This window comes from Miscanthus floridulus, chromosome 1, assembly GCF_019320115.1.
Source record: "Miscanthus floridulus cultivar M001 chromosome 1, ASM1932011v1, whole genome shotgun sequence".
Classification (NCBI taxonomy): domain Eukaryota; kingdom Viridiplantae; phylum Streptophyta; class Magnoliopsida; order Poales; family Poaceae; genus Miscanthus; species Miscanthus floridulus.
Window position 1 is genome coordinate 52964544 of NC_089580.1, and position 60948 is coordinate 53025491.

The following is a 60948-nucleotide window of genomic DNA, read 5'->3' on the forward strand; positions in this document are numbered from 1 at the left end:
CAATCATGGCCAACATCTTATCGAAGCCAGGTCCACTCAAGTTTAACTCGGACTTCAACCCCATTAAGCGTCCAATGGCATCCAGTTGAGACACCGTTGACCGATCGTGAAGGGGTTTCTGTGCCGAGTCCATCATGTCATAGAACGCTTGTGCGGCTGCCTCCATCTCCTCCTTCTCACGTCCCTCATCGAACCGTCCTTGGTGAAACTCATCTAACATGTCTGCTACCCCGGCATCAGCATCAAAAGCCTCCACCCGTGGTCTCACCACCTCCTCTCTCATATGATGGGCTTCACCATGGTGGACCCACCGGGTGTAGTCCGGTATAAATCCATTCTTCACAAGTTGTTTACCCATTTCCACCTTGTTTACCCTTCTCTTATTTCCACATTTGCTATAGGGACATAAAACTAGGCAATGTCATTTAGCAGCCTTGCCAAATGCGTTGTTCAAGAAAGCATCGGTCTTGTTCATCCATTCCGTAGTGTAATCACTCTAACTTCTCTAGCCCATGTACATCCACTGACGGTCATCCATCCTCTAACATATGTATCAGCGAGTAATGTAACCATCAATTGCATCTACATAGTGTTCCTACTATCTAATAGGTGAGGATAGGTCCTAATCCCACCCGTGGATGTGTAGATGAGGTTAGTTTCCATGCTCTACTCCTATCCGAGATAGAATTTCGACAGCACCTCCCCGCTGTTCTCTAGATACACGTCCTGCCAAAGAAGAGTGCGTATCCGGAGAACAACAGGGAGGTGATGCCGAAACTCTATCTCGGACCAGAGCAGACCATGGAAACTAACCCATCTACGCATCCGCGGGCTGTCCAAAAAACGTGGACAATCCGAAATAGATACGGTCATAGATATGCAAAGATATGCATACCTCCAACCGTATCTCTTTCGAACGGGAGACACCTAACCGGGTTACGCGATCTACGACCATGATACAGAAAGAGGGGTTATACCTAGGGTGGCGGCGGAGTTAGGCTAGCGGGGCCACGGTGGGTCGGTGCAGTGGCGAGGCGACGCGGTGCAGGCAGACCGGCACGGCGACGGGAACTCCGACTCGGCTCCGACGGGCTCTTCTCTACAAAAATGGAACAAAATACTATCATTTAAAAAAAATTGGCAGAACCTCCCCTACACGGTGAGGTTTCCAAAACCTGCAAAAAAACAACGGCACGATGGCCGACAAGCACATATGTCTCAAGAGAAGCCATGTAGTTTGGATATCAATCCATGCAGAAGAATATATCCAAGTAGTACCACTACTTCTACTACTACTTCCACTATTGCTACTACTACTACCACTAGTTCTACTACTACTACCACTATTGCTACAACTACTACCACTAGTTCTACTACTACTACTACTACCACTACTTCTACTACTACTACCACTACTTCTAATACTACTACTACCACTAGCACTACTAGTACAACTAATACTACTACAACTATCACTACCATGACAACAACAAGAGACAAGGCATACCTGACGGGCGCCGGGGGTAGGGGCGGGCGGCGTCGGGGTCAGGCGACGTCGGGGTCGGAGTCGGGGCCGTCGGAGTCGGGCACGGGTGGTGTCGGGGCGGGCGGTCCACGAAGCGCGGCCGGGTGCAGGGCAGGGCGTGGCCGGGGGCAGGGTCGACGGCCGGGGGCAGGGCGTGGGTCGCGCGGGCAGCGCGGACGGCCGGGCGGCGCGAATGGCCGGGCGTGGGCGAGCGAGCGGTGGCGCGTGTGTGTGTCGTGTGTGCGGGGTGTGTGGCCAGCCCAGGGGTTAAATCCCCCCTTTGCCGAGTGCCCTCGATCTGGCACTCGACAAAGGGTTTTTAAATTTTTTTAACCGCTCTTTGCGGAGTGTCACCTAGCCTAGCACTCGGCAAAGAAGGTTTTTTTTAAAAAAAATTCTTTGTCGAGTGTCCCAGATCTGGCACTCGGTAAAGATTTTTTTTGCAAAATACTTTGCCGAGTGCCCCTGACACGGCGCTCGGCAAAGAAATTTTTTTTAAATGTCTTTGCCGAGTGCCCCTATGAAGGCACTCGGGAAAGAGGAAATTTAAAAAAAAATTCAAAACCCTCTTTGTCGAGTGCCTTATTCTTGGCACTCGACAAAGACCCCCTTTGCCGAGTGCCATGCCCCGGCCCTCGACAAAGTTTTTTTTTGTTTTTAGCCTCCAAATTTTTTGTGCAGCCCTTTTAAAGTACGAGGAACTCCTAGTTAGAATGAAGGCACTCGGCAAAGAGGAAATTTAAAAAAAAATTCAAAACCCTCTTTGTCGAGTGCCTTATTCTTGGCACTCGACAAAGACCCCCTTTGCCGAGTGCCATGCCCCGGCACTCGACAAAGTTTTTTTTTGTTTTTAGCCTCCAAATTTTTTGTGCAGCCCTTTTAAAGTACGAGGAACTCCTAGTTAGAATTTGGGGATTTTTTGTGGTTTTTTTATATATTTAGTTACTTTATTTCGTTTACTTGAATTTTTTCAAAAAATATAAATTTGAACTGCACGTGGTACGAATAATGGAATTTAATGATTCAAAAATTGATAGTCATGTTACTGAGTGTAGTGTGAGGCCGTATCCAGGAATGGACCCGAAATTTCGGACATCTTGTTCACGAAACATGACCGTGAACTTACGTGCGAAGTGTTTTTAAATTCTATAAAAAGCAAACGAAGTCCAAAAATCTTGAAACTTGTTGTGATGTCGTGATATCGTATGTCGTGATACCATTGTGCGGGAAGTTCGCCATCACCAGGGTCACAAGGTAGTTGTTGATCCCGACGTCGGCGTGCAAGTCGCCTAGCACAAGCTCGGCGAAGAAAGCTATGCAGAGGAGAAGGCCGCTGGCGCTCCTGCAAGTATGGGACGACGCATTTCCTTAAGAATTTTAGGCAATTAATGATGGCGCTTAGAGTTTTGTGTCACAAGCTTCATTCCCGACGGAGGTATTGATATAGTAATCTCTTTGTCAGCTAAATAGATTTGTAGCAACTTTAGGACAGATTAATATGAAGAGAAAATACCATACTATCCTTTATGAATTAATTGAAGTAGTTGCACACTTACTCGAGTTGCACAGTAGTTATAGCATTTACTACATTCATCCAACTGCAAAAACCCAAACTTAGATTGGTAGAAAAGAGAGAGGAAGAGGTGGTGTAGTAAATATGAGGGGACTTCGAGAAAAATAAATGGGGACCATTCAGTCTCCTAGAGATTGATTAATTTGTAGACAATTTTTTGTGCTTGGAATCTATTTATTCAGAGACAGAGGGAGTACTCTCTTCGTTCCAAAATAAATATCTTTCTCAATTTTCAAAAAGTCAAATACTTGTAACTTTAACCAAATATATACAAGAAATTATTATTTATGGTGCATAATAAGTACCATTATATTAATTATTTAATAAATTTAAAAATAAATTTATTTGGATATACAAATGTTGCTATTATTTTTTATAACTTTAGTTAAACTTTAAAAAAGTTTAACCTGCACTTGCAAGGAACCCAAAATAATACTTATTTTGGAACAGAAGAACTATATACTGCACTATCGGATTCAGTTTCTTTGCCGAGGGCACTCGGCAAAGGCCGATATACACTCGGCAAAGCCTTTGCCGAGTGTTACACTCGGCAAAGGGCGCTTGGTAAATAGTTTATCGGCAAAGACCTCTTTGCCAAGTGCACTTTATCAGGAACTCGGCAAAGAAAAGTCACCATGACGGCGAGCGCCACCATGACGGCGGCTTTGTCGAGTGTCAAGGTCAAGCACTCGACAAAGGTCGCCGCTTTGCTGAGCGCCGTTGACTCAGACACTCGGCAAAGGTGGCCGCTGTGCCGAGTGCCACCGGCAAGACACTCGGCAAAGATAGCCTATTTATCGAGTGTCCTGTCAAGACACTCGGCAAACAGACGACCTTTGCCGAGTGCCTAGCCCGTGGCACTTGGCAAATCTATGATGTTTGCCGAGTGCAATGGCCTTTGCACTCGGCAAAGCATGTTCCCAGGTAGTCACTTTGTCGAGTGCAATAGCCTTTGCACTCGGCAAAGTGACTGAAAATAGCCTTTTTATTTGTTTTTTACATCCCATCCAACACAAACAGAAGATATATATAACCAACATCACATATATATCATCAACAGCGCATATATATCACTAACACCACATATATATCACAAACGTCGCATATATATCACAAACGTCACATGTCTCGCAATATGTCACAAATAAGTTCACAAGTAATCCAAGTGCTCCATCATCTACAACCACAATTGCAAATAGAAGTACCATTAACAACCACAAGTATCATCACCGAGATGGCCAATGAGACTGATTTGGTGAAACATTTGGCACCCATCTACCCAAAGCAACTAGTGCTAGCTAAACATTTACTACCGGCAACAATACTAACAAGGCATGTTCGGTGGGGCTCTTCTTCGGTCCACTGGAGTGAATTCTTTTCCACTACTTCATCACCTGTCATATTCAAACAGTCAAAACCGTCATCCTCAGGTGAAGACCTAAAACAGCATCTATGTGAGCTACACAGGAGAATGTTAAACATAGAATTTTAAGACCTAAGTAGCATTCAAATAGCATTGTCCTATGAAGGAAATTTTCTTATAGCATTCAGATAACAAAATCCTATATGAGGTAAAAGACAGAACAGTAGTTGCTGGGCAACATCACAGAACAACAGCACTTTTAGATATTGTAAGAACTTTTCACTTCTGGTTATAACAGCAACATTTTTTACTCTGAGGAACAGAACACATAAAAATATACATAGATTAACTCCTATGCTTTCCTTGTGCCATACTTGAGATAAAAATGTACAGAGCTCACACTTGAGAGAAAAGAGTTCACATTTTCTCTGAAATCAAGTTCACAGAACAACACCAATAGGTCTAAAATCAGGTTCAGAGAACAGCTACAGGTCTTAAATCAAGCTCACACTTGAGAGAAAATAGTTCACATTCTATCTAGGTAGCCATAACTGCAAGAAATAGGACCATGTGAAATTCACCATCCAAAGTAACATAATTTAATTGTTTGGAAAGGTAAAACGGCAAGTAACACTTCATGGCAGCAACAGACATGGTAAAATTCTTAGCTAACTAAAAGGAATATTTCTGAAACATAGTGTCTGTTGTTCTTTGTACCCTTGGCCAGATTATTGTTTGTTATAAGCCAGTCCCAACACAGTTCCCTTGACAGCCTAACTAAAACAGGGGCACGTGTACATATTAGAAGTTGTTCCATAATTGGTATTTGGCCATGCTCTACACTAAATTAGCCAGCTTATAACAAACAATAATCTCTAACTGCTTAAAAAAAGGGCAGATCCAGTGTCGGAGGCTCCCACACGAGTGGGGTCTGGGGAAGGGATAAACCGAGACAAGCCTTTCCCCCGCATCAGTGAGACAGCTCTCACCACTACACCAGGTCTGCCCTTCTAATCTCTAACTGCTTGCAATATAATAAAAAGATGAGCGAGAAAACATGACACTTACTTTTACGATGAACCGATGAAAACGACAAAGATACATCTACTTCACCATGCTTTGGTTGGCACTCCTCTGTTCAAACAGTTTATACCGAAGAGAATTCAGGCGTCAAACTGCAACAAAGTAGAAAAAATGGGGTTGCCTTCCCAAATAACTTTGCACAAGCAAATAGTAGCGGCAGTGATCAATCTAGGGATAATGCTAGCTAGACACACTGACTGGTTACATAAATCAAATGCACAAATTAAGTATACCACCAGACCTTCGACCTCTAAATGAACACATATATTTGAAAATTAGGCAAAGACACGATATCTTTGTCTCTTAAAGTATTGTTGAAACAATCAACTCAGAGCGCACTGATCTGTGTTCTTGTAGAGCATTTCTCTCATCTGTTCAGAAGCTCTGCTTTTACCACGAAGCTCTGCTTTTACCACGAACCACAATATCTTGCGCTTTGATCCAACCTGCACAGAACACTCGCTAGCTTAGAAAGAGGTTTGAGTTTCAGCACAGAATGGACAAGAAAGATACCCTATGCATTGAAGCTCCCATAAGCCCCTGTTCCTCCCAAATCCGAACCCTAGTAGCAAAAAATCCCCAAAATCCTGAGCCAACCCCAACCCTAAGATTAGCTAAGACCTTTTTTCGCTTACCATAACATGTCACCGGGCTCGGCCTTGGCCCTGTGCTAACTCGGCGATGACCACAGAAAGGAGCTGCGCCGCCGCCCTTCTCCTGTGCGCTTGCGGTCTCCCGCTCCGGGCGCCACCCGATGGACCGCTCAACGGTGCCGCGTGCGGCCGCACGCGTGCACCGGCGAGGGGCGCCCCGGCGGTGCCACCAACTCCTGCTCCGCACTTGTCCTCTCCGGCGATGGCCCATGCGGCGGCTGGCTGAGAGTGCGTGGGAGGCGGAGGGGAGGAAGAACAGAATGTAGCTAGGGTTTGCCAGGCTGCAGGGTTTTTTTGTTCTCGCAAAATCTAAGCTCGACCGTCGATCTCCTTTGGGCGGTGAAGATCAGCCCTCCATTTTAGCTGAGCTGGCGGGGGAGAAATGGCCCAAAGGTCTGTTTCCCGGCGAGATAACACAAAAATTTCTTTGCCGAGTGCCCCCGATCTGACAGTCGGCAAAGTATTTTTTTAATTTTTTTAAATTCTTTGCCGAGTGCCACCTAACCTAGCACTCTGCAAAGATTTTAAAAAAATTAAAATTCTTTGTCGAGTGCCAGCCGTCCTGGCACTCGGCAAAGAGGCTCCTTTGCCGAGCGCCAAACGCAAACACTCGGCAAACCGTTTTTATTTTTTTTTTCTTCCTGTCCCCAAACTTTTTCGGTAGTCCTCATACAATACCTGGTACTCCATGTTCCAACGTGGCACATTTCTCGAACTTTTTCTATATTTCTTTAATTTATTTCATTTAATTGAATTTTCTTGGATAATTCAAATTATAACTGCTAGTCATTCGAATAATGAAAAAATAAATGGAAAAATAATATTCATGTTATTTAGTATAATGTGAGGCCATATGCAGGAACAAACCACCAATTTCGAACATCTTGCTCATGAAACATGGCCACGAACTTGCGGTCGAGTTGTTTTAAAATTCTATAAAAAGCAAACGAAGACCGAAAATCTTGAAACTTGTCGAGATGTCATGATATCATATGTGGAGGCTGTAATAAAAAATTGAGGAGGTTTCGCGCAAGTTTGTCACGTACGATGCTTACCACCTCGTCGGCCTCTTCACGAAATTATGAAACTTCTTCGGAGATTCTTCGGTTTGCAAGCATCGTACGTGACAACTTGCGCGAAACCTTCTCAAATTTTTATCACAGCCTCCACATATGATATCATGACATCTTGACAAGTTTCATGATTTTCGGACTTCGTTTGCTTTTTATAGAATTTAAAAACAACTCGATCGCAAGTTCGTGATCATGTTTCGTGAACAAGATGTTCGAAATTGGTGGTGTGTTCCTGGAGACGGCCTCACATTATACTAAATAACATGAATATCATTTTTTGATTCATTTTTTCATTATTCGAATGACTAGCAGTTATAATTTGAATTATCCAAGAAAATTCAATTAAATGAAATAAATTAAAGAAATATAGAAAAAGTCCGAGAAATGTGCCACATTGGAACATGGAGTACTAGGTATTGTACGAGGACTGCAGAAAAAAGTTTGGAGGTCAAAAGTGAAAAAAAATATGATTTGCCGAGTGTCAAAAAATGACACTCGGCAAATCACCGCTTTGCCGAGTGTCAGGAGAAGACACTCGGCAAAGGGTTAACGGCGGCTGCTGGCCGTTAATGGCGGCGGCCCTTTGCCGAGTGTTCTGGTTTGCCGAGTGCCCGACACTCGGCAAACCTGGTCTTTGCCGAATGTTATTGTTTGTCGAGTGCTCGGCACTCGGCAAACCACCTCTTTGCCGAGTGTCAGTTGTTTGCCGAGTGCTTTCTCTCTGGCACTCGGCAAATAGCCTCTTTACCGAGCGCCCGATAAAAAGCACTCGGCAAAGTCTGGGACACTCGACAAAGAAGCCGTCTCCAGTAGTGCTACAAGTTCAACAGCTCCAATGTGGATCCGGATACATACCTAACTTTGTTTTTTTTATATAGAAAATGCATCTACGCTCAGGGCATGTACCACATGTCTATGTCCCTTGTTTGTTAACGGTGTATTTTGCAAAAAAAACACCCCACAACCCTAAGTGAATGAGGAGAGATAACACGTACATTCCCGACTTTGCACGCTTGCTTAACCAAACAAAACACTAAATGAATCTTATTTTGAGTTGACAGCCTAATAAACAAAAGTGATCCATGTGCACATTTTGTCTTAGTAACAACCTAAAACTTGTCCCCCCACCTCCACTCCACCACCACCACCAAAAAAATCCTTAGCCAAATCTCAATGGGGGCTTCATCTATTTTATTTTGCATTTAATATTATGACACAATGTCAGATTTGATGACTTGGCAGGTTAATTATGAAGAAAGAAATGGAGAGAGTTTCTTGTACTCAGTTATCAACATGAAAGCTAATTATGACTTGACAGGTTAAGATGCCAACTTTCTAGTCTAATTTTGATTTTTTATTTAAGATCGTTAAGATGCTCACAAAATAATATGAAACTTTATATTATTTTTTTGAGCATCTTAACGACCTCAAATAAAAAACCTTAAAACTAGAAAGTTGTAGATCTCATCGAGTACTGCGACTCATCTAAGGTGGTATGAAAAAGATATATTTTTCTAAGGTGGAGCATGGTTCTAATACAGAGAGGGGCATATGGGTCATTCTGGCGGTCACGTAACACCTTTAGTACATGGAGGAAATGGATGGTAGTGCAGTTTAGGAAAGAAAATTTTAATTTGGTGCTACATAATGAATTTTAATTTCAAGATTGCCTTAAAAGGAAAACCAATATGTTTCAGTGCTGTCGATACGGGACCCACAGGATACCCCGTAAGGGAGAGAGAAGATCTAGTTCAACTAGGATTCTTCCCATGTAAATCTTAGTAATAGAACTATCAAGTAATCCTACTAAGAAATCTCATTGTAAACCGACTAGGACTCTGGCCTCCTGACTATATAAAGGAGGGCAATGCTCCTGTCAAAAGGGAGAACAGAGCAGATCATAATCAATCCAACGCAAAGGCTAAGGCCGACTGGACGTAAGGTTATTACTCGATCTACGATCGAGGGCCTGAACCAGGATAAATCGGCTGTCTCTTGCGTAAACCATCGAGTTCGGCATACGCCGAAGCCCGAACATACTGCCTCGGGTACCCCCGTGGCAGGCTATCGGTGGTAAAACATCGACAAGTGCCAAACATATAATTCTCTCGTTATCCTGTCATAATACAGAATGGTATATGAGCAAATTCTCTTGAGTTCCTGCCACTTTAGAAATATTCAGATAGGTACATGTTGTACGCATACACACCTTGTTTCATGAATTTGATAAATTTAAATCAGCGGAAGAACATGCAAACTAGTGGCATAGTATTTTCATAGACAAAGGAACTGTATTGATGTCAGACAATTACATCAAGTTGATATTAATCACTCCAAAGACCATTATTGACCACTACGCAGCTAGGATGTACTTAGCCAAAGGTTATTATACGAAAATATCATGATGTCATATATCATGCCAAATTAAGCTATACACACAATTAATATAGTCTTTAGTCTTGTGCACCACTATAGCAACACTTGAACCACAAGGAAAGCCCTCCAAAGGCAACGTCTCCATGAGGAAACCACACACCTACGCGCCGTACATTTACAGTGTTGCGACATACGGAGTATATATAGGCACACGCGCAAAGTCCAAAAATAATCTATTTTAGGACACAATGGGTCATCCAACCAAATCTGTGGGTTGATGCCAAGGTGATTCTAGCTTCGAACCCGTATGGAAGGCTCTGATTAGACATGAAGACATTGTCATGACAAGTAGCCACATGCCCCTTGCGTCCTATTGTCGCTGTATCTACAATCTCAAGCTGGGTCCGCTGCTAATACTCCCGACTTACAACCTAGCCACACAAAACTTCGTCACCGTGTTCTCGTGTCTTTTAAAATTAGGTCATGTTCGCTTCTCTTATAATCCGTCTTTTTTAACTTATTTTTTCAGCCGGAACAGTGTTTTTCTCTCACAACAAATCAGCCGAAACAGTGTTTCGACTTGTTTTTTCAGCGAAGCGAACAGGGCATTAGTGGCACGTGCAGCAACACGTCAATGGACTAATTGGGCTATAATCTGCATTTCACCATAATTGCAAGATATGGAAGGGGAGGAAAAATGACATGTAGGTCAAAGGTAAAGAGTATTATGAGCTAGCTCTAAGCATATTATTTCAGATTTTAACAGAAGAGAGATAAAAAGCTATCTCTCAGTTAAAAGCTAGTGCTATGTACGCACTTAAAGATCATGTGAGGTTGTTACTTGAGACTTTTCATATTATGAGTTATGTGCTAATAGTTAATGTTATTGGAGAAGTTGTCGAATAGCTTATAAGTAGGTGCTCTTATCGGTGGCTGCGGAGAAGAAAAGTAGAGGTTTGCATGTAGGAGGAGACGAATGGAAAGAAAATTAGCAGTTGCATGGATGTAGGTTGAAGTGACGAGTGTGCAACGAAACTAGTTGCAGGGAGTCGCATATGCAACGTACAATATTGGCTCAAACTTGTCGTGTTTGTTAGAGCAGCTCCAACAGTTCCCTAATATAACCCATCATCCCCCATCTCCCCTTAAATAAAGGGAAAGTTATATCTCCCCCCAATAAACAATGCTTCTCTCCATCACCCTCCTCCCTCGCGCCTTTCTCTGCTTCCATCACAGGCTATAGCCACGCCTGCCAAGCCCACACGCCGTTGTGCCCTAGCTCATCGCGCCCTCTGCGTTGGAGTCAGTCATGCCCCTCCAAGGGACTTGGGCTGATGATGATAACGACAGGGCAGACGTCGAGGTAGGGGCAACGAAGGTCTAGACCAATGCTGCCAGAGTAGACAACGACGGATTATATTGGGATCTGGGCGAGGCGTGTTGTGCTTTTGCCGGGGGTGGGGCGGGAGGCGGGTCTGATGCTCTCGCAAGGTGATGAAGACATGACACCCATGCATATGACCATGTTTGGCACATGGTATGGAGGGGTAAGAGGTCAGCAAGGGTGTCCAAGTCAAGAAGGAGGTCCGAGGCTAATTCGGTTCGAGTCTCCGAGGTGGAGGCCCAAAGCAACTCTAGTTCGAGTCTACCTCGGTCTCCAGGACCAGTCTGCCTTAAACTGGTCACCCAGGACGCATCCAGACTCCGTTTTCGATGATCCACATATGGTTGGAAAGCTAATTTGATAAGAAAGCCAACCCAATTGGTTTCACATCAAAAGCCCATCAGAATCAACGGGAATCGTCGAAACAAGTCAACATCCAGAATCTGTCAGGGTGCTGCGACACCGTCTTTTGGTCTGTTGGACCGTGTATCGTGTTTGGGCCCATTAGGGGGCGCGTCTAGGGGGTGATGCCCAAGACTCTATAAATATCCGCCGTCGCTCTCCTTATGATTTGGGTTTGTTTAGTTCTTGATTTCCTCATGAAACAGACGTCGTTTTGCTGCAACTGTCACCGCCAAGGCCGCTTGCTGTGAACCAGGGCCCCAGTTCTTGATCTTGTTCGCCTGTGGTGATTAGTCCTTTCGAATAAAGACTTGAACTCTTTCTCATTATCATAAGCCTCATATTTATTTGCAATTTCAGATTATGTTTATCTCGTTCTTGCTTGTGTTCTTGATTCGCTTGCAGGAAAGCCTTCTCGGCGAGGTCAATCGCGTTCGCGTGGTTGATAACCAACGGAGCAGTGGTGTAACGGTTGCGGGGGTCCGAATCAGTCTTGGTTCAAAGCCTAGATCGTGAACGTTGAGTCTCCATAAATCGACGCTATCATACCTTTCGGAAGATCGGGCCTAGTCTACATCAAATGGTATCAGAGACCTTGTTGCCCATTAGGTATAACTTTATTTCCCCCTTTAGATTGTTACTGTTTTTGTATTACCTATAGTCCACAAAATGCAAAAAAATATACACCGCCACATATTTCCTGTCCTATAGCCTCATTGTGCCGTGCAATTTCATCTCTGTTTCGCGTTGTTGAGTTTGTGCCCTAGGTCAAGTTCTTGTTGCTGGTTTTAGATCGTTTTTTAGTCCAGTTTGTGTTTTCTCCTTTGTTTTTCATCATAATCCGTGAACATCTCCAAGTCTTGTTGAGTTTCCTTTGTATCCATCAAATCCTAGTCCACGCCATCTAATTTCTTACACTTGTCTTCACTATTTCCATCAAATCATTGCTGTCATGACTAATTTTGCGTGCATTGTTCCCGTTTTGTCCTCTAATTCGGAGTCCGTTCTTAAAACTGGTCTAATTTTCGCATACGAACTTGGATTTTGATGTTCCATATATCAAAATCGATCAGAAAAATTTTTTGGATCCATCCATCCCCTGGTTTGCTGGGATCGAATATTTTTATTTTTGTCAAAAAGTGGTCACAAGATCCTCTTTGTGTGGTCACAAGGTCTTTGTCGATTTCGAGCACGTCTTCTAAAAATTTCACAGGCCACGTCTTTCACTTGTTTAAGCTCATATTTTCTGTGGTTACTTTTTTTATGCTCCTAAGTGAAGAAAAAATATTAAAAAAAATAAAAAGAAAAGGTCAAAATTTCTCAAAAAAACAACAACAGCCCCAAAATAGAGAAAAAAAGGGGCAAAAGAGGAACAATATCTAGAGGAGCACATAGAGAGCGTCATTTGAGCTGTGTTTGCGTGTGCTGATTTCTACCTTGTTCCTAATCATATTCTTGCTGTTCACATCACTTGATACATCTGGTACTTGGAACATGAGTAGTCCAGCAACTAAGACAAGTACTTGGGATACTTATTCAGCTTTGCTATTCAGTTGCGAATTTTGTTATTTCTTGCTACTATATTGTGCCTGTCCAAGCTCCACTTTCTTCTAACCGAGTACAGGTTCGCCTTACAACTGTTACACTCAAGCTACAATGGTATCACAGTCACCGACTGATTGCACCGCCTGTTGCTTTGGTAAGAACACTTGTAAGACCGTGGTAAGACGCTTGAGAGTTGAGTGCCTTAATTTTTTCTTGTCCACAACCTAAGTAGTTGATAGGGATAATACTTTTGTATTGTATTTTGCTGTCTTCTAACAATGACAGGTTGTTCGTATCCACCGACTTATAATGGTATAGGTGCTGATGAGTACATGAAGTGGGAAATTGTCATAAATAATATATTTGTTACTCGCTTTATGTGTCCAAGGAGGAAGATAACAAATGCAGCTAGTGTTTTACGACATTCTGCTTTATCTTGGTGGGAGTCTTTAGATCATTCTGATAAACCTAAAACTTGGAATGATATGAAACTTCTTATGCGAGAAACCTTTGTTAATCCACCTCCTGTTTTGACTTCATATGCTGAGGTGCACCATTTAGAGGATGAATCTGTTGTTATTCCTCTTGCTATGACTAACCTTCTGCAGGATAATGTACATAAGCGAGAGGATGATATGAAAGAAAATGAGGAACTCACAACCTCATATGCAAATTCAGAACCATCACTTCACAATGCACCTATTACTTCTACTAAAAACACAGGTAATGCCCATGGTGCTACACTCACAGAAGGTGAGAATTGTTTTAATGTACTAAATTCTTCCACACACCATGCTATTATAGAGCAATTGTTAGTGGAACCCTCTCTTGATTTATCTTTGTCCCATGATAATTTGCTTGATGTTCATTGTGATAAAGATGAATTGGTTGATGATGCTTCTGTTTTACATGTTTTGGAACCAACCATTTGCGCTGAAAATAAACATGTTATTCATATTGCTACTAAAACAAATGAGTTTAAACTGTTGTCTTCTTTACATACTTTGGGTTACATTAAATTTGATGTTTTGTGTAACCTAGATTGTTTGGAGGAGAGCCTATTTAAATATGTTGATTTGCCTTTGTTTTCTAAACATACATATCATGTTATTGGCAAATATAACAACAAGGGACAATATATGATACATCAAGTATACATTCATAGTAATATGAATTCTCCTTTTGTTGTACAAGATTATGATCGTTTAGAGGGCAGCCATAATAATACAAACATTTTCTCATGTTTCTCAAAGAAACAAGTTCACTTCGAAGAAGGGGAGCATTGTTGGTTGCTACCTATGTCTGCTAGATCATCTATTCCTGCATTGTCTTTGGTTGGTTCTAATCTTTTGCAGGATAGTGTTGACATACATCTTGTGCATTCGGATCATGGAGTTTACATGCTTGCTAAAATTTTTATGCGACATGACACGCTACAAACTTGGAAATATGGTCACGTTCATTCTCACAATTATTTCGGTTCCCTTTGTTTTCGTAACCCCGTTCTCCTTTATGTTGTGCAGGATCAGTTTCAAGCACAATCGATGCTGAGGACGACTTTTCGTCAAGAAGGGGAGGATGATGAGGACATGACACCCATGCATATGACCATGTTTGGCACATGGTATGGAGGGGTAGGAGGCCGGCAAAGGTGTCCAAGTCAAGAAGGAGGTCCGAGGCTAATTCGGTTCGAGTCCCCGAGGTGTAGGCCCAAAGCAACTCTAGTTCGAGTCTGCCTCGGCCTCCGGGACCAGTCTGCCTTAAACTGGTCACCCAGGACGCATCCAGACTCCGTTTTCGATGATCCACGTATGGTTGAAATGCTAATTTGATAAGGAAGCCAACCCAATTAGTTTCACATCAAAAGCCCTTCGGAATCAACGGGAATCGTCGAAATAAGTCAGCGTCCAGAATCTATCAGGGTGCTGCGACACCGTCTTTTGGTCCGTTGGACCGTGTATCGTGTTTGGGCCCATTAGGGGGCGCGTCTAGGGGGTGACGCCCAAGACTATAAATACCGGTCGTCGCTCTCCTTAGGATTTGGGTTTTGTTTAGTACTTGATTTCCTCGTAAAACAGACGTCGTTTTGCTGCAACTGTCGCCGCCAAGGCCGCTTGCTGTGAACCAGGGTCCAGTTCTTGATCTTGTTCGCCTGTGGCGATTAGTACTTTCGAATAAAAGACTTGAACTCTTTCTCATTATCATAAGCCTCATATTTATTTGTAATTTCAGATTACGTTTATCTCATTCTTGCTTGTGTTCTCGATTCGCTTGCAGGAAAGCCTTCTCGGCGAGGTCAATCGCGTTCGCGTGGTTGATAACCAACGGAGCAGTGGTGTAACGGTTGCGGGGGTCCGGATCAGTCTTGGTTCGAAGCCTAGATCGTGAACGTCGAGTCTCCACCAATCGACGCTATCATATCTTTCGAAAGATCGGGCCTAGTCTACATCAGTGGTAGTGGGGTCAGGGCAATGTGTGGGAGAAGATGAAACGAGGGAAGAGGAAAGAAAAGGAAAAAAGAAAATAAAATAAATAAATTGTATTCTGACGGATAGGTCCTATATATGTATTGAGGAAAAGTATTAATGATCTGCTGGAGCATCTCTCCAATAGTAAAAAAAAGCAGTATTTGTGATCGCCAATACCATCTTATTGGGGATGAATTATTGGTGAGGCACTGAGGATGCCCTTGGTAGGACAGTAGACAGCCTAACGTCAACGCTCCTGGCTTACAAAGCTAGCCACACAGCTTCCTCACATTTATCGGTGAAACCAATGGCGGGGAGCCGTCGAAGGCAATGCCGGTGAGCTTCCGCGACGTGGTCTCCGTCGGGTGGACGAGGTCCCAGAACATGTGGTTCGTCCTGTTGGGGCACACCGTGCTCACCCGCCCGCACCGATACATGGCATTGTTATCCCCGAGACCGCAGCACGCTGCTTTCACCTCAGCATAGCCTGTGACGCAGAAATACATAACCTCAGTTCAGTTGGTCATCAAGTCAGAGACTCGGAGAGTGATCGAGAATTAATGTTCACCAAAATCGACTGAAGCAAAAACATCTGCTGGTGCAGTGCTGATTGTACCATACCGTTTGCTTCTGGTTCTTCGATGTACCGCAGCAACGCGGTGTAGCTGTCGAAGAAGGCGTAGTGGAAATCCTGGTGCTGCGTGCTCATGTCGGCGAGGAGGGACCTCACCGCTGCGTTGTACCGAACGGACATGTCGTTGGCGCCGTCGTGGCAGTTCCCGGTGGTGAGGCGGCTCAGCTCCCGCATCAGCGGCACGCACCCGATGGGAGCCGCGCCGACGAAGAAGAGCCTGCGCATCCCGAGGTCGTGGAGCCTCTGAAATAGTCGATCGATCCGCAGTTCGTTCAGCCAGTCGTCAGGGCCTCAGTAGCTGCACACAGAGTCGGCACACACCTGCAGCTGGCGTCTCATGGTCTGCGCCAGCGAGTGGATGAACTCCTGGGGAGGGAGGGAGATTACTGCCGCTACTTCCACCGTCAGCTCGACGCTAGGGGGCAGGGCGCGGAGGATTATGTCGTTGCCGCCGATAGCCACGACGAAGATGGACTTGGACAGATGGGACGTGGCCTGAGGCTGCCTGAGCTGCCGCACAAGGTCTGAATGGACGCTCGAGTAGTCACGCTCAATTTGGTGATCGAAGCTGAAGCACTGGCCCTGCAAATCCAGCATTATATTCAGCAGGAAGGCATGCTCATCTTTGTCGGTCTGTGACTCTGTGTGCAGATGTACTCGATAGAGGTAGATGCATAATATATAGAGCGTCGTATAGCACAGTTTTCCGTTGTGAATAACCTTGTTTGTGAGGTCAAAGACTCCTGCACCACCGGAAGCAAAGTTGACGCCGTTCAGATATGTGGAGTTGCTGCTGCCTGCGGTGTCGCGGATGGAGTGGTAGGCAGGAGGGCTGGCTAGCCCAAGGCTGCCAGCTGAAATTGGTAAAAATTATGCAGCGCATCAGTTTCAGCAGTCCGACTGAGGACTGATACAGTCAACTCCTCAAGAATACTAATTGATGCACAAATCGGAGCTCATTAATCCTCCTGCCAAATTGCTAAGGCACTTCCAATGATAAAAATTATGCACGATGTCCGAGAGAACTACGTCAGCAAAAATTATTTATAGAAAGTATCTCACACAGTGCTAAGTCTTCGCGTAATAAATATTTGACTTTTTTTCTTTCTCTCCTTGTCCCTTCGCCTGTTCGCTTGTTGGTTTCAGTCAGCCCAAATCAACCAGCCAACAGTGTTTTTCTCTCACAACAAACCAGCACCAGCCAACCTAAACCAGCCCAGAAACCAACCAGCGAACATGCCGAGATCTCTCTCCTCTCGTTCTCTGCCTCCGTTCGTTCGTATCCTTCTGCCTCCGTTCGTTCGTACCAACCAGAGCACGAGACAAGCAGCACACCGCACACGGCGAGCGCACGCGGCAGCCGAGAACCAGCACTAGCACGCGACCGAGCGAGCGCGGCGGCCGTCGGGCGAGCGCACACCTGCACGCGAACGCGCAGCGCGGGCGAGCGGACGCAGCTGGCGAGCATGGCGCGGCTCCGGCGAGCGGACGGCTAGCAGCCTGGGAGGAGCGCGAGGCAAAGGCGGAGCCGAGCAGCCTGGGCGCCGGCGGCGACTACCTGCAGCGACCGCGACCTGCTTGGACCTGCGGCGGCCTGGTCGAGCGACCTGCGGCAGCGGCAGTGTGTCCACTCAGGCCTCGGCACTTCCTTGCGGCAGCGGCGGCGTCCGCGACGACGGCGTGGCCTTCGCGGCAGCGAGCGCGGCCTGCTGCACGGCGGCGGCTTGCGCACCAGATGCGGAGGAGGCTATGGAAACCAGTAGTTTCTCCCCAATGCAATTTTTCTCGTTTCTTCGCGCATTGATCCCCGCGTAGACGTCGTTCCTTGAGGAAGAAACGATTTCTTCATTCTATGCCCTCTCTCCTCGATAACTCCTTTGCCACCTCAGCAGTCAGCACATTGCTAAGCTGTCGGTCTAATTAATAGGGATAGAAACTAGTGCCACTGGGACTGCCCTAACGATGCGAATGCGATTGACAAGTACCAAAATCTAAGGTTCGAGTCAAATGGCCACGAATTAATAAGAACAGCAGACTAACAAGTAACAATAATGCAAATGCATATGCAGCAATTCATACCAAGAAAGTCGACGAAGTTGTAGCCATTGCTGAACCTGCCGGTGGCCTGTTGCCCCGGGTAGTCGATGCCGTTGCGCGGGAAGTTTGCCCTGAGCGGTGACAGCTCCAGGTGGTTGTTGTTCCCGACGTCCGCCTGCGAATCGCCCAGCACGTACAGCGCCGGGACCAGGCCCCCATGGACGAGGACGAGCTCGAGCTCGGCCAAGAAACTAACGCAGAGAAGAAGGCCAGCAGTGGTGGTGCTCAGGATCTTATTACATGAAGAGGGACCCATTTCGCTGTCGCAGCTGATTCAGAATTTCAGGCAACGGAAAGCGCTTCTTCTGATCTCATCTTATACGAATATATATAGTCCTATGGGATGGGAGAGGCAGACGGTCGTAGCAAATCAAGAATATCTTGCCTGCGCGCGCGGCTAGTTGACTTCATAGTTTTGTATCTACCCTTATTCCGCTCATCATGTTAGGATGCATACCTGTGCAGAGAGGGCTAACTGTATCGATATCCGTCGGTTCAGCTGATCCCGAGGAGATAGAGAAGGATGCATGGGCATGGGCGCATGGCTGTAGTATAACTTGCATCCGGACGAACTCCAGACGCCTGCATGCCAGCTGTCTGATATTTATATACGGAAATGCTAGATGCAGGGTTTACCTCGCTCCGCCCCCGGACGCTCATTCGTGGGCCTGCATACCACCTCTCTTCTGCGTCCGCTCGTTTTTTTTATTACGATATCTACGTCCGTCTCTTCCGTTGTGCCGGTTGGATAAGGAAATGAGAAGGAGACGAGAGACTTGCTCCGCACTGTTCCATGCAACGACGGTCGCCCCGCCTGCTCCTGCTCCGTCAGTCGTCCCACTGCTCCTGCTCTGCGGCCCGCTCCGCCGTCGACGGTCACCCAGCGCAGCTCCTTCTCCTACTCCACTGCGCCACCCTGCTACTTCCTGCCGCTGTTTCTGCTTTGTGGCCTGCTCCACCTGACGGCGCAGACACTGCCACGCCCACGTGTAGCGACCGCTCCCTCGGCCGCCAGCTAGCCACTGAGACCGCTGCGCAAGGAGAAGCGTCGGGCCCTAGCACGGAAGCCCTCCAGCCTCGCCTCCTGCTAAGGTTGCGGCGCCCCGATGCAGACAACGGAGGAGGCCGCACAGAGATACGATGCATGTTGCAAGCTACATTTCAAACGTTTCAGATGTTTTAGAGGTATGTTGCAAGTATTTCAGAAGGATATTGCAAAAGTAGACCCAGATGTTGCACATGTTGCAATGGGCTATACACGTATGTTTCGAGTGTATGTTCCAAATGGTTTATCTATTTTAGACGTACGCTGCAATTGTTTCATTTAGATGTTGTATATATATGCAAGTGTTTCGAGTGTTTCCATACGTATGTTTTAAATATTTCATATTGATGTTTACATATGTTTGCAATGGCTGCACACATGTTTTCAAGTTTTTTCTGGTGTTTTGTGAGTGTTTCAGATGTATGTTGCAAGTGTTTTCATCTGGATGTTGCAAAAGTAGATTCGGTGTTGCACATGTTGCAATGAGCGTGAGAAACGGAGAGGGCACCAATGGTCCCTGCCCGGGGTCTCGCGGCGCTGGCATCGTCTAGGCGGCATGGGCCCCGCATGGACGCGCGAAATGAAGGCTCGAGCAGAGGCGCCGTGCTGGAGCGAGCGTAGGAAACAAAGTGCAACGCCCGCGTCCAGGCGCTAGCACTGTCGTTTTATAAACTACCGGCCAAACTTAGCAAAAGGCAATGTAAAGATATTCTAGTAAACTTGTTCTATATTAAGAACGAACTTCATACCTTTAATTTGTATAGGATAGGATAAATAAATAGATAAAAAAAGAAACGATATTGCTTAAAGCAACCAAAGATATAATAATAGAGTCTGTCTACCTAACAACCATGTGTTTTATGCAGTTTTAACGCATGAATTTTTTTACACCATAGAATTAAGATCCAACAACCTCCATCCTCCTTCTATCTCCAGTCTTCTTCTACCTCCAGACAATCACAAATCACAAGATCACATATCTACAAATCCACATATCACAATAAACATTTTTTTTCTATGCAAGAACAAGAGGACAAATCGAGTCTCGGGTGGCCGAGGACTACGACTCCGACCAGCGCCTCCGTGTGCTGACGATGACATCCTTTGGTCTCAAGTACAATAAGGTCGGTGAACTGGTGATCTCCCAGTACCGGGCTTACGCATCAATGTCATACCAGACCATGCATATACAGCCGGGCTTACGCACAGACAGTTGAAAAGAGAGAGAGCAAATTCATGTGTTTTTTTTATGCTAAAACACATGTGTGTTGTATAGCATTTCTATAATAATAATACTCCGTACTGCTCTGTCTGCTTTGATAAAAACATCATCTCAATCTTCTCCGAAAATTTGCACCCCTTCCTTCTTCGTTCTTTGGGCGATTATCTGGAGACAACACATATTAGTTTCCAGCTAGTACGAACTACTTTAAATTAAAGAAACATGATTGATGGTAGTCATGCGGGTCGTGCAACAGCCTTAGCTTCATGCTGGACATCTTTCCAAAATTATTCAGTGCACCATATCATCCAACATACGCGTTCTCATTGGAACAGATAGGAGTATATATACATATATGGCATCTTTTTTCCCAGAGGGAAGGGGACTTGTATCAAATGTTGGCTTATACTTGTGCTTATGCTGATTTATTGTGTGAGAAAAACATTGTTTGTTAGCTGAAAAGTACTGCTAAAGTAGTTCAGACGATCAGAGGTGCACATGAAAAATCTAAAATAAAAAAATAATTATATTATATCTAGATTCTTTAATCGCCTTCTTCTTCTTCTTATGCCTTTCCTCAAACGTCGTAGCTAAAGTGCACTCCTTACGTCGAATCCGACGAAACCTTAAAATATTGGACATACATGTGGCATCAGCTTGTGAGTCAACTCTAGAGCATGGCGATCCATATTCATATCTCTCGGGAAGATAAAAAATAATAAAAATCAGCTTGTGAATTAAATATTTATCGATTGCGAAATATATTCGGGCCAAAAGTTTGATTGGCCACATGGGTTGCCTGCCCCACATAAAACAGTGGAATCTCCTACGACTAAAAAGAATAAAGCGTGGACATCTTTTGGTGCGATATTTGTTTTGGTTCGTCCGTCTGCCCACCCCATGCGATACCCTGCGCGATAGAAAAAGAAACTGTCATTCCTGCGATCCCCGCCTGCTTTGAAGAAAACAAATCATCACCTGAGACCACATGCATGGAAGGAAACAATAATCATGCATAGAAGGAAACAATAAGCATGCATGGAAGGAAACAATCATGCATGGAAGGAAACAATAATCATTTACTCTTTTTTCAAATAGTGGTCTTCATTTCGGAGCCCTTCATGCAGTTTAATAATGGCTGGGGAGCTAGGCTTGCGAGAACTTACTCTTAATTGGGTTGCTAACTAGGGATGTAGCACTTTAATGGGTGTCTTAGTTGAGTTCTACAATTACCAAAAATTGATGGTCTGATAAGATTGACAATCCTATAACTCTACAGTACCTTTCTTTATTTCAAAAAAAAGGAGGGCAAATGATACTTATGATCGAATCCATGTTCTTTTTGTTGTTTTGATTTGATGCCCACAGTTCACAGCCCACATGTTAACTTTTAGATGTGTTTATAAAGAATCAAAAGGAGTTGGCCTAATGCCAATCTTTCTTGTCGTCTTTTTCATTCTTTATATTTATACTAAGTAGCGTGCACGTGCGTTGCTACGGGATAACTAACAATTTATACTAAAAACACACGGATCGCACGATAAGATAACAACACTGTAAAAATTAAATACCAACGTTAAAGTGACATTTAATCCAAAAAGCAAAGTTTATGAATTTAACACAGTCACGGAGTGCGCGGCGTCGCAGGCCAACTAACTCTACTTTATAGATATTTCCGTGATGCGGCTAAGATAATATTTTATATTGGTAGGAAGAAATCTCTGATATTCATTTCTTTCATTGTAATCCATTTACCTGGAGAATGTTTGAGGTGAGGGCACGGATACAGTTTTTAGTAGCTTTGCGATATTGTCCGAAGCTATAAGATGATTGATGTCTTGCAATGATCCTTTCATTAATTTAGTTTTCTATCTATGTTTAATTGTTTATTCAGTCTATTTTATAGGCACGTCGGTAGGTTATGGATGACAAAATTTAAGCATCCATAATTTATCTCTTTGACTTTGAGCATGAGTTTTATTTTTATTTTTTAATTGATATATTGTCCTTTTGTTTTTACCGTAGCGTTAGCACGGACATGCATAAAAAACGAAGATGTCTTTACACTACAGAAATTTTTCAAGAAGATTATGCATAGATTATTCTTGTATTGAATATTATATATATACAATCACCTAAATATTCTAATTAAACTACAAAATTTTAAATTAGGATACGAGGTAAGACATGCAAACAGATATTTCAAAACTACCTATAGAGTCCAAAGAACTTAATAAATAAATCCTTCTGGAGGCAATGTAAATTCTCTCTAATCTTTCATTTGGTGTAGTTAGTGTTATCATAGTACCCACATGTATTCATAGAACATAAATCGGGGACACTTTTTGGTGCGATATTTCAGCATGGGTCTATCGTCCTGTCAATATCCTTGAGGCATATCACATAAAGAATGAGAGTCCCTCTATGAGATTGCTCACAAGAGACTCAAACTTATATCTGATCATGGTAATATTGAATTGCTTTGCATCAAAAGCATCGGCAATGATAAACGGGGACATAGGTTTTAGTATGCATAGTGGAGGAAAACTCAACCTTGGCTTTCTCAGCAGCTTTTCTAAGCCTTTGCAGTGCTAACTTATCCTTACTCAGATAGTCAAGAGGTGCACCATAAAATTATGCACCACTAAGAAAAGTGTCACCATTGGTTGGCTTGACCTGAAAAATATGTCGAAATTAAGAATTACAATACCTAATTCAACATCTTAGAACAGACACTCAAGTGGATATCTTATTCTACAATATATGTCTGTGTGGAATAGTCCTAAAGCCACACATATTTATACGGTGAGTATAACATACTTTGTTTTAAAATTTTATGAGATATTTTTTAAGACACGCAGTATTATCTATGTGACAGGCACTAATATTTACATATATACTCGAACCTATGTGTACAGGCACTAATATTTACATATATACTCGAACCTATGTGTACAGGATTATATAGAGATGCAGCGGAACTTATTCATGAATTTATTGGCGCATGAAAGAAATGGATATCGGAGAATTCTTTCTGCCGATATAATATATTATCTTAGTCATATCACGAAAAAGTCTATACAGTATAGTTTGTGAGCCTGCGATGCCGCGCTCTCCGTGACTGTGTTAATTTCATGAACTTTGCTTTTTGAATTAAATGTCACTTTAACGTCGGTATTTAATTTAACAGTATTGTTATCTTATCGTGCGATCCGTGAGTTTTTAATACAAAAGATTTAGTTGTCCCATAGCAATGCACGGGTATGCTACCTAATATGTATGTATAGATGTAGAAATTCTGGTCTAATCAACTCAGTTAGTCACTTGCGGACGCGGTTGGCTTGTATGAACATGTATGAGAAAGGTCGTTGTGCGTTGTCCTCGGCCGAAACACTGAACAAATGGGTACCGAACTAAGGGAGCAAAGTAAGAAACAAAGGTGGAATAGTGAGTATCCCTAAAAAAAGGTGGAATGGTGCGTGGAATGGTGCAATCAGTGATGCTCTTCCTTATTTATTTATGGGCGACATGATTTTTACTGCTCAGTTTTCAATTTGCGGACCGAAATTCTCCAATACTGACATTAGATTCTAACAATATTTCTTTTTTATCAGGTATAACTTGAACACGCACAGAGGCGAAGCCAGGATAAATCGTTGGGTTCAAGTGGCCGTACTTATATCTCGTTTAGTAGGGCTCTGGCTCTAGCTCTTCGTGCGAAGCAGCTTCTCTAGTGAAGTTATAGCTGTTTTGGAAACCGTTTGACAAAAATAGCTCGCATGACAATTTTGTAATATAGTTTGTATTAGGTTTGTGAAGAGAATCCACTTTTTTCGGCTCCGGCTCCTTTATAAAAAACGGCTCATGTTCCTCCGGACTCCTTGCAAGGAGTCCTGTTTAGAGGCTCGTTTGGTCAGGCTCCTTGCGAGGAGCCGCATGAAGCCGGAGTCAGAGCTTTGCCAAACGAGACCTATAGCTTGCGATAATAGTATAATAAAATAACATGCAAACATAACCCTAATAATCGATAAAATAACAAATGACATATCGTGACAAATCACTAGGTGAAAACCGTACGGATATTTTCCGACAGTATTCGAGACCGAATCCGTTTAGAGGGGTTCAGATTTGTCCATATCCGAGTTCGAATATTCAACATCCGATACCGTATCCATATTCGAATACTCAAATCACATATTTATAATGTTGATATTCAATCATATCCTATCCGGTATGATTGACACTATCCGTATTCGAATCCGAATTCGAACAGAAATATGAAAACAAATATAATATCAGTGATATCCGTCCGTATCCGATCCGTTTTCATACTTTGGTTGCTTATTAAATTAGTCGGTGGTCTAATAAGCTTTTTTACATTGACAATTTGCAAGCAGCCATACATAAAAAATCACTAATTTTGTTACTTTAACGTTTTGCTGGAATAAGAAATAGGAGAAAGTTTTTTAATCCAATGCAAGCAACAAAATGACACTTTTGCTTACGATTATATATTAAACCTTGCTATTGTACTCCCGTTTCACCTAGGAGGTAAGATTCAAATAAATCCAAACTCTTGATTTTTTATCATTTTTTAAATTACACCACAACGTAGACGCCCACACACACGCACACTCACCCCTATGAGCATCTCTAAAGGATTGAGCCAGTAGATCTCAAGATTCACGAGTCACCATAGGCGTCTCGCTGTCGACGTTGACGTCACCTACCACTAAAAGTCATAGCACCGGTAAATTCTGGAATAAATTCAGAAAAATACGAGCACCCGTACCAAGTCAATGACTTGAACCCTAGTGGGCAGGTTCCACCACAAGGAACCCAACCATCAGTTAGAATGCATGCAATAAATAAATAGGAGTAATTAAAATATTTTTCCTTTTAGAAAGAACATCCCCGAAATCTCGGCGCTTAACTCGATCCCTATGCCTCCGTCCGCGTTCTGTTTCCTATTCAGCATTTCCCGTCTCAAGTCCAAGCCACCAGGTGCATTCGCGGACCCAAAGCCAGGCACACAAAGCCTAATGGGTAGGCTTCCAAAATTTACCGTACTAAAGATTTGGCACGTCATGATTTTGGCTATTGTTTGGTTAGCTATTAAAACTTGTCAACATCTCATATTTAGCTTGCCAAACCTATGATAACTTTTTTTACCTAATTTTGGCTGACCAAATTTTTGATATGACAAATTTTAGTTGACCAAGCAAACCCACATACGCGAGAAGCCGAGAAGGCAAGAACGACATCAGTACTGGAGATTAGCGCAAGGTCGTTTGGGTCGGCCGACTCCGACGCGATAAGGTAGATTCGTTCCGGACACACACAGCCCACACACTTCATACTCACACCATACATACATACGTGTGTGCGTTCGTACACACTCAAAGAGGAGATTGGGAGGCTCTCTAGCCTTCAGTGTGTGGGAAACGTGCAGTACCACCAAACGCGCACACGTACGTATATCCTAAATTTTCAGGAAAAAAATCTAGAAAAAGATGCGACACTAGGGTTCTAACCCTAGTGGGTAACGTCTCTGGACTGTCCTACCACTTGACCACGGGTTCATTCACAATTCTAAATATGTTCCTACCCTAGCAGATTGTTTCTTTTGGTTTAAATGAGTCAAAGTCAGATTTGAACCCTCTCTGGCCAGTCATCACCCCTTTAGAGTTCTTCAAGATAACTTCGCAGACTTTTGGAATGTTTGGTTTGAGGAACGAGTTAGTCATCATCTACTTATTCCTTACTTTTTTTTATTCATGGAATGGAATAGGTTGTGTATTATCATCCCATTCCTTACAAACTAATAATTAGTACCAGTATAAGCAGAGTCATTTCACCAAATTTAAGGCATTAAGTCATGATGGACCACCTCATTTAGGATGGAGTGATTCCTCCACCCAACACCCTTGGCTTTGGCCTCGCTCATGTAGGGGTCGTGGCCCCTTTGGTCTTCCTAAAAGTGGCTTTGCAGGGACCCTTTGGCTTTATTGCAATGGCCGTGTAGTCGTCTCGGTACGCGCAATGCCACCTTCGTGCCTTGGGATTAACTCACCTACAAGTCAAAATTACTCTCAATCCTCTCCTATCCTTTGATTTTGATAAGAAACGAACAAGGCCTAAAGGAGAAGATATGGGAGGACAAAATCTGTGACGGCATAGGATTTTTTTTTTAGGAATGACGGCATAGGATTTTATTGAAAAGAATCCTAACACTTCATTGGGTGGGATGCATGAATAAACCAAAAAAAAATGCTTTATTTTGATATAAGGTTATAAATTAACAAAAAAATAATAAGACAAGAAAGTGTAAATATTCGTCCACAAAATCGTGTTTAGCTTCTACGGGGTAGGTAAACAAGTGGCTATTTTTATCTATATATACACAGTTTATCCGTATCCGTAGAGAAAAAATAGGGAAAAATCTGCATGTAATAATAAGAATTAAGTTCCTATAGGTGCTGTGCTCCTCTGCGCTCGGCGCCGCGACGGCGGCCGTCACGTCGTAACAATAAAGTTTGATGCATCTATTACAAATACACAAAATAGCACATGTATAATATACTAACAGTTTGAAATATTATGCATCAAAAAAAGTTTATAATCTATATCTATACATAATACTAAAGAGGCAAAATTTCTGCCACCTATAATTTTTCGTCGAACCTGATCACCAGTACTTTATCCGTATCCAGCCAGGTTTTGTTTCTGTTTCTATCTCTATTTCTTCTTGGGCTGCTTTGTCTTTTTTCTCTCCTTTTTTGGCACGTAGATGTTTCGTGCATCCGGGTCTAGGTGCCGCACCAGCTCCTGATGATGTCCGTGACTTTCCTTCCTTTTATTTGTTTTTTATTTTTTATTTTCTAATGAATTAATCTTGCTTTTATATTGTAAAAATAAGATAAATAATAATAAAGTATAACAAATCTTTTAAAACGTTGACCCTTACTTAAAATAAACAAATATTTCTATTTTTATTAAGTTGTTTAATAAGAAATAAATTATTATTATTATAACAAGAATTAGCCGACGAGCTCTAAAAAAACTAATCAAACCATATAAACTTAAATCTTGAACACTTTCTCACCCAAACCAGTGGAAATAAATGTTTCTTCAAACTATCCACAGATATCAGTGCAAATCTCTAAGTTGTCCTCATATAATAGGGTGACTCTCGATAAGGCTGACATGTGAAAATCGAGACACGGTAACGACTAACCCTTTCCCACCTTAACAAAATATTAAAATTACTAGGATCATGCTCGTGCGTTGCAACGGGAACAAAATAATACCTGGCCATCTCAACGTGTGCAGTGATTGGTCTCGCATAGCAATACCTGGCCATCTCAACACATAAAAACTGTATTTTCACGTAGGCACGATGTAGGAAAACTGTAAAAAAATGTATCTTTTTTAAATAAAATAAAAACTGTATTATTATTATGGTAGAAGCTTCCAGCAAAAGAAGCATATAAACCAAACCAAACCAAGTATATAAATTGTATTATTATTATGCAATCCCTTGCATCGCCTCGTCACATGACTCACATCTCGGACCCTGCAATCTCACCTCCCTTCAAACCAGCGCCTTGCACTTCTCCGTGGCGCCGGCGCGCACAAACTGCACGAACTCGTCCAGGTTCTGGTCAAAGCTGCCGCCGGCTGCCACCACCGCGCGAGCCTTGTCCCTCCATTTCCCCGCCGCGTTGCGCACGTCAGACGCCTCCTCGCCCTCGTCCATAACGGCGCGGACGCACCGCTCGACTTCCCCACGCAGTGACGCAGGAACATTCCCGGGCGAGCTCGACGTTCCGAGCGTTGGTCGGCTGGAAAGTCCACAGCGCCATCGCCACCATGGGCACGCCGAAGCTGAGGGTCTCCAGCGTGGAGTTCCAGCCGCAGTGGGTCATGAAGCAGCCCACGGCCGGGTGAGCCAGCACGTCCAGCTGCGGGCACAAGGCACGACCATCGCGGCGCCCGACGCCGTCGCCTCGTCCAGGAGGTGGCGCGGGACCTGGTGCTCGTCGGTGGCTCTCACCACCCATAGGAAAGGCTTGCCGGCGGCGAGGAGGCTGCGGGCGAGCTCCTCCGTCTGGGCAGCGTCGAGGGACGCGAAGCTACCGAAGGAGACGTAGGCCACGGAGCGGTGAGGCTTGGTGTCTAGCCACATGATGCAAGCGTCCTCCGGGTTCACCAGGTTGGCGCCGTAGGTGATCCGGCGGCCAGTGGCGCCGGCCGTTTCAGCGGCGAGCAGCGGCACGCACGGATCGATGGCTTGGGCCTTCATGTAGTTTGTCAGTCCAGCCAAAACCTTGGCACATGAACAAGTGGTCAAGAATTCAAGATCCTTAGTCCATTTCAAAGAATTGAACTGATTAAACGAAATCTTCCAATTCGTGATTAACACTAACCTCGCTTTCCAGATCTTCAAACGAGTTGTACAGCACCCAATCATCCTTTCCCTCATGAGCGAACTGTTTCAACGCTTGCTTGGCAATCATCGGATACAGCCCATGGTCTAACACGAACGACGGGAAGTCCGACCTCTCCATCTCCGGCAGCCCCAGGAACGCCTCGCTCCGGGCAGCAGCGGCACCACCGTTGCCGCCGTCCGCAAAGTCTCCCCTAGCTGAAGTGGTAGTACACGGCGCTGACCGCGCACGACTGCGTGGAGAAAGGCACGGCGGGCAGGCCCATCCACCGCGCCACGGGCGGCACCCAGTCCTCGTACGAGTCGTACACGACGCACGTGAAGGTGTCCGCCGACGACGCGCATGCCTCGATGAGCGACACCGGCGACGCCGACCGCCTGCTTCTCCAGGTACTCGCCGACGCCCGTGGCCCACGCGAACCCTCCCTCGTCGTGGCCGTCGGAGATGGCCTCGACCATCGCCGGGTGCGCGTCCACACCGGAAGTCCTCTGGATGAAGCGGGTGGTGACGAGCATGGTGGCCACGCCCTTGGACGCTAGCCTCTTGGCGAACTGTACCATGGGGTTCATGTGTCCCTGGGTGGGGCAGGGCATGACGAGGACATGCGCCGCCATGGTTGTTACAGAAATTTATTTAACGAGGATTGAGCTGATCGCATTGAGCGAGTGCGCGTTGCCCTGATCTGATCGCATGGAGCGGTTTTGATATAGCATACGTGGACGGAATAGTTATGAATGTTTTAGTTGTAGAGATATATTTTTATGGATCCTCAAAAGAAGCCACATAACTTGATATCTAACTATTGTCATCCTTGTTTCCATTAATGAGCCCATATATTTTTATGGATCCTCAAAAGAAGCCACATAACTTGATATCTAACTATTGTCATCCTTGTTTCCATTAATGAGCCCGTTCGTTTGTGATTTGTTTAGAGATTACAAAGTACAACATAAACGCTCATAACGCATGCTCACTCACCCGAATGAACGCACGTACGTAAATCCTACCTCTATGAGTACCTTCGAAGACTAAGCCGACAAATACTCGAGGCGAGATTGACGAAGTCACCAGCGCCTCGCTATCGACGGAAACGTGACCTACCACGGAAAGCACAATGCCGTTAAATCCTGAAATACGAGGAGTCAAACCTAGGACCGTAGGTGCTACTGAGGCTCTTATAAACACTAGGCTACGAGCCCTTCGCTTGTTCGTTTGTAATTGCTGCAACAACCACCCACAATATCAAAAGAAGCACATGTACAAATTAAACTGTCATGGCCGTTGCAGCTGTGTAGCAAGCTGAAGTGAAGTGAATATATCGAACGTTTGATAGTTTTTTTTTCTTGTAGCAACGCACGGTTATGTTTTCTTAGTTGAAACAAGGTGTGGCTTGACATATATTTTTCTTAACATATGGCCATCCGTAGCAACGCATGGATATTTTTCCTAGTATAATAATAAAGAGGCAAAATTTTAACCTATTTTTTTGTCCATCCATTTTTTTGTCCGTCTTCCTCTAACTATCAGACAATGAAAAGTTCCTTCCATTCGGAATATATAACTCGTGCTTATATGAGTTAGAATAGCTCGCGTCTAGATAGGAATCATAATCTAAATAGATCTTTTTGATGCAGAGTAATTTAAATATAAATCCTAATCCAAAGAGTCTATTTATTAGTATTCCAATATAAGTCCAGATCCTTTTCTGGCTATTTATTTGTCCGTCCATGTAGAGCCTTTCCTTTTCTCTCTGTCCGAGGTCTATCGTTCTTTCTGTTTCCTTTTTTGCGTTTCCCTTTTTTTAGTTCCTTTCTATTTTTTTTTGTGTTTTGCTTTTATTTAGCGTCGACCATTTTTTCTGAGCATCTTTTTTGTTTTTTCCTGTGTTTAGATATCTTGGATTCATGGTAATCTATGGTAACTACTACTACAAAAAGTATTTGTATGGCGGCTGGCGATGGTTTGTAGAGGTGGCTCGACTAGCCACCCTTACCATACCGTCTCTACAAATCATATATTTGTAGGGACGGTTTCCAGACCGTCCTTATAAATCGATTTATAGAGGCGGCTGGTGTTATCAGCCGCCCCTACAAATTGATTTGTATGGGCGGCTACAGTACCAGTCGCTCCTATAATACCTATTTGTAGAGGTGGTTCAGTCTAGAACCGCCTCTACCGTATATTTTTCCAAAAAAAATCAAATTACCAACACGTGCTCCCCCAAATCATCCTGTGACGAGTAAAATATATGATCAAGTATCCTAGCAAACTTGACTGTAATATTATGGCCCAAACAAGATTGTTTAGCTAAAAGCTTCTAAACATCATCTATAGTACAAGAATCACAATAATAACAAACAGACTCATATTATGACAACAAAACATATATTTATATCATAAAAAGGTCAAGCAAGCACTCTAAGTGCTAACAAAACAAAAAGGCCAAGCAAGCACTCAAGAGCAAGCACTGACGTGGATCTTCCTGAAGGCCTTGCGCAGGCGATACGGGACGTGGATCACAACAGCCTTCCTGCTCCTGACAACATCCATCTGGCTGCAAAGTCACAACAAGCATCGTCACCCAATGTCCAAACCAAAAACCACATGCCACTTCATCTCAACAGACAACAATAGATAGTAGGAAGAAACAGTAACCTTGCATAGCATTGTTGATGTACAGGTCCTTGAGGTCGCTCTTGAGCTCCTGGTTGCCGTTCTCCAGGTCGAAGAAAGCCTGCAGGTATAGCAAAAAACCAGCCAAAAACACATCACAACCCCGACACATGGGCAACCACACACAGAGCACCAGTCCGAAGGAAAGGAAACACAACAGTGGGAGGAGAGAGGAGGGGGATTGGCACTCAGCTCATCTGGGCGACGGAGTCCTCGAACACGGAGGGCTGAAGGCCCTGCAAAAATATAAGTACTGCTATCACACATATATACTGTAATAGCAGTGAAATGAACAATATGCACAATATATATTTCATAGTTGAACTACGGTACACACAAAAAAGGCTATAAGCAAAGAGTTGAGCATTTGTGCTGAAAACCAAGATTGAAAATCAAGCATTAGTGCAGAATTAGTGGCTTGCTGTGATGGGGCAACGGATGCAATAGTGACGCAAAGTAATGTAAAATGCAAGTATAAGAAAGGTTGAGTATTTTTTATATAGATACATAAGATGGAACTCTATTGAACATACACTGAATTAACTCAAAATGACGTAGAAATGAGTTCAGAGAACATTATGTACCTCTTCTAATGTCTAGCCACCCTTAGCTCTCCTTACAGAACCACATTGTAGCATGTCGGGTTGTAGGGATATTCACAATCTATTTCCTTCACCTCCCTCCGATCAAAGAACCAATCTCCCACAGCTTCAGCGGCCGTCTGCATCACAATTCAGATTCAGATACTATATTAATCACAAAAAGACTGACAAACCACCAACCCATCATCTATAGCATGTGTATGTATTGGTGACAGGCACAAAAGTACAATGGTGATGTTTATCACAGTTAGTAAAATGTAAAACCCCAGTTAAATCCATGTCCATCTACATTTATGACATATATAACGTAGATATGTGTTTACCTTGTTGTTGATTCTAGCAGCTGATGGTGAATGCCAAGCCAAAGCATTCATTGACTGACAGTGTATAAAGCAGGAGTCAATGAACATACCCCAGTCTCTTCTCTTCTTGAATTCATTTATAGCATCAAGCAGCGCTTTCCTAAAACCTAAAAATTTCTTATCCTCAGTATAGTGAGTTGCAAGATGCAGGCTTAAGTGAGACAAGTAAACAGAAGAGCCACATAAGATTCCATTACAACCTTGAAGAACGTCAAGCTGTTTTGAGCTACACTTGGTAATGTCTGTCCTGCAATTTTGCCATAGATTTTGAGGGTCAGAAACTTCTGGAGACAACACATGCTCTACCTGCAAAGGAAGATCGAAAAGTTTACAGTAAGAGTCATATTGATTTTTATGAACTAATGGACTGTTAAAATGGATACGTATAATGGCACCTGCCAAACATCATATGCTGGATTGAGTATAAACATCGGTGTGGTGATGCTTTTCACAACTTCTTGTGGGAAGAAGCACCGGCAGCAAGTAGGAGGAACTAATTAGCATACAACAGCTTGAATAGTGAAGAGAGTGATTACTTTAAAGAAAGGAAACGATAACTTAAGCAAATCAGGGGACAACCTGCCCCGGTTCCATATCTGAGCTGCAATGAGGGAACCTTTTACGCACATCCTGCAAGATAATAATACCATATAAAATGTCACTTATTGAATTGGGTTGGGTTGGGGTTGAGAGAGAGAGACATGTAGCCGAGCAACATCGTTATAGAAGCCCTGCATATATCTTCTTCCAGAAATGTCTTCTCTGCATAAGAAGGTAGAACCAATGATAACTTACAGACAACACAAAATCACTGTGAAATTCTTCTTTTTCCCAAATACGCAGGAGAGCTGCGTATCATTGCATTAAGAAGAAGAAATGTATGAAAAAGGCATTACACATCCATTTGTACTAATTAATAAATAAAGCTAAAGATTTGTAGCAACAGAGAACTAGGGCTGCAACCAAGTCAAGTTCAAGCAAGCTAAAAATACACTTGGCTCTTCTTTATAGAAATATGTGAGCTCAGTTTTAGTTGAGTTGACGAAATGAAAGAACTGGCTTGTACTCGGGCAATAACAAACTTGAGCCATATATCAATTCTCAACCAAGTCTAAAAACCAATCAAAATAACAATATTTTAGATCAGATAGTGTTAGAAAATTTTAATATTAATTAGGCAAAAATGGTGGCAGAAAATACACAAATGTTGATAGATCATTCCAAATTCAACAAGGACAGGAATTTTTCTGTTCATAGAACTTGCTTTATGCATCCTCAAGTAAAAAGGTAATAGTTGTGACAAAGAGCTAATTTGAACATAAGAAGTACAAAAACCGCAGGCGTCAGCGTAAAAGAAAAAAGTACTAAAACTCTCCGAGCCTCCGCTCGCCGCGTGAGGGTGGGGACCGGATCTAGGCCCGCCATGGTCGGATCTGCCGCCGGCCACCAGCCAGCACCCATGTGCTGCCTCGGTCGGGGCTCCACGCTGCCGCAGTGGAGGCAAGGAGGAGGGCGGGGGAGGTGAGGAGGAGGCCGGATCTGCGCGGAGAAGACGAGGAGGGCGGGGGTGGTGAGGAGGAGGCGGGATCTACGCAGAGAAGGCGAGGAGGAGGGCGAGGGAGGTGAGGAGGAGGCCGGATCTGCGCGGGGAAGACGAGGAGGAGCCGATGCTTTACAAACCGCAAAACCCCTAGATCGGGGAATTAGGGAGGATCGAGGCGGAATCAAAGGGGCGCCGCGAGCCAGAACCCTAGCTCCGGCCCCGCCACCGCCTTAGGCGCCGCCTCGGCCTCCACCTCCTCCATGGCGTCCTCCGGCCTCGGCTACATCCCGTCGCTCCGGGCGGGCCCCTCTCCGAGCCTCCGCTCGCCCCGTGGGGGTAGGGACCGGATGTAGGCCCGCCATGGCCGGATCTGCCGCAGGCCACCAGCCAGCACCCGTGCGCTGCCTCGGTGGGGGCTCTGCACCGCCGCAGTGGAGGCAAGGAGGAGGGCGTGGGAGGTGAGGAGGAGACAGGATCTGCGCGGGGAAGGCGAGGAGGAGGGCGGGGGAGGTGAGGAGGAGGTCGGATCTGTGCGGGGAAGGCGAGGAGGGCGTCGTGGAGGTGAGGAGGGAGCGAGCAGGTGGAGGCGGGGTGCGAGTGAGCAGGTGGAGGCGAGGAGGGAGCGAGCAGGTGGAGGCGGGCCGGGGTGGGTGCGAGCGAGCAGGTGACGCGAGGAGACCTTTTATACGTGCAACATTTGTAGGGGCGGCTAGTGATTGAGCCGCCTCTATAAATTACAACATCGGAGGCGGTCGGTGAGTGAGCCGGCCCTACAAATCAGACCCATTTGTAGGGGCGGCTCGTATCACCAGCCGTCCATGTTGTTCCATTTGTAGGGGCGGCTGGTCTTTGGGCTCCCGAGCACGTCATTGTAGGGGCGGCTCCATCACCGGCCGCCCCTATAAAAAAAATTTGTTCCGTTGCTACAAACCGTTTTTCACGTAGTGAACCGAAATATGACATCCAAACTTGTAATAAAATAAAATATTTATCATATCTAATATATCACACATACATCAATTAGATTGAAAGAGTTTTTTATATCTAATAAAATTTTTCTTATCCATCAATTAAAAAATAAATAAATATATATATTATCTATTACCTCCTACGCGGCCCCTTCACACGGAGGCACGACCTCAAGATCAAGTTGCTTTTGATGCCAATGCTATCATCAGAGAGAACAGGAGCAAGCGTTGCTTGCTTTGCTAGGCTACTCGCTGGTAAAGGATACATGAAAAGCAAGGAGACGCGAGCATCGATAAATCTAAGCGTCTCATTTTAATAAGAGTTACATGTACAGTAGTAAGCATCAGGCAAGGTCACGGTATGAATTGAAATATATGACGTAGTTACTGAATAAATCCGTGACCGTGAGCCACAACGTCTACATGAATGCACAACAAACCCGATGCAATTCAAGGGCATATTTGCTAGTACTGTTTATTTGCCATGTGTTCCTAAAACAATATGCAATGTCTCTCTAATTTTGATGATCAACATGGAGATATAGCTTCTATATATATATATTGTGCTGAAGCAAAGATACACACACGTATATCAAATTACAGATTACAGATATCATATCAGAGCATGTCGAATGAAATATGATTTGTTCCCTTTCCGTCAGTCGTCAGATCTCCTGTTCACTTCGTTGCCCCGATTCTGGTGTCTACGTCTCCGCGTACAGCGCCACGTTCGTTAAGCCATATTTTTTCAGCTAAAAACAGTATTTTTTCTTCATTTCGTCTCGTCTCGTCGAGCCATCAAGGACGCCACTTCTTCATTTTCGTGGATAGCGCCTTGTAAACGCGGCCGCCGCATACGCCATCTTTCCATCCAGATTTTAACCCAGATTATAGTACGTCGTCGAAGTCTCTTCCATTTGTCTCTCATCAGTCATCACGCGGCGACGGCGTCGTCCGCTGTCCTGCACGGCGGAAAACGCAGCTGACTCGTTCGCCTCGGACGCCGGCCGGCCTCGCTCTCGACCGCTAGCGGCCGGCCGGCCGCCCGTTGCTACGCCAAACGGCCAAAGTGCTGATGCCTACGTCCAACGCGAAAGCATCATATATGTCGTAGCTTATCCAACGGGCATACTGGACGTGGCGAGCTCTAGCTGGCTTGGCCATCGCGTCGCGCGGCCATGTCGTCGTCAAAGCGGTGGACGTCCGCCTCCGGCACGGAGCTGCCGGGCCGGTTGTCGCCGCTCCCCGCCTCCGTGCTCTCTCCAGTCCGCCAGAGTGCTCGGCGCTCAGTCTCCCGATCGGAACCGGCCACAACAACATCCCCCGTCGCCGTCTCGATCGCTCGCACGCTCTGGCCATCCTCCTCCACCGGCAACAAGAGTGGCAAGAGCAAGGCCCCGCCTGCACCGCCGTCTCCCTTGTCCTCTGCGCCACCACCGCCGCCGTCCACGTCCGTGGCCACGCTCGCGGACCACCTCGTCAGAGATGACGCGCCACGGGCTCTCTCCCGACAGCGCAGCTGCACCGAGCTCCCGCGCTTCGCCGACGCGGACGTGGAGGCCAGGAAGATCGGGAAGCCGTCGGGGACGAAGGGCGGCGCCGGCCACGCGTTCGGCCGCTCCATGCGCTTCCTCCCGTCCACGAGGCCTGCGGGCGTGACGCTCACGCCGGGCCGCGTCGCGCCGTCAGACCTCCGCAGGCTCGCCAACGCAGCGTCCCTGGACGCTGCCGCCGACGTCGCCAGCTCCGGCTCGGAGTGCAGCGACGCCTCCAGGGGCTCCGCCACCACCACGCCGAGGACGGCCTCCACCAAGCCGCACTCTCCGTTGCTCCCGCGCACGGGCTCCGTCCGCCTTCTCGGGTCGAGCAACACGCAGTGGGCGCTCTCGCCAGGGCGGCGCAGCGGCTCGCCGCCGCTCAAGGCGACGACGGCGGTGGCCACGGTGCCGGAGAGCAAAGGCAAGAAGAGCCTGATCAGCCTCGGGTGGGGCCACATCTTCCACCGGAGGAAGCACGCGGCCGAGGACGCATCCATCGCCGCCGTCACGGCCACCTTGCTGTCCTCGCCGGTGCCGTCGCGCAGCAGCGCAGGCGGCGGGGAGGCCGGCCACCACATGAGGATGGCGCATTGCCGGCTCCTGCAGTGGCGCTTCGCCAACGCTAAGGCGGACGCCGTCCGCAGCAGGAAGATGGCCAGCGCCGAGCTGGACTTGATGGGTACATGGGCAAGGGTGTCGGAGATGAGAGGGAAGGTGGCCAGGAAGCGAGTGCAGCTTGAGAAGGAGAAGCAGAAGATTAAACTAAACACCGTGCTGTCTTTCCAGGTTCAGTTACTTACAATTTTTAAGTTTGCAATTTTGTATATAGAATTTAAAAAGACTCTGCTTTGGTATTTTTGTTTCTGATGAGATGGTGGATAAACACAAACCTGCAGATGAAAGATTTGGAGAGCTGGGGGCAGCTGCAAACCGGACATGACTCCGCCCTGTCCTCAACAGTGGACTGCACCCAGGCAGCCGTTTGCAGGCTTCCTCTCACCAATGGTGCCAAGGTATTCAGATGCATTTCAGCAATGAATTTCTTTTCGTCTGCGATATATACATATATATGTGGTGGTGAATATTTGCCTCAAGTGTATAAGGAATATGCTTGTTCCTCCAAAAATGATTTCAACAACATGAAACATGCTCATTCGACACAGGTATCCCTAGCACCATTGTCGAGTGTTCTGCACCAAGCTCTGGAGCTCACGTTGACAGCCAAGGCAATGACGAGATCATTCAGTCCGATGGTAATAACAGACTAAATATGTGAAAACAAGCTCATAATTTCACTTGTGCTGACTTGTATGGATTGTTCTCTAATTAGTGGAGCTTTATCTCTCTTTAGGCTCAGGAAACAGCGTTACTGATCTCGAAGCTGGTGCGTGTGGCAAGAGAAGAGCAGGCTATGTTGCAGGAGTGTGTCGAGCTGCTTAGGCTGGTCTCTGCACTGCAGGTAATAGCATCAATATTTTCTTTCGTTGATCAAATGTGTTGCACTTATTATGGTAGCTCCGATTCCTATGAAGTCTCATTGTTTTGATCACAACCTGCAGGTGGAGGAACAGAGCTTGCGCAGCCATCTAGTGCAGTCGGCATCGCTTAGTGCTGTGATCGTGAAGTAGTAAAGCGATTGTACACAGGCATTTTGGTTGTATAGGACCAGCTCCAGACGTGCTCTAGACTTTTCCAGTAAAACTAGCTAGAATAGAATCATAGCCATATATGTTGGTAGGAGGGTAAGATCAAACAGAATTCAGAAACAAAAGGTGTCATGTGAGCACATCGGTGCTGAAGACACTTGAACTCTTAAAATCTTCCTAAATTTACTATGCTTACAAGTTATGGTAAGACACAGTAAATAATCTTGACCATCAACACTTGTAATAATATCTACAGGTAGAAAAAGATACTCATCACATTGACATGGAAATCAGATTTAAGGTTAACTGGAATCATCATTCTCCACATCAAAATATATTTTAAACATGGTCCATGCATATGATTTGACATTGTTTTGATTGAATATATATTTCAATTTTACTGCAGCATGCATATTCAGTGTCAGAAATACATCAAAAGGCCAAGATGTTGCAGCAAAACCAGTGTAGATAAGTTAAAAAAAACAGTGTACATCTCCGTCTCCATAGGCAACCTTGACTGAAGGACAACACAACCAACTTCAACCTGATACTGTATGATGCTCTGATTACAATGTACATATGCATCTGGATTATCGAGCAGATGAAGTAAACGAGTTCTAGGTAACATAACTAGAAAAAAGAGCTATTGCATTCCAACTTCTGATAATTATATGTCAAGCACATAGGCGGACTTAGTGGAGATTTAAAATACATCAAAAGCGAAGATGTTGCAGCAAAACCAGTGTTGATAAGTTTAAAAAAAACAGTGTAGATCTCCATCTCCATAGGCAACCTTGACTGAAGGACAACACAACCAACTTCAACATGATACTGTATGATGCTCTGATTACAATGTACATATGCATCTGGATTAACGAGCAGAGAAGTAAATGAGTTCTAGGTAACATAACTAGAAAAAAGAGCTATTGCATTCCAACTTCTGAGAATTATATGTCAAGCACATAGGCGGACTTAGTGGAGATTCAAAATACATCAAAAGCAAAGATGTTGCAGCAAAACCAGTGTAGATAAGTTTTAAAAAAAAACAGTGCAGATCTCCATCTCCATAGGCAACCTTGACTGAAGGACAACACAACCAACTTCAACATGATACTGTGTGATGCTCTGGTTACAATGTACATATGCATCTGGATTAACGAGCAGAGAAGTAAACGAGTTTTAGGTAACATAACTAGAAAAAAGGGCTATTGCATTCCAACTTCTGAGAATTATATGTCAACCACATAGCCGGACATAGTGGAGATTCAAAGCTAGCAGATAACAAAATCAACCGTTGCAAATTGGTAGAGTTGCACAGATGCAGTCAACTAACAAAAGCACTACAAATTAAACTAGTTTAGTATCTCCTTGACACTTAGGATCCACAACTAATGAAAGTGGGAAACATCAACCTGCATTTTTCATAGCCGTTTGACAACAGAAGTCAACCCAAAAAATCATCAACTGCAGTTGCTAAGAACAAAACCAAGCATCATGGAACTAAGTTGCCGAGCATGGCAACCAACTCCGCCACAACAAAGGGGCAGCTTCTGCTCAGATGCTCAAAGCCGTCGCTGGCCACGGCTGCCCTCAAATTTGCAGGAGAGCTGAGAAAATGGAAGCACACCTTCTTCAGTCCTTGGCAACGGTGTTGCTCGGCTAGTGCCAGGATGGTTGCCACATTGCCTGCATCGATGTACTCACACAGCTTGCTTTCACATAACAGTTTCAGCCTCTCCAAGTTGTATTTGTCTGCAGCCACCAGGAGGTGCTAAGACAAAACGTCTTCATCGTCGTCGTCTATGCCTCCCTCTTCCGCTTCTTTCGTCAGTAGGTGCTGAGAAAAAAACACCTTCGTCGTCGTCGTCGTCGACTACGTTTCCCTCTTCTGCTTCGACGACTCCCTCTTCCACTTCTTTCGTCGTCTTTGTCATTGGGAATAAGTCGGTGTAAACGAAGTAGAGCAAAGCCCTGAACACCCGAAGAGCTCTGCACTGAAGACAGGCGAACGGGCCGCAAGCACGCACCTTTGTGCGGCGAAAGTCTCACCGGCGACGTCGAACACCACATCGGCGCCCTTCTCGGTCCGCAGGAGACTGCCGAGATGCTGGTGCAGGTCAGATGGGGGCACGGAGATCCTAGCGGCCGCAGCAGTGGATTCCGGCGCCTCCTCCACGCGGAATTCGTCGGTGACGACGACCACATCGCACCGAATGGCAAAAGAATCGCCCCGGAGATGCTTCGACGCTTCAAAATCTTCCCTTCTGATGAAATCGTGCCATCCCCAACCACGCTGGTCATCGAAGTTATGCACTCCTCCCAGTGTCAACGGCTGCTCCGCCACTTCGCCAACGAAACGGAAATCGAACTGCGCCTTCACTGGCTTGGCGACGCTGTCGTAGAGATAAAGAAAAAACGAGATGTAATCTTTGGTCTCTGACTTGTAGCCGTTGGGGGAGTAGCAAATGTGCCAGCCATGGCCACCCACGGTGAACGGGAGGGACGCCAGGTGCTCTCCTGTGGGCGTCGCCAAGGTACGGGAGTAGCCATCGATCCTGAGGATGTGGTACCCACTCGCGGTGTTGGCGACGATGGCGGAGGCGGACCGCGACGGGTCGCCGCAGCCAGCCATGGGCGAAACACTCTTCGCCGCGGTGCACGATTCACTGATTTCAGCTTAGCTGACACTGCTTGTTCTAGGGTTTTGGCACGAACCGGCGGGCGGCGGCGCGGAAAGGGGAAGACAGGACGGCGAACGGGCGAGGAGGCGAAGCCGATGGAATCGTTGCCTGTCGCCGCCTTCCTTCTACTGGGCTTTTTCCCCGTTTACACAAGAGCAGCCCAGTTTATAAATTGGACCGAAAGATGGCCCCGTCGAACAGGCTCGGCCCCTTCTCTTTACTGTCCAGCTCGGACTCTGCCTCAATATTTTTATTCCGACTAGCAAATATTTTCATGCTTTGTGTCAGAAGAAAAAACTAATAAAATTTTATTTAAAAATAACGACATAAATTGTGTATATATTTGTATTTTATTTAAAAATAACTGGCAGCCGGGCGCACGGTCGGGGCGACCACGTCCTTCGCGGCCGCCGTCATCTGCCGCCATCTCGCTGCGGTGCTCGTCCTGCCCCGCATCCCGGCACTCCGTGCGTCATCTGCCGTCCACAACGTGTCCGCCGCCATGGGCGCCGGGTGTGCGCTCTCCACGGCCGCCGTCTTTTTCTGGGCGTGCGTGTTCTACCTTTCCAAGGTGTACGAGCTCGGCGACACCCGCTGCTCATCCTGCTCGCCCATGTGCTACGTCTGGCTTGCCACGCGCCAGTCCCTGATGCCCATGGCGCTCGTCCCTGATCAACACTGTCCTAGGTTGGCGACGGATTGGAACGCAACAAGCTAGAGAATTTCCCATACCAGATCGAAGCATCAAAATTTCCGTTCAGAAAAAGGCACAAAATACTTCTAGTGCTAGGCTAGAAAAACAAAGTGACGCTAGAAAAATGAAGTCCAGTCCAAAGCTCAAGCCACCGGAACCACGGAGGCAATGAACCGTGAGATCATTGCACCGATCGCCGCACGTTCGGCGCACTGACTGGTGAGCAGCAGCCGCCCAATCTCGTAAGATACGGGCGCGCGGACTTGCTCCACGGACAGGCACCACGCGTCCCACTTGCTCATGGTCACCGACTTGGGCTTGTTGATGAGCACCCCATGACCTCGCGGAGCGTCTTCAGCAACGCAGTCCGGAGCACGGGCCTGGCGAGCACCTCCGCCGCGACAGCCCCTGAATGCCCATCGGCGTGCGCTCGTCACCAACGCCGCGGCGGCGTCCATCGACGTGCGCTTCTTCCCGGACTCGCACGACCTCTGCGCAGGCACGCTCGCCGCCGCACCGCTCGCGCACAGGCCACCGCGCCGCCGTTCCGCTCGTGCGCCGGCGGCTGCGGGCTTGAGCCAGCATTCTGCCTCGCGCGCAGGCTGCCGGGGCGAGCGGCGCCCTCCACCTTGCGCGCTGGCCGCCGCGGGCTGTCTTGTTTTGACGGAGTACGCAGGACTTGACGTCTATACACGTTTGCTGTATCTATACATGTACACGTTTGCTGTATCTATACATGTCTGACAGTGGGCCTATATAGGTGGAAGATGTATAAAATGGTATGGATGAATGAGAGACATAATTATAATGGCAGTTCTCTAAATAGACGAATTATAATAGCGTATTTTCAAACTTGCAAAATTGTAATGGTATTGATCCGAAAAAACCCACTTTATTTTATGATGACATGACATCTTAATGTTAGTAATAATATGATAGTGCTCTATTAAGCCTTTATCGAATTAAAATACAACTTTGATAGATTTTTTCTCCTATTACAAAGTATATAATTTCGTACTCATAAATCTATAGCATAACTAGTTTTTATAGTCTAACTGTTTGATTAGTTGGATCACCGGTTGATCCATACTTTTATCAAGGAATAAGTTTGGTTTCTAATCATAGCTACAACAATTATTTGATGGTGGGAATATTTGTTTCTTAGAAAATGGCCAACGGTTCAAAAGACCATAATATTGCATTTATTAATTATTTTTTATGTTTGAGAAAAAAAAAACAGAATTAAAAACACTTGGAACAACAGACACGAAAAAACAACAAAAACACCTACGAAGAAAAATAGAACAGAACTAAAAATTGATGACCAACACGGAAAAATGGAATAAAAAAGAAAACGGACACGGAAAACACATGGGGAACTAAAAAAAAAGACGGACACGGAACTGAAAAAGAAAACAGACACGAAAAAACTTATGTACGAAATAAACATTAAAAAAGAAAAGAAAATGAAAGCGAAGAAACTAAAAAGCCCTCAAGTTAGCGTATTATGGGGGATCGTCAAGCACATCTAGCAAAGATCAAGGGAGATCCCGTTGTTGCATAGCTCGGGTCAGAGCAAGGTGCCATCAGGGGTTCAACATGCAGTCTCACACAATCGCGCATGAGTGTCCTGACTTCTGAAGAATAAATTGTATACTCCCTTTGGTCGGAAGGAGGCGGGGCAAGGAAGGAGACACTGGGTGGGATCTTTCAGCAGCTTAGGCAACCTAGACTGAATGACACAAGAACCAACTTCAACGTGATACTGTATATATATGATGCTCTGACAACAATGGATACATGCATCTTGATTACTGAGCAGAGAAAAAAAAACGAGTTCTAGGTAACAAGAATTATTGCAATCCAACTTCTGAGAATCATATGTCAAGCACATAGACAGACTTAGTGGAGATTCAAGGCTAGCATATAACAAATCATCCGTTGCAAATTGGTGGAGTTGCACAGACGCTGTCAACTAACAAACTAAACTACTTTAGGATCTCCTTGACACTTAGGATTCACAACTACTGAAAGTGGGAAACATCAACTAGCATTTTTCAAAGCCGCTTGACAATAGAAGCCGACCCAGAAAATCATCAACTGCAGTTGCCAAGAATGAAACCAGGCATCATGAAACTAAGTTGCCAAGCATGGCAACCAACTCCTCCATAACAAAGGGGCAACTTCTGCTTAGATGCTTAAAGCCATCGCTGGCCACAACTGCCCTCAAATTTGCAGGAGAGCTGAGAAAATGGAAGCACACCTTCTTCAGTTCATGGCAATGGTGTTGCTCGGCTAGCGCCACGATGGTTGCTACCGTGCCCACATCGATGTACTCACACAGCTTGCTTTCACATAACAATTTCAGCCTCTCCATGTTGTATTTGTCTGCAGCCACCAGGAGGTGCTGAGACAAAACGTCTTCATCGTCGTCATCGTCGTCGTCAATGCCTCCCTCTTCCGCTTCTTTCATCAGTAGGTGCTGAGAAAAAACACCTTCGTCGTTGTCGTCTACGTCTCCCTCTTCCGCTTCGACGACTCCCTCTTCCACTTCTTTCGTCGTCTTTGTCATTGGGAATAAGTCGGTGTAAACGAAGTAGAGCAAAGCCTTGAACACCCGAGGTTCCATGTCCTCTATGTGCACCACACCTCCGGTGTCGCTCTCTTTCATCGCTCCAAAGAGCTCTGCACTGAAGACAGGCGAACGGGCCGCAAGCACGCACCTGTGTGCAGCGAAAGTCTCACCGGCGACGTCGAACACCACATCGGCGCCCTTCTCGGTCAGCAGGAGACTGCCGAGATGCTGGTGCAGGTCAGATGGGGGCACGGATATCCTAGCGGCCGCAGCAGTGGATTCCGGCGCCTCCTCCACGCGGAATTCGTTGGTGACGACGACCACATCGCACCGAATGGCAAAGGAATCGTCCCGGAGATGCTTCGACTGTTCCAAGTCTTCCCTTTTGATAAAGGGATGCCCCCAACCCTTACCGAAGCTGAAGCTACGCAGTTCTCCCAGTGTCAACGGCTGCTCCGCCACGACGCCGACGAAACGGAACTTGAACTGCGCCTCCACTGGCTTGGTGACGTTGTCGTGGAGATGAAGAAAGAGCGAGATGTAATCTTTGTCGTCTGACTTGTTGCCGTTGGGGTAGTAGCGAATGTGCCAGCGATGGCCGCCCACGGTGAACGGGAGGGAAGCGATGTACTTTCCTGTGGGGGTCGCAAGGGTGCGGGAGTAGCCATCGATCTTGAGGATGTGGTACCCACTAGCGATGTTGGCGACGATGGTGGAGGCAGACCGCGACGGCGCGCCGCCGCCAGCCATGGAGGACATGGCAAACCTGATTATCTCTCTCCCTTTCTGACCCAGCTCCCCTCCTCCCCCCACAAATCCTGTTGAGTTCTCTCTTCGCCGCGGCCCACGATTCACTGATTTCAGCTTAGGCGCCACTGCATTTTGTAGGGTTTGGCACGAAGCGGCGGCGGGGAAAGGGGAAGACACAGGCGAAGGAGGCGATGGGTCGTCGCCGGCTTGATATATTATAAATTCGATGCGGATGAAATTATAGATGGCCAACGGGCCGGCCCGACCCAACACGGCACGGGCCCATGTCAGGCACGGCCCGAAGGAGGTCGGGCCGGCACGGCACGGCGTGCCGCCCGGACCGTGCCCGGCTGGGCGTCGTGGCTGACCAAGGGCCCAGGCATGGCCAGCACCATTTTTTGGGCCGGGCCGGTCCAAGAAGGCACGGCCTGCCAAGCGTGCCAGGCTGGCTCGAGGCCCACAGAGAGAGGGAAGGGGAGAGCAGGAGGAGCCACGGGAAGCGGCATCCGTCGCCGGTGCGCTCGCCCTGGAGGCTGGAGGTGGGGCCGCGCGGAGAGGCAAGGAGGCGGCAGTTGCTGGCGCGCTTGAATCCGTCCATCGCCGCTTGAATCTGGCCGCGGATGTCGTGCCGCGCGCGAGGGAGACGACCATGCGTGCAGGGAGACGCCACCACGCGCGGGGAAGCAGCGGCCCCCGCTGACGCGCTCGCCCTGGTGGGGAGGGGGCTGCACGGGCGGAGGGGAGGCAGCCAGGGCGCTTGACGCCGGATCCGTCGGGGTGAGCGGAGAAGGGAGCAGGGCGGAGCTCGGGGTCGGCGTCCCCTAGGTCGGCGCGCTTGCTCCCGAGGGAGCCACTGCAGTCGAGGCCGATTCCCCCCGCAAGTGGCGGCGCTTCCAGGTGCGCCCGCGCGACGGTGAGGAGCCCCCCATGGGTGGCTGTGCTTCCAACCTTCCAGGGCGCGGCCGCGGCGAGGTGGCGAGCAGGTGGGAAACGAGTCCGTGACTCTGAGTGCGGCGCGGGTACGGGGACGGGGCTGCGCCTGCGCGTTGGGAGGGGGGAGTTGGGTTAGGGCGATGGGCCTTTTAGCAGGCCATGGCTTGCATCGGGCCGCTGCCGGGCCGACCGACTCAGGCCGGGCCGTGCCGTGCCAGCCCACGGGCCTGAGCAGCGGCCCAGGCACGGCCTGCTCCCTCGGGCCGGGCCAGCCCGGGCCCGCACGTCACCGGACCGGGCCGTGCTCGTGTCGGGCTAAAAAAGCGGGCTCCGTGCCGTGCCGTCGTGCCTCGGGCTACATGAACAACTATAGATGAAATTGGTGTACAAGCCTATTTTTTATTTCCTTAGACTTCTCTTCCTACCGCTGCTGTTGCCTGTTGGGCTCTTTTCTTCTAGGCCGATTTACATAGTTACACAAGAGCAGCCCAGTTTGAATTATTGGGCCAAAAGATGGGCCACGTCGATCAGGCTCGCGGCTCGCCCCGTCCTCTGTTTCGTCCAGCTCGTCTAGCTCGGAGCCTCGGACTCGGGAATCGCGATTCCAGCGGCGGCGGCGGGACTCTAGAGCCTTCCGAGTTCCTCCTGCGTCCCTTCAGCCTTCTCGTTGCGCACACCACAGGCAACTCGACCGCGCACAGAGAATCGAATCATGGAAGGAGGGGGTAACACCACGCCCTTCTACCGCGGCAGCACCACGACCCTCGCCACCGACCCTTCTGCTGCTGCTGCGGTATTCCTCTTCCTTCCCTTCTCTAGCCCCAGTCTCCACGCCGTGAGCTTGTTGCCTCCTCGCCAGGGGTTTGGATTCCCAACGGGTTTTCTGGAATCTAGGTCTCTGTGCTCTTTGTCTGGTCTTTAGATTAGAAAAGGAAAAAGTCTATCTGACCCCCTCAACTATCATACTTGGTCTACTTCACCCCCTCAACTATGAAACCGTCTGTTTTATCCCCTGAACTATCTAAAACCGTTTGATTAGAAAAGAAAAAAGTCTATCTGACCCCCTCAATTTTGTCTGTAATTAATTAGAATTTATCTATAACCAAGTTATACATAGTCCAATGAGTACGAAATTTTTACTATAGTTCAAGCATACAATAATTAGCGTACCATAAAAATTTTACCACAATTGGACCATAGAAGCTACAGCTATGAATTATTCTAATTAATTACAGACAAAATTGGATTTTCCAATTAATCTAAGGCTACAGTAAAAATTTTGTACTAAAGTATACCGTATTATATATTCACTATGTAGATCTACTCATGTGGAGTCCAATAAAATTAGATTTTTTATTTTATGATTTTTCTATGATTTACTATGATTTTTCAAAAATTCACCGAAAATAAATAAAAAAAAAGAAAATTCAAAACCACGGGTACTGTAGCAAACCCGCTGGTACTGTAGCAGACCCGTTGTTACTGTAGCAAACCGCCGCTGAAAACCGCCCCAGGGGTAAATCAGACGGTTTTAGATAGTTCAGGGGGTAAATCAGACGGTTTCATAGTTGAGGGGGTGAAGTAGACCAAGTATGATAGTTGAGGGGGTCAGATAGACTTTTTCCGATTAGAAAATATCGCTGTATGCCTGTATTCCTAGGGTAATCTCTTGTTGATATGCTATATGACTCTGTGCCGTTGCTTATTCCACACCGATTCAAGAAACAGTGGATCAAGACATGAGCCGTTTATGTTAATAATATTAACTGCAAAAGGGGCACTACGGTTTATCTGAGTGAAATCTCGGTTCTGATTTTCTTTTATGCTTCCATTTGTAAAATTGTTTATAAACTTGTGAGAGACAGATTCTGGCAGGGTAAGATTAAGCTTATATGTCCTCTGTGGCTTGAATTTTTTGTAACCGCCGGATTTTTTGCTGTGCTGTGTGAATTTCTAAGCACTCAACTGCCTACTACTGCATCTGATTTCAGCTGATAGTTCTGTTCACTGACCAAAAGCTGATTTTGCTAGCGAGCAGAATGGGGCACAGAAAGGGGATAAGGAGGCTGCCATCGATGCCGAGATAGCTAGGGTTAACAACCTACCAGCTCATAGTTCCTACGCAATACACCGCATGAAGGTGCTAAACAAACTTCGCCATCTGATGTCCATCAAGGTGAGCCTATCTGCTTTCTGAGTGAGAGATTTTCGGTAATTCTTGCAAATGTTGTTGTAATTTCATACTTCCTTTTAACAACTCTGTGCTGGTGTTATGTGCCATTGTCCTACTAAATGTGCCCATCTCATCAGTATAGCACATAGTTCAACCTGCTGTTTCATGTATCCTAGTTTTCCAAGAGTTGAATGTTGGTAAAATGCAGTAAATGTCGTGATTAATTGATGAGCATCAACATTACATTTACATATGTTTTCTGTAGAACTGGAAGCATCTTTGTGTTCTGTTTCTCATGAAGTTATGATCATAGTACAGTGATGAGCATCAACATTACATTTGCATATGTTTTTTGTAGAACTGGAAGCATCTTTATGTTCTGTTTCTCATGAAGTTGTGATGAGCATCAACATTACATTTGCATATGTTTTTTGTACAACTGGAAGCATCGTTATGTTCTGTTTCTCATGAAGTTATGATCACAGATCATAATATAAACATGAAGTCTAAGATCACAGAAGACAGAACAGTGAGACCCAGGAACGAATACAGACCTCAGAATTTTCAACCATCCTACAAATGAAAATGTCTCATGCCCAGTAGTGGTTGTTGAAATTTACTATAGTTGTGCTATTCATTTTCTTTCATGGTAATACGTCTTCATCATAGGCACTTGGCCTCTACGAATATATAAAGAAACTGATTAGGATGTAACAAGGGAATGGCCAATGTTTAATAATTGTATTTTCTGTCAGCCAAGTGGCAAACTTATGATTAGAAGTGTAAGCATGGCATTTTAGTATATGCTGTCCTGATTAGCCTTGTTTATATTAGTGAGGATAGGGCTGAAATTACAGAGTGTTCCACATCAAAATATATCAGCTAAACCAGTTGGGGGCGGAGGCAACTAGAAGCCTCACGTAATTTCTGTATTCTACCTAGTTCTTTCCTGTGTTATAAACTGCAAAATAGCACATCCAACGTATTAATAGATAAAAAAAACCAGTTGCCCTATTTGCACACATGAATAGAATATGGTTTCATTTGAGCATTATTATTGCATTCTTTAGGTTTTCCCTTTAACAAGAGCAGATTTTTTTAAAACCTTCTTTGACTTGTTTCCTTAAAACTCAAAATTGCTAAAGCCATTTCCATGTTTTCGGTTTTCCATTATTATGCAACGAAACTTATAATACTTATAACCAAAAACTTAAATAGCATAGAATCTGCTTATCTAGCCCTATGATCTGAAACATCACTTTCAACTTCTGGTGATGAGAAAGTTTTGTCCCTGTTTTTTGATTGTTTATGAAGTTTGTTTGACAATTCTCTTCTTCACTTCATACATTCCCCAATGCAGAGGACTACATCTCAAGATGAGGAACTTGAACTTCTTTTTGCAAGCCTTTCGATCTAAAGTGTATCCTTGATAAGCCAGTATTTTAACCCTGCTAGGTAACTTGAATTTTGATCATCCGTCTTTTTCATCCCTACAGTTCTGAATGTACGGAGCTTTTTGGTTCATTGCAGACCGGGTTGCTTCTGATTTTATGTCTAATTTTGTTTCATTCAGTCCAAAATTATCATCTAAGTATTTACTTGCGAATGATTGTATTTATGTGCAGGGGAGCCCACTGTTCTGACATCTCTAGTATTCTGTCGTTAGCTCCCATAACGTGCTTCCTATAGTTTTGAAGTGCAAGGAGATCCCGTTACTTCTCTGTATCATAGGTTGTTGGCAAACTTTGTGTGAGGATGTTACGTGCTCTGCTCCCCTGAACCTGGACGATGTGGAATGGTGAAAAAACTTAGTATTGTATTGTATGCGAATGGACCGTTGTAACCATAAGTGAACTTGCTGTCACGGACAAGAATTATTAGCTAAATCTTGGATTTGGTACTCTTCTTTTTTATTAGAAAATAATTTCTGGTACAAGAACAGGTATACCCTGCGGTAAACATTGTTCGTCCTTCCTGTAATCGGACTATCTAGAGCCGAATCGAGTTGTCATGCAGCGCAAGATATCACAAATAAGAGCATATCTAAGAGATTAGTCAAATCGTTTTCTAAAGGTAAATTTGGCTATTATTAAAGGAAAAACGTCTCCAACAGTAAATGACTATCTAAATTTAGTAGCTCTTCATCCCATCTCATTTGCTCTCTACTTTTGAATAGCCTACCTCACTAGCCATCTAACCGCTTAGTTTTACAGAGTCTGTTGGAGTACTCTAGTATTTTTCTATCAAATTTATTTTATAGAGTAGCTAAATCAGTAAATTTGGCAAGTCTTTTTGGCTAATTTTTTGAAGATGCTCTTAGAGTGAATGATTCATCCCCTCGAAAAAAGTGAACTACTCGTGCGAAATTCAAATGCAGTATGTTTCTTACTTTGTGGATAATTTCAAACTAAACGGCTTTTTTCGTAGTGATAGTTTTAGTAGAATTTTGAGTATTTTTTAGCCATTGTTTAGGAGGGCTCCTTGGAAGGAGTAAGAGTTGTTTTTGGAAAAGCCACTCTGGCTTTTTTGTCCATAAAAAACGACTCTAGGCAGCTTCTATTAAACCATTTGGTAGGGCTTCTCTAGAGGAGTGGGGCCGGAGAGAAGTCATACGACGCCTTAGGCCCTGTTTGGTTAGGTTGTGGCTTTGAAAAAGCTGCTGCGAACTGTGGGCTTTTGAAAAGCTGTTGTGACGTGTGCTTTTGGAGAAGCTCAAAGCCCTTCGGTTGCACCATTGTAATTTTTTGAAAAAGCAGCTATCTGTGTGTCCCATCTGTCACCCGGCTCCACTTGTCAATCTCTTCTCTCTCCCTTGTCTTCTCCAACGCGCCCGCGCCGGAGGTCCTTCGTTCGTCGGAGCATGGCCACGCCACAGCCGGAGCAGGACCCGCCCGCGCGTCGTGGCTGCACCCGCGGCCGCGTTTGAAAGCCCTAGTTTAGTTTTGGATAATTGATGAAACATTAGACTAGCCTTTGATTTAAGTGTGTGAATTAGAAAAGGTGGTCCCATCCAAGTGATTGAGCAAGATGAGGTCCACGGAGATGAAGATGGACATGTGTTGATGACGATCAAGCTCAACTTCGAAAAAAGAAAGAGAAAAATAAAAACCGAGAAGATCAAGACAAAGGTATAAGATAGGTTTTTGTTTTGCACTCAAGACATCATATAGGGTGTGAGTGACTTAGGATCGATAGCCGTACTATAAAGAGAGAAAATCTTTGGCTAAACGGTTTATCGAGTGCCACTAGGTGACATGACTCATGCATTGCATTTAGGAACCTAGTGTGCTAACTTTGACCCTTGTAAAATGCTTTAAAAAATGTTAACACACGTGCACACAAGTTCTACACTTTGTGGTTAGCAAGTTGGAAGCAAAGGTGAAGCGATTGTGGACTTAGAAAATGTAAAAGAAGAGATGGTCCACAACTGGACGCTGGCCGCGGGGTGACCGGACTCACCCCGAGCGTGTCCGGTCAATTATAGCATGGCGCGGTGACTGGCCGAAGAGGAGGAGTTGGGACCGGACGCTGGCCTAGGCTGCACTGGCGCATCCGGTCACTCTTTGGAAGGCGGCGCGTCAGGTGGAAGCTGACGTATGGTGACGCCAGCGTTGTAACTGAGCCGTAGTAAGGACCGGACTCCGTGGTATGGTAGCAGCGGTCTCCTAACGACGACGGAGTCTAGAGCGACGACGAGCACGAGGTAAGTGAAATGGCTGACAAGCGGGACCGACCAGTCAGTGGGGAAGAGAGGAAAGAGACGTGGCGCGATGCTGGGCCGAGCGTGAAGAAGTGGGCCGCGTAGTGAAGGAAGGGGAAGACGGGCCGCGGCAAGGGAAGGAGAAGCAAGCCTGCGCGGGGTTAAGGAAGAGCTGGGCCGGTGCTAGGGCAGAAGCCCATGTGGGAAAAGGCAGTGAGGGAGAGAGGGCCGGCCAGGGCAGCTGGCCTTGGGCCGAATAGGAGGCGAGAGGGAAAGAAAGTTTTCCTTTTCTATTTTCCTTTTTCAATCCAAATTTCAAATATGACCCAAATCAAATTCAGATGGGGTTCCAAACACACTTTTTAATTAAAAATAAAAATGACAAATTTTGGTAAGTTCTCAAAATAAATTTTATAACCTTTTAAAATTCTTTTATTTTCCAATTTCCTTTTTCCTTCTTTTCATTTACGTCAAAGCCAATTTCTAAAGCATTTTAAATTCATTTTGAATTTTGGATTCAACCACTCATTACAATAAATCAAATGCACCAGTATGTATGCACAACCATGTTGCTATGCCCTATGATAAATTTTAAAATAATGAAAATTATTATTTTCCTATGTTTCATGAGCACAAAAATACGAAATTAAATCAATGTAACTACATTTCCAAGAGGAGCAAATTTTAGGGTGTTACAATTCTACCCCCTTAAGATGAATCTTGTCCCTGAGATTCGAAAGACGTCAACTAGGAAATAGGAATACTTCATCTTTGGATTCTTCTTTACTTTCTCATATAGTTCCATCGTCTTGATAAAGATCCCACTTTACTTTGCATATCTATTGATCTTACTCTAAGTAACTTGTTAAACAGACTCCAAGATTATGATAGGTACTCCAGACCATGCCTAGGTAACTTTAATCACTAGGCCATTCTTTTCTTTGTAATCCATACTTATTAGCCTCCTACTTCATATGTTCACCTTCTAACGGAGCCTTTTCACTTTCTTGGTCAGAAAGAGAATCTATCACCAATCTTCAATGATTCCAGTTAAGTTGCCCGAACTTGGAATACAATTCTTAGTCCTCGGTGTCACCCGAACCTTCTTAGCACAATTCTCCGTTGCTAAGGGCATCGGCTGCGACTTCTACTTCTCCAGGTGATAGCACTTTTCTAAGTCATAAAACCTTGAAGGCTTCAATCCAACAATGATGTCACAAGCTCAAAACCATCTTAGTGATTATGTCCTGTAGATTCTTGTGATCCACCTAGATGTCACTTTTACTTCCAAAAAGATAGTACTTCCATGCTTCACAATGGATAACTCCAGATAACATGTTAGGAAATTCAACTCACGCTTCCCTAGCTGACTTAATGAACAAGCCACTACCTTTCTTCTAGTTTAAATACACATCCCCCACCTTGACAAGGTGCATCATTATAGATATAAATCTGTTGTCCAAACTAACTTAAAACCTTCTCCAGCAGCTCTACCAATATCTTGATGATCTCGGATAACTTCCCCTAAACCTCTGATAGAATTTTACTATACCAAGGAACTCCACGTCACTCTTACATAATTGGGTAGGTTACATCCAAACTCATCATTAACTTTCTCGAGTGCTTCTCCCTATTTTTACCATTAAAAATAACCTATCCCAAGAAGAGAACTTCCTTCAGCAAAACTCACTTGCTAACTCAGTAAAACATTGAGATGTTCTGAGTCTCCATTAAATCAACTATAGATGTCCAACATCTCCTTCCTATGCCAACTTATCCTAGGTATGTTGAAAATTAACTCCCAATTGATAATAACTTGAAGTGATAACCAATATGGGAGAATACCCGAGCTCCTTGATCCAACAAGTAACACATCTTTAGCAAAGATACAAACGCTTGATAGTGACTTCTCATCTAGAGACATAACCTATACTTTCAAGTGAAGCACCAGAACATATGAAACCTTCGTCTTGCAACTTCTTTACCTTGGCTACCCCCTTAAAAAAATAAAGTAGGGGACACAAGAAGGGTAGCTTGCACCTTCTTCTAGATGAGCTAACTAGTATCAAGATTTTCTAACATCCCAATGATACTCTTGTGTATGGGCAAGAACAAGAAACCTAAAATTCATCGCAAGATGAAAAATAGTAGCGCAGTGAAACAGCTGTAACTCTCATTCTGTTAATCCAATGAAGTTGTAGCTTATAGAACATTTTTCCAAATTCTCCACAACTTCCTTATAGAACATTTTTCCAAATTCTGTAGTTAACTTGGTCGAAAATAGTGCACAACAGAAACTACTCTAGATTCCAAACAGCACAGATGTATTGCCTTATGATTTTCGTATCTCCATAACCAAAATAGCTATAAGGCTAATTCTTGCGCTCAAGGAAAGATATGGAAGTCTACTATTGTCCAGGATTTTCTCATGATTTTTGGTAGTTCAAAAATAGAGATATAAGCCAAAGAGTGTAGGCTGCTCCGAAAAGACAGAATAGAGGAAACAGAAGAAAACCATAACCCAACTATTTATTGCACTGATCCTATACCTTAGGCCTATAAACTAAATAAAATTGTGGGAACACCCAACAAGATCATTGCAATCATTACTAAGATCCAAAACAAGCAAAAGCATAATGACAATTCAACAAAGCACTAAAGATGCACAATTCAATCATTAACTCATCTTGCGATACTATCGTCCTCATTATGCTAGGGGTAATAATCCTAAGACTCTTCTTCAGATTACGCAAGAAGGTAATGAGAAATAGTTATAAAAGCATATCAAATTAAGGGGTAAAGATGAGAACAAAGATTTCAAAATAAGCACAAAGGTAGAGATGAATAGCAAGGGTAGAGATATAGTAGAGAAGAAAATATCAAGGTTCATAGAGCAAGGATTTTATAGCAATTTCAAAACCTTAAGATGGCCGATTTCTAACTAGGCTTGCGTCCTACAGTCAGTATTGCTCTGATACCACTTTGTAGCATCCGGTTTTAAGGACAAAACCAGATACACACCATATGTGAGCCCAGGAAGTCAATTCTCACATATAGCTACAAATAAGGGTAATATCATAAGACAATGCTTATTACATAATGAATTAGTATAAAGAATACAACCTCAGAGTATAGACAGCGGAAAGATAACTCCGATCTTCAGGTGAAGACTCAACTTCTATAGGGACAACTGACTGGTTAATCACAAGCCTAATTCCTCCAAACTCTAGCAATCTGGTACCCTTCCGGGATTTTTATCCAAATAATTAAAAAATAAAGCAAGCGTAAGTACATGTCGTACTCAACAAATATAACATGGGGTTCATGAGGCTCAAAAGGCTGACTCTGGTTTAACTGCAATTAACTTTTAATTGTCACAATTTTAGCATAGGAGTAGCAACAAATTTATCACAAGCCCATATAAACGCATGATTAGGTAAACATGAATAATGAATAGCATAAACAGTAATTATTAATGAGCATCTTTATCATTAGTATCATCAGTGTTCATCATCTATTCCTTAAATGTTCTAAGGCCGCTCGTGGCCGTGAGCACGACTGATATACCAGTTTTACACTCTACAGAGATTGTACACTTTCACTGTGAGTCATGATTTACTCTTTTGCTCGATGCGGCCAACCTCTTGACCCACTACCAAGGAAGGTTAGCAGGGTTCACTATGAAGCCTTTCAAAGGTTCATCTAACAAGTTAGGGCCATTAGATTCACTCGGCAAATAGATATAGAGCCCCCCTTCCTGATGGCACAATGATGCGCAGCATATACTCATGGGGACAGAGGCCGCATTATACCCGATTCATAAAGTCATTCTTATAACAATAAAGGTAATCACTAACAAGCTAGAAAAGGTCCTTATACTGAGCTAAAGCTAGAGCCTTGTAGCCCTCATAGCTATATTGTAAGTCCCGAATGATCACTTACAGATAAGTCCTTAGGGAGAGGAATCTGAAGCATTTAGAAAGTAGCTAAACACTCCAGCCCCCCTATTTCCAAGTTGCTAAAAATCATATTTTAATGTTTATTGCATATACCATTAGTCAAGTTATAAGATCATGGTTGTAGTTGAGCACTAGTAGAGCTACCCAATGCAATACCCCATAGGTATCAAGGCATAAGTACAAAAGACTAGGATATCCTTAGTGGTAGTCAAGATAGACACATGCAGCATAAATTAAATGATTATAGGTGTATAGGAAACAAGGATGATCCCATGCTATACTTGCCTTAAACACCGATCCTTCAGTAAACTTTAATCTTCAACGTTCTTATTCTTCTTGATCACCACGTATATCTCACCGACTGGATGAAATCATAAAGCACCACACAAGCATCCTTTTCGTTCGGAAGGAGGGGTTGTTTGCCGAGCCCTCGGGTGTGAGCCTGGGTCGCTGGGTCTCGGCAAGGTTGCAGGAAGAGCCCCCGAGCCTCTGCATGGAGCGAGAGGGCGATCAAGAGTTCCCCTGGCTTTTCGTGCGACCCTCACGCATCCTTTTCGTTCAGAAGGAGGGGTGGAGGATGCCAGGCTACCCTCGGTGGGCGCGAGCGATGACACCTCCGGTGAGCTATTATCGGGTAAGTCCAAGTGGAGGCCTGTGCCCCATTCGATAAGGGTCAGCTAGCGGTCCAGAGACGCACTCCAAAAGTACCAAAGGGCTTCTCTAGTGGGTCCCAGGGCTATTCGATGGGCCCCGGGGGCTCAGCGCCTCCCTGCGGTGGGATCCCATTCGGAGACTTCCCTGTCGGTCTTGGACATGACTTAGGGCATCCCAAGCATTTGCTTGCTTGGGCCTTGGTCATGTACGGACTCGCCCATAGTCATTCCTGACTCTGTTTGTCCTGGGGCGGCTGTCGAAACCTTTGGGGGCCTAGCCTTCGAACCCCTGGACCGTTACAGGCTCGGTGCCATTTATCACGTTTTTTCTGAGCCTCCGAGTGCGAGCTTGGATTGCTTGTCTTCGCCCTAGGTGCAGGAAGAGCCCCCAAGCCTCCGCACGGAGTGAGAGGGCGGTCAGGAGTTCCCCTAGCTTTTTGTGTGACCCTCGCACATCCTTTTTGTTTGGAAGGAGGGGTTGTTTGCTGAGCCCTCGGGTGTGAGCTTGGGTCGCTAGGTCTCGACAAGGTTGCAGGAAGAGCCCCCGAGCCTCCGCACGGAGCGAGAGGGCGATCAGGAGTTCCCCTAGCTTTTTGTGCGACCCTTGTGGATCCTTTTTGTTCGGAAGGAGGGGTTGTTTGCCGAGCCCTCGGGGGTGAGCCTGGGTCGTTGGGTCTCGGCAAGGTTGTAGGAAGAGCCCCCAAGCTTCTGCATGGAGAGAGAGGGCGATCAGGAGTTCCCCTGGCTTTTTGTGCGACCCTCGCGCATCCTTTTTGTTTGGAAGGAGGGGTTGTTTGCCGAGCCCTCAGGTGCGAGCCTAGGTCGCTGGGTCTCGGCAAGGTTGCAGGAAGAGCCCCCGAGCCTCTACACGGAGCGAGAGGGCGATCAGGAGTTCCCCTGGCTTTTTATGCGACCCTCGCGCATCCTTTTCATTCGGAAGGAGGGGTTGTTTGCCGAGCCCTCGGGTGCGAACTTGGGTCGCTGGGTCTCAGCAAGGTTGCAGGAAGAGCCCCTGAGCCTCTGCATGGAGCGAGAGGGCGATTAGGAGTTCCCCTAGCTTTTTGTGCGACCCTCGTGCATCCTTTTCATTCGGAAGGAGGGGTGGAATATGCTAGGCTACCCTCGGTGGGCACGAGCGGTGACACTTCCGGTGAGCTGTTATCGGGTAAGTTCGAGTGGAGGCCCATGCCCCGTTCGATAAGGGTCAACTAGCAGTCCAGAGACGCACTCCAAAAGTACTAGAGGGCTTCTCTAGTGGGTCCCAGGTCTATTCGATTGGCCCCAGGGGCTCGATGCCTCCCTACGGTGGGATCCCGTCCGGAGACCTCCCTGCCGGTCTTAGACACGACTTAGGGCATCTCGAGTGATCACTTGCTCGGGCCTCGGCCATGTACGGGCTCGCCCATAGTTGTCCCTAACTCTATTGTCCTTGGGTGGCTGTCGAGACCCTTGAGGGCCCAGCCTTTGAACCCCTAGACTGTAATGGGCTCGGTGCCTAGTTCCTTCGTCTGAAAGGAATCGGGTGGGGGATATTTCCCTCCCCTCAGCTGACAACGGTAGGTGCACCTTTTGAGGCGGTTTTCTTGGGGAGGCGGAATGACACCTGCCGCTGCTGTAGTCAGATGCGACGCGGTGTCCGCGGATGGGACATAACAACGCGTGCGATTAATAAGGAAAAGCTGGGTGCATGGGTGGTAAAATTGGATCCGGATTAACTGTGCCAGATCTGAGGGAAACTTCCCCGATTTCATTGCTCATCCGTTTCGCCCCCTTCCTGTATAAATACGTGATGAGCCTTGCCCCTTTCCTCTTTACCTTGTCTGCCTTTGCTTTTGCTGCCCTCGAGCCGTTGCTAGGAACAGAGAGCGCCGGGGAGAAGAAGGGAGAAGGGAGAGGAAGAGGGGGATAGAGCGAGGCTTACCGCCATAGTCGCATTCCCCGCCGTACTCATGGCCGGTGCGGTTGTCATTCAGGCAGATCCTTGGGGTCGGTCTGATGTATCCATAGAGACGCTACAGTCGCTCGTCGACGACGACCTCCTCCACCTGGTTACCGACCCCAGCAGACCGGAGTGGATTGCTCCGGGGGGCGAGCCAGAGCCGAGGCCACACGATGGCTACGTTGTGAGCTTCATGTCCTTCCACGAGTGCGGTCTCGGCTTGCCGGTAGACCGGTTCATGTGGGCGCTCCCGTACTACTACGGCGTGGAGCTTCACAACTTCAACCCTAACTCCATCGCGCAGGTGGCCATCTTTGTCGCCGTCTGCGAGGGGTACCTGGGGATTGCCCCTCATTGGGAGCTGTGGCTCCACCTCTTCCAGGTGGGGCATACCACCAAGCCGACGGGCACGATGGGCACGAGGAAGGTGGTGAGGGTCGGCGGCTACACTCTCCAAGTACGCCAAGACTGGCAGCACCTCTACATCCTGGTGCAGCTCGCGTCGTCCAACCGCCACTGATATAACAGCTGGTTCTACCTCCGCAACGACGACGGCGGACTTCCCCCCTACACCGGGCAGGTCATGGAGAGCTAGCCGGAGAAGTGGAGGTATGGCGTCCCGAAGGAGGATCAGCCCAAGCTGCAACCACTCCTGGAGGGGCTGGAGAGGCTGCAGAGCCGCAGCCTTATGCCGGCTGTGGTCGTGGCTGCCTTCCACCGTCGGAGGGTGCTACTGCTGATGGCTCGGCAGCGGTGCCTATTTGACATGACACCGGATGAGCCGATCGAGGGCATCCAGATGTCTGCCGTCGCCCTGTCCGACGTGGAGATTCTATGTCGGGTGAGGGAGACGTTGGAGGGGAAGCTAAGGAGCGGTGGTCTGACCCCCATCGCGATGCGCCCATCATGGGGGTACCTCTCCCTAGTAAGTCACGCGCCGCTACAGCCCCCGAGGCCTCCCCGTTCCTCACCGTTTCCTATTCCCTTATTTGTGTTCGTCGTTCCTACAGGGGATGAGGGATGTGCGAGCCTCCCCGCCACCCATTCCTGAGGACACAAAGCGGCGGGCGATGAACCGAGCGCACGCCGAGGCGCAGAAGAAGAAGAAGGATGCCGAGGAGGCAAAGCGCATGAGGAAGATCCTTGAGTGCGAGGAGCTGGAGAAGCGCCACCGGCAGCAGAGGCAAGACGGTCTCCCGGTGGAGGTGTCTCCATCGCCATCACTGTCAATAGACTCTTCGGGTGGAGATGGTGAGAGCGAGGTGGGGTGGGGTCTCCTGGACCCTCCCTGACGTCGGGGCGTCGGTGAGCGGCCTGGCATCCCCAGGAGGAGGAGGAGAGGATGCCTCAGGGCCGGCGATCGCCCGCCTCGGGGCCAAGGCCGACACGCCCAAGGCACGGGCATTAGGGAAGCACGTCGTTAGCCTGGTGGGCTCGACGGCAGAGGTGGAGCAGGCGGTGGGGTTGTTGCAGGCGGCGCTAGAGGTGACCCAACAACCTCCGCAGAGGGTCGAGGTGGCGCTGGGGTCCATCGAGGGCCGGTCGGCACCGATGGACATGGGGGCCATGCCACCGCTGCCGCCATCGTCATTGCAGAGGATGAGGGGCATGGTGCAGAAGTGGTTGTGTCCCTGTTCGAGGTAAGTGCTTTGTCAGCGGAGTTCGTATCATCTCCTGCTTGCTTTCTAGACATATGCTGACTACGTAAGTATCTCGTCTTCAGCCGGAAGCGTCATGCGGAGGCGCCCACCTTGGCGCCACATAAGGCGCTCAAGGTGAGCCCCAGCTCCACTGCCCACTGGGTGGTGGAGGCGCAAGCCGCCATACAACGTGGCGTGGCGTTAGCGAGGGCCGACCCGAAGGAGCCGGTAGCCCAGGGAGAGGCTACCGAGGTAGCCATGGAGCAAGCGAAGGAGGAGGAGCCTACGCCCCACGAGGCCAAGGCCCGTGGGTCGGATGAAGCCGAGGCGCCCTCAGTCACCGAGGCCACCGAGGGTGAGGCCGAGGCCCTCCGGATTCCCGAGGCTGAGGCGACGGATGCCGGGGCGCCCAGGACCACCGAGGCCAAGGCGGCAGAGGCCGGAGCCCTCAGGACCACCAAGCCCCTAGGACCACCAAGGCCGGGGTGGCAGAGGCCGGAGCCCCCGGGACCACCGAGGCCGGGGTGGCGGAGGCCGGCGTGAGTGCGGCGAAGCCGGCGGCCCAGGAAGCGGAGATAGAGGTGGGGCAAGCCTTAGTGCTGCCCCCAATCCAAGGCCCGCCACCATCTCAAGAGAGCACCCGAGAAGTGGAGGTCCATTCGATCTCCTCCGACGATACTTCCCGGGGGAAGGAGGCAGCGGATGCCGAGGCGGCCAGCACCGTGGAGCAGCCATCTTCGACCTCTAGCGAGGGAAGCTCGGCCCTCGTGTAGGTACAACCCGAGCCCCATGGGTGGGATCACCCACGTGTCTTGTGGTGGAGCCGGGACGACCCTGAAGGGGAGCCCCTATTTGCTCTTGAGGACGCGGCCGAGGGGGGGCACTAGAGCAACTTTGAGCAATACCGCCAGCTGGTGGAGCAGTCGCTGCGGACAGCGCTGTCCGTCATGGCTGACGATCTGCCCGGCGTCGCCCAGGTACGCGCCTTCTTTTCTCGTGTGGTGTTGTCTTCGACCCGAGTTCTCT

General features: G+C 46.4%; 4 protein-coding genes, 1 long non-coding RNA gene and 4 pseudogenes across 5 annotated transcripts; 2 read left to right on the forward strand and 7 right to left on the reverse strand.

Annotated features, from left to right (window-relative positions):
• Positions 1-3753, reverse strand: part of LOC136456809 (GDSL esterase/lipase At4g28780-like) — a 12921-nt pseudogene extending 9168 nt beyond the window's left edge.
• A 425-nt stretch (positions 3754-4178) lies between these two features.
• LOC136483827 (uncharacterized) lies at positions 4179-6467 on the reverse strand. The gene is made up of 3 exons (XR_010765677.1): positions 6180-6467; positions 5530-5990; positions 4179-4492 (listed from the first exon to the last, which is right to left on the reverse strand). It is a non-coding gene; the product is annotated as an uncharacterized lncRNA (long non-coding RNA).
• A 9247-nt stretch (positions 6468-15714) lies between these two features.
• LOC136456819 (GDSL esterase/lipase At5g55050-like) lies at positions 15715-18432 on the reverse strand. The gene is made up of 5 exons (XM_066456803.1): positions 18159-18432; positions 16800-16933; positions 16401-16661; positions 16067-16322; positions 15715-15932 (listed from the first exon to the last, which is right to left on the reverse strand). The coding sequence occupies exons 1-5, from the start codon at positions 18430-18432 to the stop codon at positions 15715-15717; spliced, it is 1143 nt and encodes a 380-aa protein (XP_066312900.1).
• A 9573-nt stretch (positions 18433-28005) lies between these two features.
• Positions 28006-29507, reverse strand: LOC136483832 (indole-3-acetate beta-glucosyltransferase-like; annotated as a pseudogene).
• Positions 29508-31347: 1840 nt separating this feature from the next.
• Positions 31348-34335, reverse strand: LOC136456826 (pectin acetylesterase 5-like). Its single transcript, XM_066456815.1, has 9 exons — positions 34280-34335; positions 33232-33292; positions 33111-33160; positions 32926-33004; positions 32731-32836; positions 32492-32637; positions 32192-32287; positions 31572-31627; positions 31348-31447 (listed from the first exon to the last, which is right to left on the reverse strand). The coding sequence occupies exons 1-9, from the start codon at positions 34333-34335 to the stop codon at positions 31348-31350; spliced, it is 750 nt and encodes a 249-aa protein (XP_066312912.1).
• Positions 34336-36219: 1884 nt separating this feature from the next.
• LOC136483838 (QWRF motif-containing protein 3-like) lies at positions 36220-38207 on the forward strand. The gene is made up of 5 exons (XM_066480998.1): positions 36220-37365; positions 37476-37592; positions 37743-37832; positions 37931-38038; positions 38139-38207. Exons 1-5 carry the CDS (start codon positions 36220-36222, stop codon positions 38205-38207), a joined length of 1530 nt encoding a protein of 509 aa, XP_066337095.1.
• A 1232-nt stretch (positions 38208-39439) lies between these two features.
• Positions 39440-40873, reverse strand: LOC136483846 (BTB/POZ and MATH domain-containing protein 1-like; annotated as a pseudogene).
• Positions 40874-43437: 2564 nt separating this feature from the next.
• On the reverse strand, positions 43438-45101 carry LOC136483856 (BTB/POZ and MATH domain-containing protein 1-like). The gene has a single exon (XM_066481013.1). It carries the CDS (start codon positions 44932-44934, stop codon positions 43729-43731), a length of 1206 nt encoding a protein of 401 aa, XP_066337110.1. The 5' UTR covers positions 44935-45101; the 3' UTR covers positions 43438-43728.
• A 1270-nt stretch (positions 45102-46371) lies between these two features.
• Positions 46372-49931, forward strand: LOC136456833 (uncharacterized; annotated as a pseudogene).
• The last annotated feature ends 11017 nt before the right edge of the window (positions 49932-60948 follow it).

Bases quoted from the DNA above. Each gene is read 5' to 3' on its own strand.
- LOC136456819 (XM_066456803.1), bottom strand. From the start codon at position 18,432: ATGGGTCCCTCTTCATGTAATAAGATCCTGAGCACCACCACTGCTGGC. The intron at 16,662-16,799 runs GTTATTCACAAC...CTGGATTTGCAG, and splicing joins TCTTTGACCTCACAAACAAG to GGCCAGTGCTTCAGCTTCGA. The intron at 16,323-16,400 runs GTGTGTGCCGAC...CGACTATTTCAG, and splicing joins CCATGAGACGCCAGCTGCAG to AGGCTCCACGACCTCGGGAT.
- LOC136456826 (XM_066456815.1), bottom strand. From the start codon at position 34,335: ATGGAGGAGGTGGAGGCCGAGGCGGCGCCTAAGGCGGTGGCGGGGCCG. The intron at 33,293-34,279 runs GTTCTGGCTCGC...CTTCTTATGCAG, and splicing joins GTGGCGGGGCCGGAGCTAGG to AGAAGACATTTCTGGAAGAA. The intron at 33,161-33,231 runs GTCTCTCTCTCT...ATTATCTTGCAG, and splicing joins ACGATGTTGCTCGGCTACAT to GATGTGCGTAAAAGGTTCCC.
- LOC136483838 (XM_066480998.1), top strand. From the start codon at position 36,220: ATGTCGTCGTCAAAGCGGTGGACGTCCGCCTCCGGCACGGAGCTGCCG. The intron at 37,833-37,930 runs GTAATAACAGAC...ATCTCTCTTTAG, and splicing joins CGAGATCATTCAGTCCGATG to GCTCAGGAAACAGCGTTACT. The intron at 38,039-38,138 runs GTAATAGCATCA...CACAACCTGCAG, and splicing joins GGCTGGTCTCTGCACTGCAG to GTGGAGGAACAGAGCTTGCG.
- LOC136483856 (XM_066481013.1), bottom strand. From the start codon at position 44,934: ATGTCCTCCATGGCTGGCGGCGGCGCGCCGTCGCGGTCTGCCTCCACC.